Raw genomic sequence first — 72,089 nt, 5'->3', positions numbered from 1 at the left:
TCTAAACGAGTGAATCTAGGACGAGCAAAATCAGTCGAATTAGACGCACTTCAAGGCAGATGAATCGAGAACGAGCAAAATGACAAATCATATGCGATTCTTCTAATCTAAATGGACGAATCAGAGGCGAGAGGAGAGGGAATCAGGGACGAATTGCCTCACCAGACGCGAGAGGAGGAGAGGCACGAACCGAGGATGAATTGCTTCACCAGACGCGAGAGGAGGAGAGGTAAGCCATTCATACCTAAAAAGTATATGTTTCAAGTTGGCAACAGCGGTTGTCTCTCATTAGTTCCAAGCCGATGGCTAGCCTGAAATGACATGAGCAACTTAAAGTGTGAGTGTGATGTAAATGATATTTCTATTATTCTTGAATCAAGAAAAGTAGCTTACATCATTGGCAGCACCAGCAGTCATATTTACAAATGAAGATTCATATGACCTGTTATGTAAAAAACATCATATGAGTCAAAGATACTTAGAAATCAGTTTATGATCATAACAACATAAGTAATTATTCATGTGTGTATATCTAAGTTATCAAGGAATCAAGGATTCAGTATAAAACAAGTCAGACAAACTGATCAAAATTCAAACTCTGACCATTTGAAAGCATAAAAACTTATCGATGATTTATAGTCCTGCAACTCCAATGAGTCACCTGGTTTGTCGTCTTTGACTTTAGCTATAGCTGAGAAGAACTAAGAACAAATAGAAGTAACTAGTGTGTTTCAAAATTAGCAAACAATCCCACCCGGGGGGGGGGGGGGGGGGGGGGGGGAATGTATTTCAGCAAACCATAAAAATAGAACAATCAAAAGAATACCTCTCTCGACATTGCTTGCCTATACATCCACCCATGGCGTACTTCTGTGTCGAGGAGCATGCCGTGGACTCATACTTGGCCCAATCAGTCTTGTACATGTGAGCAATCTCAGGCACCAGAGGATCATTGGGGTTGGGGTCCGTCAGCAACAAATAGATTGACAGGAGGACCTGTTAACAGAGACGGGTAAATGTTAGAGAAACATACATGAAGAATTTTTGTGAGATTAAGTTGTTGAAGTAACCAAGCTTATATAAGCAACAAGCTTTAAGCAAAAATGGAACAACCAAGCTAGGAATGTAGATCATTACCTTTGATATGGTCAAAGTCGGGCTCTACTGTTCCTTGAGAATGTCAAGGCAAATGTTGCCGTTGCTGTTAATGTTTGGGTGGAAGCGGAAGTGGAACACCTTGGTGCGGAAAGAGACCTGAAATATGTTCATGTCTGAATGTTAAGATAGCAAGCAGCAGCAAACTAATTGTTTGAGGACCCCAAGACATTTGTGTAACTGCAATTCCAATATCATAGAATCAATATGAACCCCTTTTTACAAAGGTTAGCTCGGTACACCGGAAATTACCTTCGGGGGCTTGAAGGGATAATCCAGTGGGAAATGGATGTTCACCAAAAATAGGCCACCAGTAAACGGGCTGTCCAAGGGTCCCATGATACTGGCCTGCCAGTGGAACATGTCCTCACCTACAGGACCTTCCTGAATAAAAGGAAAGTAATACATATTACACAACAGTCAGACAAGCATTTGTATGAAGCCAGTCAAGTATGAGTAAGAAACAAGTCATATTTGCTGCGTGTGCGCGCTATTGCCCCCCACACACATACCACATGAGGGGTAAAAGAGTCTTCTCAGGTGTCATTTAGGCTCAAAATGGACGAAAATGTCATATAGGAAATAAAATTTAGAACTTGTGTCAAATAGGGAAGAAAAACTTTTCCAGTGTCAAATAAGGAAGCAGATTTTAAGATAGTGTCAAATAAGGAATTTTCTCCTTTAGTTATCTGTGAACAAGTTCAGAATTAGGCATGAAATTATATGTGTGAAGAATCATGATATACCCGTCCAGTACAATGATTAGAATAATTCAAAGTTCATTATTCTTAATTTCAAGAGGTTAGTGGAACCAACTGTTGTATTAGAAAACATCAAGTCATCCAGGAGGCCAGGACATCCACTAAAGCCACTTATTCTCCACAAAAACACAGAACATCAGGTTTACACACATTATGAATGCTGAAGTTGTTTCAGTAATTATACTTATTCCAGTATGCGTTAATAGACTAAGGAAGACAGGTGACCATTGCCACCTCACCTCCTAAAACATAGTTCACTCTCGAAAATTCTCCCTATTTATTTGGTTGGTACTGCTTAAGTTTCTTAAATAGTCTAGTCCATGCCTAACAGATTAGATTGGAACTGTTTATGTTTCTTATATAGTGCTAGTCATGCCTAACTGTCCATATAAAATGTGAAGTGCTTGGCAATTTTAATTTCTTTTGGTTATGGCAGTTAAGATAGCATATAGTGCTACAGGGTGGTGCATGTTCTGCCCATGTGGTACTGGTACTGACTGTAAATTGTAATAAGGTTGGCATACTTTATAACCTAACAGAACAAAATCCAAGGGTTTTTTTAAATGGCCTGCTCAGAAGATACATCACACACTTGACATGAGTCAATCATATTAGTAGTCCATGTACAGTTCATAAGCAGTATTCTCCACCAATCAATCCAGCAAACCTAAAAGCACTGCAAGAGCACAGCTAAATAATCAACAACCTAACCACCATGACCAGTAACAACAGTTAACAACCAGGCCACGCCAACGGCGCGCTCATCAATTCGGGGCAAGATCTAGACGGAATCAAAAGGGACAGAGGGGAAATCACCTGCACTGAGGTGGGAGGGTCCTTCTGCGGGTCCTTGCAATGAGACCATTTTGTTGGTCCATACTTTCTTACAAGATCAATAATTTTGTCATCTTCCTGTAGAAAAAATATCATAATCATAAATATAACTATAAAATGTGCAAAAGGTTTGTTTTTCGAGCAAAGTCAGGAGTGCAGTGCCAAACCTCTTGAGTCCAAGGACCTTTGATGAGTTCAGGGTTAAGAACCTTCTGCCATGGATGTAAATATTGTACCTCTGTCCTATCCAGAAAGAGCTCAGCTGCATAGATAGATGCCGACAAAATATATGAGCTCACCACACTTGCATATACAGAACATCATCCAAGCAAGTATGGCATTACTATATAACTAGCTAAAATGTGGGCTATGCATTCATAAGGTTACCATTACCAGCCATGAGATAAACATTTGTGTAAAATATAGGAACGAGTAAAATTCGAGAGGGATTATCATCGAAACACATACCAGGTTGATGAGCGATCCACGGCTTCAGTTAAAACACCAGTAGCACACCATCAGAACAACGATAATGAATCAAATTAGGCACCATGAAAACATCCATTCAAATATCAGGTGCCAATATCTAAAACCAAAAGTTCCAGTAGCAAAATTTGGGTAAATAAACACTTTGGGACTACAGGCATCAGCATCACAAAATGTACAGAATGTAAATATACCTGCACTATATGCCAACTCAACCCATCAGTGTCCTTAGCAACACAATAAAGAGCAAATGTGATGTGTCCATATCAACATGTTTGTACCTTAAATACTTAGAAAAGCATTGCATAATCACAAAAAAGTTCAGAAAAAAGAATAGTGCAAGGTCTGTTACCTAAGATCAGGAACTACAAATACCAAAGTTTGATACCAATCAACAAACAACAAGCAATCAAGCAATCAATCAACAAACAGCAAACATCAATCAATCAATCAATCAATCAACAAATAGCAATCAATCAATCAATCATAATAACCATACGCAAACAACAATCAATCATGCCATATAAACATGTAGCATCTCAAGCCAAATTTGTAGGTTAATAACTTGAATAAAACACATCATGGCTAGTATACTAACACAGAAGTCACATCAGATTTGAATCAGTGAACTTCAAAAGGGAACAAAGAGCAGTAGAAATGCAGTATTGGTAAACATGATTAATTATTAGGAAAAGAAGTGAAAACAAATAGGGAAAAGGGTGCTCTGATGAGTGGATGCATTGGATATGAAAACAAGCAGGGAAAACGTGATTATGATGCATTGGATGCCAAATCGGCCACGCAAAGAAGTGGAAACCAAGCAAGTGATTGTTACAAGAGTCAGGCTTTTCTTCTCATCCTATCATCCTAATTTATCAACAGGAAAGAAGCCTCACATCACAGTACCCACGGCCTACATGGTTTGCGCCCTTGAACACGAATCATCATATATTGAAACATAAGTAAAGCATGATAACAAGAAACAAGTTGAACACGCATCATCATCATCATATATTGGAACATAAGCAAAGCATGATAGCAAGAACAAGCGTAAGAGACAAGAAGAAGATTCTCTGCATCTAGGACGGGAGCACACACGCCTGCCGGTAGAACAAGAATGGACAGAGGGAAACCAGAGTATCACAAGGGCGCATGCGTTTAAGATATGAAAATAACCGACGAACAACGCAGGCAGGATCATAAGATAATAGAAGCGCACGCACAAGTCTCTCAAACAGAAACGCAAGAAGCATCGCTCCACGCTAGCACGAAATGCAGGATCGTCAGGTAACAGACGCGCACGCGCAAGGTTCTCAAACAGAAATGCAGGAACCATCGCTCGACCACGAAAATGAAACGCAGGATCGTCAGATAACAGCAGCGCACGAACAAGTTTCTCGAACAGACTGGTTAGCTCGCAAACAAGACGGTGACCCAAACCGACCGACGGACCACTCGCTTCCTCCCAGAGTCGCGGACCCCCGACGAGACATCCCCAAGAACACGCGAGAGCATCAGGGCAACGGCGAGGACGGGCAAGAATCAAATCACACGCGACTTTGAACTGACGACGACGGCGAGGACGAGCAAGTCAAACCGGACACGCATTTCTATCTAAACGTTCGAATCGAGGACGAGCGAAATCAACTGAATCAGGCGCGGTTCAGAACAGAGGAACTGAGGACGAGCAGAATCGAACAAATCAGAAGCGACTCTTCTATCTACTCTAAACGATGGACGAATTCGAGCGAGAACGAGCAACATGGAACCAGACGCAAGAGGAGGAGAGGTAGGAACCAAGGACGAACTGCCTCACCGGACGCGAGATGAGGAGAGGCAAGAACCGAGGACGAGTCGCCTCACCGGACGCGAGAGGAGGAGAGGGACGAGTCGAGGACGAGCGCGCGCGGCTGGCGCACGACGCCGGTGCCCCCGCCGCCGGTCGCCCGCCACTTGGCAGAGCCCCCCCGCGTCCTCGGTGAGCGGCGCGGCCCCACAGGCGGAGAGGAGAGGGAGCAGGGCGCGAGCTGGCGGACGGACTTGGAATCGGCGGCCGGAACCGAGACCACCACGTGGCCAGGACGGGCCAAGGACGAAGGAAGGAGGCGAGAGGCGTGGCCCGGACGGGGAGAGGAGGAGCGGGCCGGGCAAAGGGCGGAGCTTTATAGGCGGGGTGGAGGCAGTGGCGGCGGGCGGAGGCTTGTCCTTGCCGAGGTGCGCGTGGCGTGGGTGCGGATACGAAAGGCAAGTGGAGCGGGGCTGGATCCGGAGCGGAGGCGGTGGCGGAACGAGAGTTTTCCAGGCAGCTGATGCCCGTGAGTACCGTTGCCGTGCCTCTTTCCTTTTTTTTTGTTTCGGATCAGATTGGTTGCGTGGTGAAAACAAATGTGTTAGAAACACCTACCACTGCCAAAAAATATAAAAATACCACGTTTTTTTTCTAGCACCAACTTATTAAGTGTAAAAAAAATATGGCCCGGATATAATAGCTTAGGATACGTATAGGATTGGTTACTGCTCTAGCTTTTGTTGCTTTCATCCACTTTCTCGCCTCTCCTTCCCTCCCGTCGTCGGTGTAGGCGGCGGCGGGGCGTTTCTCCCCTCCTGATGGTGTGCGCAACGCGGGATGCGGCATCGTGCCGGGGGCGCGGCGGCAACGAGTCAGACGGGCGCGCCGGTGGCATGGGCGGATGGCAGGGCTGCGGCGGCTGTGCGAATTCCGAAGGTAGGTGCTCGGGGTGCTCGATGAACTTTCTTTCAAATTCGATGATTTTTTCAGATTTAGTGAAGTGTTTTTCAAATTTGATGAACTTTTTTTCAAATTCAATGAAATTATTTTCAGAAATCGATAAACCTTTTCAATTTTTGTGAACTTTTTCCCGAAATCGATTAACTTTTTTAAAAATATGTGATTTTTTTCAAATTCAATAAACTTTTTTTCAAATTCATGATCGTGTTTTAAGTTTGTGAACTTGTCTTTCAAAAACCATGGACTTTTTTAGTTCACTATTTAAAAAAACTTATTTTTTCAAAAGTCAACTGGTTGACCGCGACCGGTCTAACGCAATCAAGAGAACTAGGAAACCAGTCAACTGCTATTTTCTTCTTGGGCCGGCCCATGAGCGGGGCGCATGGGTGCCAAGAAGCTCAACAAAGCGCCCTATAGAATCTTTCACTGGACCCAAGGGGCGGTGGTCTGTTCCCGCTTGGCGCCATGCGCCAAAGCGGTATGGGTTGCGATTCTTTGTTTTCTTCTTTCTTTATGGTTCTTTCAGGTCTCCTGCGTTGCACTCCAAGGGCACATCTCCGTAAGACCACCACCTAAATGACAACAAAGCGATGCTCTGACTAGGTTGAACAATTTCTTTTTGCAACAACAGGCTATATTGAATTACTTAGGAGGATTACAATGTGTGTGAATACATCCTAGAAGAAAAGCAGGGGTGTAATTCACCAAGATACATCTTCTACAATCCTCACTAGCCTATTTGGCACACATGTGTGCCGCTTCATTTGCTTGTCGGTTGATATGGACAATGGAGCAAGATTGAAAACTAGATCTCGCGTCTACATTTGCTTTTCAGTTTGATATGGACAATGGAGCCAGGTCTGCTCCTGAAAAGTTTGCCTCATTTAGCATTCGCACATCTTGAGCATCACTTTCGATGATTACCTTGAGATGTCCAAGAGCAAGACGAATGCCATCACGAAGCCCCAAGGCTTCCATAGTGCTTGTATTTTGTGCAAACCGATACCAAAATTGCTTGTGCCCGAACCAGTGCTTCGATATGGTCCCGAAGAACAACTACCGTACTACCATAGCCATCTTGCTCGTAATAGCTCGCGTCAACAATGACCTTGATGATCTCGGGACGTATCCAGACCGATTTCTCCCTCGGCTCTCGTGTTGCCTTCGAGCCCACTAGCGCAGCTAGATCATGGATGGCATCAATGGCCCATTTGAAGTTCTCCATCTTTCCTATTGTTTCTTTCAGTCCAAATTGTCCAACAACCACACGAAATGATAACAGCATGCAGTTCTGAAACTTGTTTGCCATCAACAATATCTGCAGCCCTTGAATCCGGATGGAGAAGGGATCCTAGCCGTAAGGAAGCAACGACGTTCCATCGTCTCCTCAACACCACAATCTTCACAAAATAGAATCTGCTCAACATGTCGTTCTTGCAGAACATGGATATGCCGCCGACCAAAGAGCGCTTTCAGGTTCCATCAAGCACATGGATCGAAAAGATAAAACCATGGGGTCGAGTGGGTCTACGCTCACTTTGCCAGCGAGCTAAATTCTAATACCTACCTTCGCTGCTTCCATGCAAGCAAGGTCGAGATAACACGAGACAGAACATGATCCAAGCAACTGAGTCAAGAGCTAATATTAGTATATGTACACACACTAAGCCTAATGCAATACATTAACACTGCGACTCCATAATTTGCGGGATGCAATTCTACTACGTACGAGTAGTAATTTAAACGGGGAGCGAGGCTTCGCTAAGGCGTTCTTTTAGGTGGTGGTTACATGTTCAGTGACTTTCAGTGCTCCAAGGCACCAGGCACAGCACAAAAAGGTTCCCTCCTGTCTTCACCTTGGGAACTTGTGTAGGCGGTCCGAAATCACTGCGGCGGTGACCAAAAGACCGGCTAAGTACGGGGTGTTCATCCTTCCACCCAGATGAGATTGAAGATGTTCTTGCTAGCCCCCGCGTTGACCATGTCGCTCTTGTTCTTCAGCATCTCCTCCTGGGCATGCCTATCGCCATCCTTCAAAGTTACAAGGATAAACTTTTAGTTCTACAGACGTGTTGAATTGTTCTGTACATCAATAGTACAAGAAGCAGCTAAGGATGTGTGTGTGTGTGTTCATACACTGGTCACATCTGTTCCAATGCGTAAGTAAGATTGTATAAGTTGTATATGTGAAGAACATTGTATAAGTTCTATATGTAAAGACCATTGTATAAGTTGAAAGGAAAAGAGGACTCACAAGCATGGTGTACGCCTTAGCAAGTGAGGGAAGAGTGGGGTAGAGACTCGTGACAGCAAGAGCAGCTTCTTCTGTCACTTGTGGCACCTGATTTACATGCACAATAAATGAGAAAACTACTGCATGAAATGGACTACCCGGCAAACTTTGGTGGAGGTGGCCGTATTCGTCCAGTTACCTGCATAAGCTGAAGGGCGAATATGTCGCTCATAGTGACCTTCTCAAGGTCAGAACACCTTTTCACAAACTCATCGTAAGTCAGGCAAACTCGAGAGCTGTCAGCACCAGCAGAGAAGTTTCTGCTGTAGTAGTCAATTATCGAGCATGTGAAGTGGCCATATTTCTTTTCGGTATCAGCATACCCAGTGGTTCTTTGGACATCAAATCCTTCAAGAACCTCAGTAGTGAAGCAGCTGAAATAAAAAGCATGTGGAGGAGAGTTAATAGGGCATACGGCTGACAGTCAAAGCATTGGAACAATATTTAATAATGTTAAACAACGAGAAAAAGTACTGTCATTCAGGGGTTAGCATGATCGTCCAGGCTTCATGAGAAGAGTACATTCGCTATTTTAACGCTCTCTGATCCATCTATAGTGTTTACATCTCCTTCAACTAGATATATTAGCTTCCTTAGCCCACATTTCTGTAAAGGATACAACAAATGGAGGTATCACGTCGTATTGTTGCTAAAATAACCACAGCAAACCCATATATATGGACAAGAAATACAGTTTCTTTGGGAAGAGATGCACAATCTACATGCTCAAGCTTATGTCTGCTAATAACGTCGTCCTTCACATCTCCCACTCAAATATGGGCTATGCTTTTTAATTAGTGATAACAAAGAATAAGGAAAAAATTTCCTCGGCTAAAATTGGACTCAAGCAACATCTAATCACAGGGGATAGCATGTGGGCTGCCCTTTTTTACTATCAGTGAGAAATTGAAAGCATGAAGAACTGGGAAAGTTAAGATGGAAGGTTTATAATATTAATGACAAAAATCAAAGTTATTTTCAGATGGTACCTTCAGTCTTAGTTTTTGATCTTTGTATCTGTTGTCTTTAATTGAGCCAAGTAAATCATCCACATTTTTCCTTTCAACAATGAAATCAAGAACATACTCCATGTCAAGTTCTTTATGGCGAGGAATCCAAAGAGCATCTCCAACAGGAAAGTGTTTAATCTGGATGACATGGTTCAAACAGAAGGATCAACACCATTTTCTTTGGCACATTATATGAACAGTTCAATCTATGCAAAGCAACTTTGGTAACATTATTATGCCGTCTCCTTGCGCACAAGCAAGAAAAATATGCAGTCGGCAATCATCAACACGGTGGGGCAGCGACCAACATATCAGATAATTAATCCAGCAGTACAGAGCATTTAATTTAGAGCCATGTTGATGCATATAATGACTTTTAGTAGTGTATTTTGGTTGTTTGAAGAAATGAACAGGAAGACAATGTCTTCCTGTTCAATGCAATGAAACGCAACTCTTTTGTGTTTTCTCGAAAAAAAGAAGAAGAAAGGAAAAGGCAAGCAGTGTTAAACAAAGAAGAGTTCACATAACTCTCAATCCAACTAACCTCTACAGGAATATTAAACTGCGAGCGTATATTATCAACAACTTTTCTTCTGTCACGGGGCCTGCATAAAAAGGGAGCAATCATAAGAGAACTGAATTCTGATACATAGATGGATGATTAAATAAAACATAAAAAACTAATGGGTGCAACAATAATCAATTTGTTTCCTTGGAAAATAATTTATAAATAACATGCAGAATCTAAATTTTATATACAGAAGCAGAAGGTTAAACAGTTTAAGTAACACGAGATAACGAATCAAAGTGCCATCAAAGTTCACAATTCCAGCAATAAGTGGATAAATATGTGAAATCCCTTGCCTATCTTACTTTAACAGAAATAATATTAACATGAAGAATAGAATGCCCTTGCAGGTCATGCGAAAAAGAGACTAGGTACGCATACTCCCAATCCTCAGTTACTTTACCCTCCTCAAAAGATGTTTTTTTGGGAGGGGGGGGGTGCCTAAATATATTGTTTATTTGCTAAGACAGCCTTATTATGATCCTACTTAAATATCAGATACAACTCATGAGTAAGATACGATCATACAGACCCGAAAGTATCTCGATCATCCAATATCAGCACCACTTCATAAACTTTCCGAAAACTTTCATTAGATTGATGAGGTGGCATAGCTAGTAAAGACTTTTCAGCAGAACCCTGACGTTAGAAAAGAAAATGTTGCATTACGTTCCATTTGAAAAAGAAGGGTACGGAAAGCGAAAGTCAAGTGTACCATTGCACTGAACGATTGCTGTCCAAACATTCCTCGAGATGAAAGAGGAGAATTAGTAGCACGATTGTTGCCTGAAAAAAATGGCATTAACTACAAAGATCAGCGGGTTGTAATATTTTGCTTATGGAATATATCATCATATTATATACAAAGAAAGCATGCTAATACCAAAGGAACTCGAACTGCCTGCTTTTGAGTTTGGAAGTCCACTTCTTTCAGAACCTGCAATTGAGTAAAAGGAATTTATTATAGTGTTGCTGCGGTACAATAATTGGTTATCTAGAAATTCATGCTGCATGAGCAGAAACCTTTATTAATACCTATCAGGGGATTGCTGCCGTCGTATTCATCAGAATCTGAATCACTGAGCACAACTGCAGGATGACCGGCCGCCGTTAAAGGTCCTGCAGGATCATCCAATCCAGACCGTGCAAGACAATCGCGAGCTGTCTCTTTGCCTTTTTCTGTTAGGTAATACCTGCAGCAAAATCATACGGTAAGCCCCAAGTCTATGCTTATTATCTCAACAGAATGTGTGTTCTTGGCAAATAAAGCCCCAGAGAGAAAGAGGAGATGCAAACTGAACAGGGTGAGCTTCTGCTTGTATTCAGGGTGGAAATAAAAGAGATAACTGTAGGACCAAAGTAATGAGCAAGATCTGGTTCATGTAGCAAACTAGCATACATCTGGAACATTCCCAAATGGCCACATGTGCAAGATTTTTATAAACATGTTTCAGGTTCATATTGTGGACCAGATAAGTTCAAAGGACCTATGGAATTGGACATGCCTGCTTCTATTCCATCAATAGAAAATTGATGATATACCACCGCAGAGCTATATTTTTAAAAGATATATTTTCTTAATTATCTCAAAAGATTAGAGGGCATTATATTACCTAAAGGCGCCGACAAGCATCAGCAAGCAAACTATCAGATGTTGATACTCTGCTAGCATATATATGACTTCACTGCTACACTGTATCAAACTTCTCCGACCAAGAGAAAAAACTGAAGTAGGAATGTTTCTTGATACAAGTTAAATTACTAGAGAACACATGTACCAAACAGCAAAAGCACACCAGAGTCAAAGGTTAGCCGCATTTTTGGATCTTGCCGATCCACACTCAGACCAAAACATGTGAGAGGCTTTTCTATCCGGTGAGTGTCGCAAGAGCATGAATCGGATAAACTAGTGCATACACAATCATACTTAAATACATGAGAACCCTATGAACCCTCTAATGAGAGTTAAGTTCGTGCATACAAGTGTAATATTTTATAGGTCTGGTATCTCCTTGAGTTTGAGTCCATTATAATATCATTTTATCATTTAAGAAAAATCAGGCAAAGTAAAAAGTTCACAATCAATAGCTAGCAGAGCCACAATAGTACATTATACAGCAATAGCCAGTGATGTGAAGGTAATGAAACTTATTTGGTCTAATACGTGAGTATAAAATGTATTGGGTTTACCCCCCTAAAGATCCAATCCTTTTTAGTAAATGACAGAAAAACATAACATTAACATGGGGATGAGCCTAGTACATTACTTTGTAGGATTACTCTTTTTCTCAACCAGATCCTTATTTGTTAACGTCTTCATGCTATTCCATCCAGTGTAACTGCAACCTTCATTCCGAGAATTCCTACTGTTGTTTGGGCTGCTCATAATACAACAGAGACAGTTAGTGATGCACTAAAATATCAGCTGAAATCAGCAACCGTGGCATATACTGAATCACTGAAACTGTACCATATCCTTAGTCCTTTTCAGGTATTTCAGGATGTTCTTGACCGTTGTCCAGTGATCCACTCCTGGATTACTGCTAAACTAATAGCAAGGCACACATCAGGTCTGGTACACATCATTGCATACATGATAGAACCTATGACTGAGGCATAGGGAATGACTTTCATTTTCTCTCTATCTTATGAAGTGGTCGGGCATTGAGTCTGACTCAACTTCACACCTTGTAACACAGGCAAGAACCCTTTATTTGACTGATCCATTTCGAACTTCTTCAAAACTTTATCAAGGTATCTGCTTTGTGAAAGTCCAATTAAGCGTCTTGATCTATCTCTATAGATCTTCATTGGTACATGTCGGTCCTAAACAAACATTTTTAACCCCTTTCCGCGACGGCATTCAGAACCGTTGCCAAGTGAGTGTGGGCGATAGGGGGGGTCCTTCCCACATGACCCAGAAACCGTTGGGGATATGCCCTTCTGGCACACACGCTGGGCAAAATGAGGTCGTGTGCGACCGGCGAGGACTCAAATATAGAAATACGTATAGTAGTGCTAAAAAATACAATTATACAAGCGAAATCATTTCCAGTTGTAAGTACATCCCACACAGTCAGTCACCAATAAATGTTTCCGTTGGTATATACATCCCACACAGTCACTACAAGGAAAACGTTTGCGTAAGGTGGCGTAACACAAACAGTTTTGAAGAGAATGTCGTGTGTGAATGTTCATTGATCCAACACGGTCTATTCCTAGAAACTATGTGTGTTGCATGAGGTCATCGCCCACGGTGTTTTCTGATTAACCGTTTGCAATAGGAAAACCCAATTAGCAAGATAATTAGCCAATTAGCGGGCTAATTGCCCTATTATTAATAATCCATTTACTAATCTAATTGACATTCATATTAAGCACATAATATATTCCATTTCCATATTAAGGAAGAAGGATTTCATAATTGAAATACAACGGAGTACAACATGATATAGCTTCAGCACTCAGCTATCCCATTACACAACTGCACCAGCAGCAAGTTTCACATGCAACATCTAGAACCATTCGAAATTAGCATCATAGACGGTACATAGAGAGATGCATCTTATATGGAAAACTGCTGAAGCAGAAGGCAAATATTGAGCCTTCATTCATGTTGCAGGTCTTTGCAACTTTAGGTCAGTGCCTGTGGATGATTGACCGTCCATCCTTCGACCTCTTCAGGAACACTTTAATATTGAACCATGAGTGTTGTATGAAAACTTCCCTCGCCTCCTGACCACAGAGGTGGTTTGAGAGGTAATCATCAGTGAACCCTGAAAACAAGGATGTGCATAAATATATTCTCTATATTGGAAACGGGGCAAAGGAATAAAAAAGGCAAGGTATAATAGTTAGTACCATCTTGTAAACCTCAGTGCTTCCCATTGTTTTCCTGCAACACATATAAGGTAGTTAGTCATCGGGTTAAGTAAGGGTTCACATGCTATCAGTAAAATATGTTGATGAAAAATAAGCACATTGCAGACTCATCAGATTAATTCAAGCCATATGGAAACCCCATTTATCCAAACCAAGCATGATTAAAAACTAGCAAATGTAGCACTTGTATATGTTTCTCATGTATTAAGTGACATGGTATACAATTACAGAATGCAGCCACAACAATTGAACATCACATTGCGGAATTGAACCAAGCAGTTAACTAAACACCACAACAAATGAACCAAATGTTAACTGAGCACCACATTGCACAATATAACATACTCCTAATATAAGATCAGCCAGTTAACCAAACCAAGCATGCTTAACAACTTGGAAATATTGCACCCTGAAGAATTGAACATCACATTTGCAGAATTGAACCAAGCAGTTAACTGAACACCACATTGCATGACATATAGAACATATACACTATAGCAGAAGATTGCATGGTAAAAGTAGATAGCACAATTCACTAGAATTTGTTAAGGAAAGGCAGTAGCTAGCAAACTGAACATGGGTCCTTATAGTGAGCTAATAAGACAAGCTACTCCTCATTGTCAGAGATATCGATGACGATTGGCTCCTTGGACATGGAAGAGGGTGAGGCCTCCGCATCATGGGTGCCTTCGTTGTAGTGGTTAGTTGCCTAAGCTGCTTCGGGCACCAACCTGTTGGTTCTCGAGATGAGGTAAGCACGTGCATGCTGAGAAAACACCTCGTAGTCTTCATTGAAGGCACCGAAGGTGGCCTCAAGAAAACGCCACGAGTTGTCATTTAAAGTAGCCAACAGCGTCGCGGTGTCGGCGCGCGAGGCGTCAATGGTGGCCTCGATGGCGAGGTGCTCCTCCAAGACCTGGGGGTTGGCACGAATGGCAGCCATCGCGACCTCATCCGTGCGTGCAGCCGCGATTTGCTTCTCCGCTGCTAAATGCTCCTTGAGGTCCTGGCTATACTGCGTGCACCATGGCATGTGGGTGGAAGGTGTCGCGCTCACGTCGGCGGTCGGGGCATGTGGGATGTGGAAGGAGGAGAAGGATGGGGGTCAGGTGTGGATTACCTGCCTGGATAGGCGAGGTCGAGCAGCGTGAAGGAGGGTCACCGGCGCTACAAGCAAGGAGTGAATGTTTCAACTTGGAAAGGAAGGAGGAAACATGGGAAATGTTTCTTTTGGTAAGGGGGAGGGGGCGGGGGAGGTAGATATTTCCGCGGAAGCTGAAAATTTGGAATCGCTTCAGCCAAAAAACTGGGGCGCTAAGTGTCATAAGACACGGTCCCTTATTCAGACACGGTCCGAAGATATTTTGTGCTGCATCTCACACGGTTGGTTATAATAAACTGTGTGGGATCTACTTGATTTTTCGTCTTGATTTGAATTACATATTGGGGTCACAGTTGCCATGGACAGTGTTTGAATTGCTAGACCTTTTATCTATAGTGATCATAAAAGAATTGGAATTATTCAGGGTTCGTTTGGACATTTTATGCATTAAGTGAGTTTTCAATGCATTTATGTGCATAATTCAAATTTGAACTACATGCACATGCTCCGATGCATATAAATTGGTTGAAAATCAAATATGCGTCCTTGGGTGCATGCTTAGGTCCCATGCAAGAAATGGGAATGAATTTCAAACACCAGGGCACCGTTGTTTGCCGGCAAAACATTGAGATGCCTGGTTTTTAAATTCGAGTAAATCCAAAACTCGTTTGAAATTCATGAAACTTGGCATGCTATCATGGAGCGGCATCAACATGCCATGGTAATTTTTTTGTCCCATTTGGGGTAGGTTTGGGTATATGCTTCTCACAAACCAGAGCTTCTCACAACAAGCATGATGGTTTCTGTAGGGAACGCCTCACCTTTGGGGACGAAATGATATCCATTGCCTCTTATTGCTTTCAAAAAATTTCTCATGTCAACATAGAACAACATGAGTGTTGTGTTACTTTTTGTGATTTTCAGGGTTCGTTTGGACATTTTTATGCATCAAGTGAGTTTTAATGCATTTATGTGCATAATTCAAATTTGAACTACACGCACATGCTCCAGTGCATATAAATTGCTTGAAAAATCAAATATGTGTCCTTGGGTGCATGCTTAGGTCCCATGCAAGAAATGGGAATGAATTTAAAACACCAAGGCACCGTTGATTGCCGACAAAACATTGAGATGCATGGTTTTTAAATTCTAGTAAATTCAAAACTCGTCTGAAATTCATGAAACTTGGCATGCTATCATGGAGCGGCATCAACATGCCGTGGTAAAATTTTTGTCCCATTTGGGGCAGGTTTGGGTATATGCTTCTCACAACAAGCATGATGGTTTCGGTACGGAACGCCCCACCTTTGGGCACGAAACAATATCCATTGCCTCTTATTGCTTTCAAAAATTTTCTCGTGTCAACATAGAACAACAAGTGTGCTGTGTTATTGTTTTCGGGGTTCGTTTGGACATTTTTATGCATTAAGTGAGTTTTCAATGCATTTATGTGCATAATTGAAATTTGAACTACATGCACATGCTCCAGTGCATATAAATTGGTTGAAAAACCAAATCTGTGTCCTTGGGTGCATGCTAGGTCCCATGCAAGAAATGGGAATGAATTTCAAACACCAGGGCACCGTTGATTGCCAGCAAAACATTGAGATGCATGGTTTTTAAATTCTAGTAAATTCAAAACTCGTCCGAAATTCATGAAACTTTGCATGCTATCATGGAGCGGCACAACATGCCGTGGTAAATTTTTTGTCCCATTTGGGGCATGTTTGGATATATGCTTCTCACAACAAGCATGATGTTTTCGGTAGGGAACGCCCCACCTTTGGGGACGAAATGATATCCATTGCCTCTTATTGCTTTCAAAAATTTTCTCGTGTCAACATAGAACAATAGGAGTGTTGTGTTATTTTTTGTGATTTTTCGGGTTCGTTTGGACATTTTTATGCATTAAGTGAGTTTTCAATGCATTTATGTGCATAATTCAAATTTGTACTACATCCACATGCTCCAGTGCATATAAATCGGTTGAAAAATTAAATCTGTGTCCTTGGGTGCATGCTTAGGTCCCATGCAAGAAATGGGAATGAATTTCAAACACCAAGATCGTGGGAGGTGGTGGTGGGTGGCGGGACTAGCGGCACGTGATGGTGGGGTGGGGCGCATCGGTGCGTGTGGTGGAGGGAGGTCACCGGAGGAGGGAGTGGGTAGCGTGTGTGTTTTGTGTTTGTAGTGTTAGCAGAATAAGGTTAGGTGTTATTAGAATAAGACTCTTAAGGGTGGTATCATAATATACCCACCATATATATATGTATATAGTTGCTCACCGTTGGGGCGACCGTGGAGTGCTCTGCTCACGTCCCTCCGTGCGCGCTCTACCAACGGTTGGGCATGCGCACGATCACGTCGAGGGCCCCGTATGCATGCGGTTGCGCCGCACGCGTTGCCACGCGATGCAGTTACGTGCGGCACGATGGATATATGCGCTGCAAATTAGAACTACCATCAGGGCCTGCCGATATTCCTGGCCATTCAGCTTCCCCTTTAATTCCCGTGGCCATTATAACCTTAGTCTCTTCAACCTTTCGATCGCGCCCCACAACACAACAAGCACATGCACGACAACACATAGAGAGGGGATGTCTAGTGGCGCTCCGATGGAGTTCGGCGAGCATAGAGTGGAGACCCACGCGAGCGAGACTGATCTCTCGGTGGTGTACACCATCGACCCGGCCGTGGTGGACGACTACATCCACAACGTTCAACAGTTGCTTGCTGGAGACAAGTACAAGGTGGTCGGCATCGACCTCGAGTACACCACCGATCGTCCCGGCATATATCGGCAGGTTGGCGTCGCCCAGTTGTGCGTGCGCCATCATGTCCTCATCTACCACTACTGCATGGCCATAGAGCCTTGCGACCATTTCAACAGGTTTGTCAACAGCACTGACTACAAGTTCGCCACGGTGGAAACCACCAACGTTGTAAAAGCGCTCACTATTACAGGCTTGGACTGCAAGAACCTTGTCTAAATCCATGACCACTACAGGGTTTGGGGCAGCACGAAGGACTCCCTGGTCGAACTCGCCTCGGCCATCATCGACCCCTACTACGAAAAGATGAAGCAGGATGCCGAGAGAACAAGTCCCGCATCCTGGCACGGGGCCTGGATGCAGCAACTGGATGAACCTCACCTCAGGTTTGCAGCCAAGAGCGTGTAAACATGCTATGAGATGCATAGGCGGATCATTGACATGAGGAAGTGCCTCGTTACCAAAATCGACGAGCCTAGATCAAGCCACAAGCAGAGCAAGCGTCACAAGAAGTAGATGATGATCAGATGATCGTTTATGCTAGTTAATCATGCATATAATATATATTTTACTTTATTGGTGTGTGGAAATGTCATGTGTGTAGTAGCCACCTATATAATTATGCATGTAATAGTTTACTTTGGTGTGTGCAAATGCCATGGTTGTAGTAGCCACCTATGTAAGTGGATGTTTAATTTGTTATGCAAGCATGTCCTTATAAGTGTGTGTGTGTGTGTGTCTATATATATACATAAACACTATTCTGATCACGGGATCAGAATAATATTCTAATCACAACCTGACCTGCCCTGCTAGTAGTACGTTGAACTTCCCTGTGAACTAGGTTGAACTTCCGCCAGCATTGCCGAAATGGGGCTTGCGATATACCGTTGGAAAGCTATGGACACCAGTATCATAACCCAAGTTAAATTTTTGACAAAATGTAAGCGGTTTAAGAGCAGTTTTGAAAACCGTTTTCTCTTCGCACAAAAAACGTGAATCGTATTTTCGATCGCATTTCTAAACCATTTATCGAAATGAGGCATATAATATGGCCTTGGAAAGCTGCTGCAAAACCGCTCCTTCCACATGTTGAAAGTTTTCTCTAATTCCCTATGGTTAAAGAGTAATTTGAAAAAATGTAAAATTTCATAAACCGAACAGCTGAGTTCATTTTTTTGATGTCATTTCTAAACAGCTAATCCAATGGAGGCATATGATATGGCGTTGGAAAGCTTATGAAAATGCGCTACTTTTTCATCTTGAAAGTTTTTATTCTAATTTTGAATGGTTTAAGAGTAATTTAGAAAATGGTCCAAGTCCTACCGAGTTCGTATTTTTGAGCTAATTTTTTACCCGTGCGTCCGAATGCAGCAAATGATATGGCGTTGGAAAGCTTGAACAAATGCGAAACTTTTTGGTATGTATTGTTTCTCCCAATTCTTTATGGTTTTAAGTCAGTTTCGAAAATGGCGAAAAACGTATTTTCGCCGTAATTTCTATGAACTTTATCGGAATTGGGCAAATAATATATCATTGAAAAGCTACAGAAAATGCGAAACTTTTTCATGTTGATGGTTTTCTCTGATTCTTAGCCGTTTTCAAGTAATTTCGAAAACGGCGGGATCATTCGCTCTGCCTCTATCGCGAAACAGATTCTTCGAAAATGCACCGCGTGAAGAACTTGAACTTCTCGGCGCGTGTACCTGAACTTCACTCTATTTTTCACGTGATTTTTTTCCTTGTAGGTCTCCATCCACTACTCGTAACTCTCCATCCACTCACCGGAATTGAGCAAGTGATATACGGGTGGAAAGCTGCTGTAAGCATATAACTTTCCCTAGTTGATCGTTTTTCCATACCCGCAATGGTTTTAAAAGTTTTTCATCTGAAATTCATTCAGCGTAGTAGCTGAACTTCATGCTGTTTTCACGTTGAACTTCTGTGATGTATTTTCGTTTATAATTTTCTCATCCATTCGTTAGTGTTACACAAATGATACTCCTTTAGTACAAACCCCTCTCACAATAATTTTTTTTAACTTTCTTTGACCGAGGAGTTGCACTTATAACAACAAAACTTTTTGTCTTTGCTTTTTTATTCTTTTTTACTACAAAATGCACATCGTGTAGTATGTGAACTTCTGGCAGTTGTCAATCGAACTTCTCTCGGTTACGTGAAAATATCTGAGTTTTTTATAAATATTTATCTGAATTTCTTAATCCTTTTTTTATAAAATTTTGAAGCGCTCTGTTTTTAAAAGTTGAACTTCTTGTTTTTTATTTTTGAACTTCTTGTTTCCAATCTTTAATAACGAGGAAAATCTGAGTTTTCTATAATCATCAAACTTCTTCATCTTTTTAATATGAACTTCTTGATTTTATTTCTTTAATCTTTTTATGAAATTTTGAAGCACTCTATTTTTAAAAGTTGAACTTCTTGTTGTTTTATTTTTGAACTTCTTTTTTTCATTCTTTAATAACGAGAAAAATCTAAGTTTTCTATAATCATCGCACTTCCCGCTGTTTTCAGTTGAACTTCTACCATGTGTTTTTGTTCGTAATTTCTCACCCGTTCATCAGAGTTGCACAACTGATATATAGTGCCGATTGCCTCTCTCACAAGAAGTTTTTAAACTTCCCCGTGCTGAGCACCTGAACTTCTAGCAGTGAAATTTTTATACTTTAACTTTTTGTTCTTTTTTCTCATATGAAAACACACACCATGCAGCACGTGAACTTCTGGCCGTTTTCAATTTGAACTTCTCTGTAAAAAAGTTGTCCTTAACTCCCAAAGTACTCGTTGAATTTGAGCAAATGATAGCATTAGAAAGGATTTTTTTTAACAAATCATGACTAGTTAAGAGCATTTTTTGAACATGCTAAGACTTGTTTTGAACATGCTAAGACTTGTTTTGAGCATATTTTAGTAACAAAAAAAATCTAAGATGTTTTAAATGTCGAACTACTTTATTTAATTGAATTTGAACTTCTCAACATTTTTATTTTGAACTTCTGTGTATTTATTTTTATAAATGTGGAATTTCATGGTTTTATTTTGATTCTTCAGTAACGAGAAAAATCTTAGTATTTTATTCACACCAAACTTCATCATTTTTTAAATTTGGACTTCTTGTTTTTTAGTCATGGGAATAAACCTAGTTTTTTAGTAAAATTGTAATGCTTTATTATTTTAATTTGAATTTCGAGAGTTTTTTATTTTAGAAACGGTGAAAATCCTTTTATATTTTACCTTTTCAAATTTAACTTCATACTTCTTCGCGAAATGAGAAGAATCTGATTTTTTTTGTATACATCGGACCCTCCGTTTCTTTAAAGTGAACATCTTGGCTTTATTATTTGGTAACATGGATATTTTTGTAAATAAACATATAACCACATCATTTTATGAATTTGAACTTCTAGGTTTTTCATAGAAAAGGAGAAAATCTTTTTTTTAAAATATTTTTTTTGAATTGTTTTGTTATTTTAATTTGACCTTCTCAGAGTTATTTAAAACCATGAAAAAAATGTTTTCTAGTACATATATTGAGTGACTTTGTTATTTTAGTTTGAACTTTTTGGTTATTATTTTTCAATAGTGGGAAAATCCATGGGATTATTTTTAGTACAACAATAACATTTTCTTTGAACTCTCCTTTTTATGAAATTTGAACTTCTCAAGTTAACATTATTATAGTTGAAGCTTTGTTTTTCTTCATGGTATATAACCATCGAACTTCTGTGTTATCTTAATTTGAACTTCTTAGGTTTTATTTTTTATGAACGAAGAAATCCAGGTTTTCTTATAAACACTGAACCGCTCCGCTAGTTTAATTGAGCTTCTAGTTTTTTTAGACATATACATATACATAACTTCTCCCAACAATTCGAAACAACACCATGACGAAGAGAGGTAATAGGGTTTTACTAACTGGCCATCAATTCATGAACCTTTTCACCTAAATAACTATTTTCCCATAAAAATGCACATTTTTTGGGCCATACACATCCATTCGAAACAACACCATGACGAAGAGAAGAAATGTGCAATAGTGTAGCAATTTTAGAATGAGAAGGTTGTACACTGGTTCAGCTTCATAACAAACTTGTGTCTTTGTCAACTGAACTTCAGACATATACATATACAACTTGTGTCTTTGTAAGATTTTTTGAGAGATAAAATCTGAAACATACATATACAACTGAACTTCAGACACTAGCCACCTGCACTGCCGTCGTAGTGGATAGAGAAGGGAGGCCTGGTGCTCGGTCGTTGCACCGACGGAGCAGAGTGCAGGCACACTGGAGGAGGGCGGGCCGTACCAGAGAGAAAGTCGCACCAGAGGGGAGGGCAGGCCGCACCAGAGGGGAGGGCAGGCCGCGCCAGAGCGCAGGGAAGGTCGCACCTGGGCGGAGGGGAGGCGAGGCCACGAATGGGGCATGTCCTCTGCTACGATGGGCGGAGCTGGTTTTGATCGCCGGAGGGTGGACGAGAAGGCGCCTGTGTCCGGGGCAGAACAACGACGAGGCGTGCATCACAGGGGGTCGTCGCGTGAGGAGGAGCTGGGCAACGTCAGGGGCACCCTAGGTGGCAGCGAAGGCGCGACGGTGTACCAGAGGTAGGTGACGGGCTCGCATGCCAGCGCTTCATGGAAGGAGGCGGCATCGGGGTCGCACGCCGGTACTTGGTGGCGGCAGGCGGCGGTGGGATCAATCCCTGGCGGATCCGGGGGAAGCAGGCGGTCCGGTGGCCGGATCCAGGGGAGGTGGGGTCGTGGCGGTCCGGATCCCGGGGAGGGAGTGGCGGGGTGGCCGGATTTAGGACCGGTGGCTGGTTCTTGGGGAAGGGGAGGGGGCGGCGCGGGAGGTGTGGGACTGGGTGGGTTTTTTTTCTCCGTGGCTTCGCGAGTTCGGGAACGCCTCTTCGGGCCTATATATAGAGAGCTGTGATGCAAATAGTTATTTTGATCCCGGGATTAGAATAGTGCCACCCTATATATATATAAACACTATTCTAATCACGGGATCAGAATAATATTCTGATCACAACCTGAACTGCATGAGTAACGCGCCTGAACTTCCCTTTGTACGAACACGACCTTCGGGCTATCTTCGCAATCGTGGCTTTTCCCGCGAATTATTCTTGTTACTCGTGTTCTATATGATGTTAGTGTAATCTAGAAATGTTTTTTAGCAACTAAATACCGATTTTAAATAGGAATCTCGCTCGTTGGCGGATTTTGCTCCCGGGTCGTGATGAAATTGTGTTTTTTTTTTGCAATTTTACTACCCGAGTTGTTCGATCTGAACTTCCCCTAGTGCTAGGTTGAACTTCCGCCAACATTGCCCAACTGGGGCTTGCGATATACCGTTGGAAAGCTATGAACACCAGTATCATGACCCAAGTTACATTTTTGGCAAAATGTGTCAGGACCCCGATTCCAAGTCACATTGATCTAGCCAGTAACACCTCATATCACTTTGCGGCCTCACGCACGGTATTCCCACGGGTGTCGCCTTACCATGGCCCGGGACCGTTTGCGCCTTTTGGCTCACGTATATGATAGTGTCGCTAGCATCTAGATGACAGAGAACCCGTGCCGACATGACTAGTCGTGAACCCAAAGTGGCACTAACTTACGGAAACATGCATACATGAATCAACAACGAGCATGTCGGTCAGCAGAGTGCGAATCCGGGCTGTAGCACTAGGCTAATAGGACTCCGGTGAACCGGGTTGTAGCAGGCTAGGCAGGACTCCGGATGTCACCGTGTGACATTTCCCCGAAGGGACAGACACATGAACGAAGTGAATCACATGCTGGCCAGTCAAGTGTTCCGGAGAAGTAGTGCTGGGCTAGCAGGACTCCGGTGAACCGGGCTGTAGCGGACTACCATGGCTCATGGAAGCACAAGACTACATTTCCCCATAAGAGAATCTACCAAGGATAAACAACTAGGTTGTCGGATCCCACACATACCAAGCATTTCAATCATAAACACAATATGCTCGATATGTGTAAATACAACATGGCATCACAACAAGACTCTATGACTCAAAGTATTTATTCATTAGGCTCCAAGGAGCGAGATATTACAAACATGGGTCTCATGACCCAACATTCAGAGCATACAAGTCAAAGCACATGCGGAAGCTTAACATGTCTGAGTACAGACATCTACAAATGAAAAAGGCTGAGAAGCCTGACTATCTACAAGACCCTGCCGAGGGCACAAGATCGTAGCTGAGGTATCAAGCTAAATGTCGAAGTCCACGCGGAACTACTAGTGAGACTGAAGTCTCTCTGCAAAAACATAAATTAAGCAAACGTGAGTACAAATGTACCCAGCAAGACTTACATAAGAACTAGCTACATATGCATCGGTATCAACAAAGGGGGTAGTGGAGTTTAACTGCAGCAAGCCAGCTCTGACTCGGTGGCTATCCTAAACTACGTCTGCAAGTAACTCTTTTGAGGTGGCGCACACGAGTCCACATATTCACCATACCGATACACCACTATGGATCCTCTCCCGTCTCCCTACGAGGATACCATCCATAGCACTCACGCTTATCTTGCCCATTTTAGAGTGTCCACTTTCACTTGTCTATGAACTATGCAAGGGGTCTAAGTTTCCATGTCTGAGGAATCCGGCTATTCAAATAGATAATGATAACCCTGCAGGGGTGTACTTCTTCACACGCGCTCTCACCACTTATCACCATGTACACGTCATGTATCTCGGCAACCTTCAAGCGAAAGCTTGGCGAGGGTGTCGGCCACGACCTGACTAACCACACAAGTCTCACGTCCAGGTTTATCGCCTATTCGAGTTCCATCCGCAAGGAGATCCGGCCAGGGTGTCGCTCACGGCGCCAAACGATGTGTACAGGGTTCCCAAGCCCACCATCCGGGTGCCACTTGGTACACCGGGCCACTGTGCCTAGTGTGTCCCAAGCCCACCTGTATCGGGTGCCACTTGGTAGACTACTAACACTACCTACAAACACCAGAAACTAGTTGCAACTCCTGGACAGAGATCGAGTTGATTAATATGTCGAGAGAGCTTGGAGCGCCCGGAGCCCAATGTGTGGTAGTAACGGTTCATGGATCACAAACACAGAACTCAGTTCTTGAGGACGGCTGCAATGAGACAACCCACCATGTAGTCCTACATGGCCTCTCACCGCTACCTTTACCAAATCGTGTTCACACACTTAGCTCTCAACGGTAGGACATGTTCACCACATTCCAATTCATCCCCGATGAATCGGACCTGACTCAACTCTAACCAGTAGCAGACATGACAAACAAGCATGAATGAGTAGGCACGTCAGGGCTCAAACAACTCCTACTCATGCTAGTGGGTTTCATCAATTTACTGTGGCAATGACAGGTCATGCAGAGGAAAGGGGTTCAACTACCGCAACATGTAACCGTTGAATCGCTGTTGTCCTAATGCAGTAAAGGAGAGCAAGAGCGAGAGAGTGGGATTGTATCGGAATGAACAAGGGGGTTTTGCTTGCCTGGCACTTCTGAAGATAGTATAGCTCTTCATCGGTGTCATTGAACTCATCGTCAAAATCACGTCTATCGAGAGGGGACAACTACCGGCAACAGAGAAGGAGAGCACAATCAATGCAATGCACAATATGATGCATGATCATAACATGTCAATATGTTGTGTTTTGAGCTAATGCAACTAGCAACATGTTAGATGGAGTTGGTTTGAACCCTAGGTTCAAATTCAAACTCCATATGTGAGGGTTTAAATGCCATTTATATGATTTGGCCTAAACAGCAGCCATAAGTTGTTCTAACATGCATGAAAATGGTACAGATGGATAGATTGGATTTTTCTGATCATTTTTCATATATAATTTATTTCATTCTGAGCTACGGTTGATTTTATATGATTTTTAGAAGTTTAAAACATTTTCTGGAATTTCCTGTGAAAGAATAAATCCAGAAAAAGAGTTATTGCGTCAGCATGACATCGGGGTGACGTCAGCAGGTCAAAGGCGCCAGCCCAGGTCAAACCTGACGGCTGGGACCCACATGTCAGTGTAACAACTAGCTAACAGAGTAGTTAGTGTTACGTTAGTACTAATCTAGGTTAATTAGGGCCTGGGCCCACTGGTGAGTGTCTAAACTAACTGTCAGGGTTAATTAGCACTAATCTAAATCTAACTAAAGATTAACAAAGATGGGCCTGCACATCAGTGACACAGGGGCTAAACCCGGTCAAACCCAATGCTGACTGGGTTTGACCCTGCAGTAGGGCCCGCTATCAGTGGCTATTAAGGTTGCTCAGGTGGCGGGGTTAGCGTCTAATGACGGCCACGTCGACACTCGCCAGAGCATGGCCGGCGACAACCACAGCCGACGGCGGAGGCACGCCGGAATCGCGGCTCTGGCGTCCATTCGACGCGCGGATGGGTGCTGAGGGTGGCTGGCGCTCGCGCGCATCTAACGGAGCAGGTGGGAGGCCATGGGGTGGACGAAGCTCGCCGTAAGTGAGCTCGTGGCGGCGCCAGAGTTCGGGTGAGTGCGGGGTTGTGCTACGGGGCGCTAGGGGGATAAACTAGCAGGTGCTACGCGCTCCTGGGGTTCACCGAGCACGGTGACGCGCTTAGGCGCGGGCTGCGGTGGCCCTGGCCACGGCGGTGAAGAACCATGGCGGCGGTGAGCTTTCGGCTCCGGTGGACAGCGGGACTAGAGGAGGAGAACGACGGTGGGGAGAGAGGGGTTCGGTAGAGGAGCTCACGGCGGGGTCGTCTGTGATCTCGGCGTGCTCGGGGATGGCCTGGTGACAATGAATCGGTCGACGACGACCGTCGGTGCAGAGGGTGAAGATGGCGTCGACGACGGCGCTCCAGGGCGTCCGACGTCATGTGGCTCGGCGGAGAGGACCGGGGCGTCACGGCGGAGCTCGGGAGCGCGTCGGAGACGCTCGGAGATGGCTGTGGCCGTGGGGGAGCTCGTCGACGGCGACGGCTGCATTCGATCACGCTCGTGGAAGGGACTAGAGGGCGAAGGAGAGAGCAGAGAGTGAGGGAAAGGAGCGAGGGGCCACGGGGCGTCTCCGTGGCATCGCTAGAAGGTCCGGGGAGGAAGCAGGAGGTGGCCAGAGCAGCGTCGGCGCTCGCCACGCACCTGGTTGTCCTCCTGGCAGAGGAGGAAGATGACAAGGGGCGCTGGGGGGCTGGGTCGGCCACTTGGGCCGCCAGCTGGGCTGCACAGGTGAGTTGGCCCAGGTTAGTCTCTCTCTCTTTTATTTCTGTTTTCTATTTTTTTTCTATTTGTTTTGATTTAGTAATAATACTAAACCATTTCATAAAATCCTGGAAACAATTATGGGTGCTTTCTGAATTATTCCAGTGACCCTTAAAAATTTCCAACATTTTTGGAGCATCTAAAATATATATAACATTTAAATAGCTCCAATTCAAATATGTTTGAATTAATTCAGAGTCCAAATATGTCCTGCAAAAATGTGAACCTTTTTTGGTAGATGCTTCCACCTTGATCCATAAATGATGAACATTTTTAAAGGGCATTTTGAAATCATTGAAAAATATTTTGGTTGAACCTATTTGAATTCCTTTTGATGCTAGGGTTTGAACATCCCCATTTCAAATTTCCATGAAAGTTAAACATGATGCAAACAAGATGGAAACACTAGGCAGCACCATAAGCTAGGGATGTGAAAACTCGCCCCCACTAAACAAGAATCTCGTCCCGAGATTCAAGCGTGGGTAAAAGAAGAGGGGACTCGAACTATCACAATCTTCATGATCCAACTGCTCTTCTCGAGGATGTTGATTCATTGCTTCAAATTTGACCTTGACGTCTTTGCTTTCCAAATCTTCATTCAACTCGATGACGACAAAAAGAGATTCTACAGAAAACGATCTTCTCGAAGATCGAGCAATTCACGATCAACTCACGGGATGAGACACAGTAACTCTCTCGAGTTGAGACACAAACATACATCAAGAGGGATGGAAGAAACAGATGGCGAAGGTTCGATTTGGTAGGCAACAAATCCACGCTTAAATAGATGGTGAGGGGGTTTCAAGGTAGCGAGGAGTTAAGTTGCCCATGATACCATAAGGAGACATCTTAGGGGAGATGACTCATAGAGTTATTCCCTTAAGTGGCAAAAAGAATTACTTTTGATACGGAGATCATTGAAACTCTCTATACCAGCCTAAGGCAATTCACCAACAATCGTTTGGTAGAGTTCAGAGGAATGGCATACCCGGACTAGAATGGATGATGTGTACTACCTTGTTGAAGACAACGCAATGGATGATTTTTGCTTATCATCGGAAATGGATGGGACTCATGGTAAGTCCACTTTTGAAGATGATATTGGACAGCAACTACCGAGAAGGGCAGACCATGGGGAATTGGCACAATGGCGGTGCAAGCTGGGAACAAAATGCAACTGCTAGGAATGATTCTAGTAACAGGGGAAAAACTCAAAGTGATTCCACTATTTGAGTAGTTATAGTATAATCGAAGAAACTAAGAGCACAAGAATCCCCAAGGAACAACTCCTAGAATAAGTTGCACTAAATCCTCATGGAGAAGATGGTCAAATAGCTCAATCAAGTTACTACAATGATAGACCTTCCGGCTAGGTGTGTCGGCCAGAACATCAGCCTTGTCGAGACCTACATCATAGATTTTGGAAAAGTTCCAACCATCATATCTGCCTGAGATTCAGATCTGGTTGGTAACACGATATTCCAGACTCATCAAGTCTATAAAGAATATGAAAGTTTGCAACACAAATCGACGAGATGACGTTGTGTGATTCTCGGGGAATGAACTATGATAGCAAGCTCCAAAACATGAGGTGGTTCTGCTACACACATGTGAACACGCTGTCCCAGACAAGCATGACCACACAGTAGTCTTATAATAAAACACTACCGAGTTCAGGTGGGAACCATCATCTAGGGTAATGAAGTCTTGTGCATGACCTAGGATTTGCACAACAACTCTTTTTGCTTGAACAAACCAATCAGTTGCTTGGTGTGCTAGGGATACATATAGAACGAAGGTTGCAAGTCTCCGAACCACAGAATACTTCGCACGTATGCATGACCAATTTGGGATGATTCCAAAAGAAGCAACATTGAATTTCTCGAATCCACGGCAGCAACTTGCATCAGATGCACATGAATTAGAGGAAGTCACATCTTTCATCCGGACATATGCTTCATGAACGGAACATGAGGGCAATGCTTATAAAGTTTCCAACACTAACTGGATGTTCAACACGAATCATGGAGAAGTTAAAAATGTTGCTGATGGGTTCAACAACAATTCATCTAGGTTTCCATGTAAGTGGAATTCCATAATTATGTGAACAAGTGATAGCATTGGTCAGACCCAAAAGATATAATGGTGTATGCTCGAGGGATCAACCACGAGTAAGACAACATTAAGGATATCGTTGGTTCTGATTTGATTTAATGATAACCCATACTCAAATCAAAGATTGGATAAGATGATAGGTCCATTAACTGATCACGAAGGTCAATCGATGAAAATACCATCTTTCTTCAACACACATACAAGATATCCCCTAAAAATGAACTAAGTCGGACAGGCTTTTATCTCCCAACTCTCCAACTTATTGTTTAGCTTATCCAACTAGTTCAGAGGTAACCAACACAAATCCTTGGAGAAAGGGTGGTTTAATGGAAAACCAACTTGATCATGAACTCAACATAACAGTCAGGGGACAACCTGGTGATACTTCCGAGAAGATATTCGGAAAATCACGAACCACCAATATGTTACTAAGCTCAAGATCAATCTTGCTTTTCAGGGCAAGATGATATGGTCAAGGGAGCAAGGGATTGGCACAATCCTAACTCATTGATCGAAGAGTGCACCAGGAAATATGGACTAGGTAGCAAGATCAATCTTAGAATGGTAGTTCAATAACCAACACGCTAAGAATGAGAATATTGTCCATCTACTACCAAGGAACGAGTTGCTCGGAGTATTGATTTCACACATCACAATTCACTTGTCGGCATTCCGGTTACAACAACACGAGGACTGAGGAATGAATGATGATGGTGAGAAGTATCACTGCATCAAGAATTCATAAGAGATGGTGCAATTCTCATGACATTCCTAACATAAAGATGGTAACACTCCAAGGTAGAACAGAGCAAAAGTTGGATTGGCATTTTGATCTGCGAAATACAACTACTTTGACCCAATCCAAGAAGTGGATGAGGTACTGGAGTTTGTTTCTCCTAGTCATTCCGGAATAGAATGGCTTGACGGACCACAAGAATAATAGGCATCGATGAACATGAATGCACAACTATTCCTGATTATCAATTGATAGACTAGGGTCGGAATACAGCTGAGGAGGGTCAACTCAAGGAACATATAACTTTTTGAGTTGTGGATGCATAGATTAGTATGTCGAACCAAGTTCAACATGTTTCTTCTGGATAACCCATGCAGAGAGGTGGGACTGGCAGAGTCACAATTATGAATGGAGAACTCCTCAAGAGTACTCTGATTGTGATCTTTTGGTTCAAATAACTTCTGCCACATTGGCTCCTGGCATTGGAAGAACGATATACCACAGACCTCGAGGACTATCACAAGGTTACTAATATCTTAAGGGAACTAGCAAATACTAACAACATGAAGTAGGGTGAATCTCGGGTTCAAAACCCAGGAGTAGAATACCTACTAACTGAATAACATCACGAGATGCTTTCGAGAATGGTGGCTAGAATCATCACACTGGGAACACCAAACATGGCTAGATTACTAACTGTAAGATACCCTAGTGTCATAATAACAACTCCAACATATATGTCAAGGCAATAGAGTACCTCAACTCACCGATTAGTGTGCTTAATCTGGCCCAAAAGGACATCCGGAATGGGAGGAAGGGATTTGCAGATGCATTAGACTGTTTAGAAACCTGGGATGACTCGGACAGCATAACGACTGTAAATGCTCAAAATGATTTGAGACATCCTGCAAAATGGTGGCATAACCACTCAACATCACAACATCAAGGTTCTGAGGCTAGCTATGAACATATGGAAGTAGTAGGAACTGAACTGAGGCTTGAACTCAACAATCCTAGGCAACTACGATTTAGTAACACGTCATCCTGAGAGATAGAAGAGAAGCCTAGTTCTTAACCCAGTAGAAAAGATAAGATGACTCAGATCAGAAGGTCATGAGGATAAGGAGTAAAAGAGCCTTACGTTCCCATCCACAATCAATTCCCTCATATAACTAAAGCATTTCTACACACGACTTTGACCAACTTGGCTTGGTAATCCTACATGCAGTCAGGCTCTGATACCAAAGCTATCAGGACCCCGATTCCAAGTCACATTGATATAGCCAGTAACACCTCATATCACTTTGCGGCCTCACGCACGGTATTCCCACGGGTGTCGCCTTACCATGGCCCGGGACCGTTTGCGCCTTTTGACTCACGTATATGATAGTGTCGCTAGCATCCAGATGACAGAGAACCCGGGCCAACATGACTAGTCGTGAACCCAAAGTGGCACTAACTTACGGAAACATGCATACATGAATCAACATCGAGCATGTCGGTCAGCAACGTGCGAATCCGGGCTGTAGTACTGGGCTAACAGGACTCCGGTGAACCGGGCTGTAGCAGGCTAGGCAGGACTCCGGATGTCACCACGTGACATTTCCCCGAAGGGACAGGCACAGGAACGAAGTGAATCACATGCCGGCCAGTCAAGTGTTCGGGAGCAGTAGTGCAGGGCTAGCAGGACTCCGGTGAACCGGGCTATAGCGGACTAGTATGGCTCATGGAAGCACAAGACTACATTTCCCCATAAGAGAATCTACCAAGGATAAACAACTAGGTTGTCGGATCCCACACATACCAAGAATTTCAATCATACACACAATATGCTCGATATGTGTAAATACAACATGGCATCACAACAAGACTCTACGACTCAAAGTATTTATTCATTCGGCTCCGAGGAGCGAGATATTACAAACATGGGTCTCATGACCCAACATTCAAAGCATACAAGTCAAAGCACATGTGGAAGCTTAACATGTCTGAGTACAGACATCTACAAATGAAAAAGGCTGAGAAGCCTGAGTATCTACAAGACCCTGCCGAGGGCACAAGATCGTAGCTGAGGTATCAAGCTAAACGTCGAAGTCCACACGGAACTACTAGTGACACTGAAGTCTCTCTACAAAAACATAAATTAAGCAAACGTGAGTACAAATGTACCCAGCAAGACTTACACCAGAACTAGCTACATATGCATCGGTATCAACAAAGGGGGTAGTGGAGTTTAACTGCAGCAAGCCTGTTCTGACTCGGTGCCAATCCTTAACTACATCTGCAAGTAACTCTTTTAAGGTGGCGCACACGAGTCCACATATTCACCATAACAATACACCACTATGGATCCGCTCCTGTCTCCCTACGAGGACGCCATCCATAGCACTCATGCTTATCTTGCGCATTTTAGAGTATCCACGTTCACTTGTCTATGAACTATGCAAGGGGTCCAAGTTTCCATATCCGAGGAATCCGGCTATTCGAATAGATAATGATAACCCTGCAGGGGTGTACTTCTTCACACACGCTCTCACCACTTATCACCATGTACACGTCATGTATCTTGGCAACCTTCAAGCGGAAGCCTGGCGAGGGTGTCGTGTTGAGGATCGTAGCAGAAATTTAAAATTTTCTACGCATCACCAAGATCAATCTATGGAGTAATCTATCAACGAGGGGAAGGGGAGTGCATCTACATACCCTAGTAGATCGCTAAGCAGAAGCGTTGCAAGAACGTGGATGAAGGAGTAGTACTCGCAACGATTCTGATCGCGGTTGATTCCGATCTATGCGCCGAACAATGGCGCCTCCGCGTTCAACACACGTGCAACCCGGTGACGTGTCCCAGGCCTTGATCCAGCAAGGGGAGAAGGAGAGGTTGGGGAAGACTCCATCCAGCAGCAGCACGACGGCGTGGTGGTGGTGGAGGAGCGCAGGACTCCAGCAGGGCTTCGCCAAGCACTACGAGAGATGAGGAGGGAGAGAGGTAGGGCTGCGCCAACAAGGGAAGAACTTCGTGTGTTGGGCTGCCCCTTTGCCTCCACTATATATAGGGGGAGAGGGAGGGATGTGCCCCCACCTAGGGTTTCCACCCCAAGGGGTGCGGCAGCCCTAGATCCCATCTAGGGTGGCGGCCACAAGGGGGGGAGGGGGAGGCGCACCTCGGGTGGGCCTTAGGGCCCATCTACCCTAGGGTTTGCCCCCTTCCCCTCTAGGAGGCGCCTTGGGCCTTGGTGGGAGGCGCCCCAGCCCACCTAGGGGCTGGTCCCTTCCCACTATTGGCCCATGTAGGCCTCCGGGGCCCGTGGCCCCTCCGATGGACCCCCGGACCCCTCCGGTGGTCCCGGTACACTACCGGTGATGCCCGGAACACTTCCGGTGGCCAAAACCATACTTCTTATATATCAATCTTTACCTCCGGACCATTCCGGAACTCCTCGTGACGTCCGGGATCTCATCCGGGACTCCGAACAACATTAGGTAACCGCGTAAATACTTTCCCTATAACCCTAGCGTCATCGAACCTTAAGTGTGTAGACCCTACGGGTTCGGGAGTCATGCAGACATGTCCGAGACAACTCTCCGGTCAATAACCAACAGCGGGATTTGGATACCCATGTTGGCTCCCACATGCTCCACGATGATCTCATCAGATGAATCACGATGTCAAGGATTCAATCAATCCCGTATACAATTCCTTTTGTCTATCGGTAAGATACTTGCCCGAGATTCGATCGTCGGTATCCCGATACCTTGTTCAATCTCGTTACCGGCAAGTCTCTTTACTCGTTCCGTAACACATCAGCCCGTGATCAACTCCTTGGTCACGTTGTGCACATTATGATGATGTCCTACCGAGTGGGCCCAGAGATACCTCTCCGTTACACGGAGTGACAAATTCCAGTCTCGATTCGTGCCAACCCAACAGACACTTTCGGAGATACCTGTAGTGTACCTTTATAGACACCCAGTTACGTTGTGACGTTTGGCACACCCAAAGCACTCCTACGGTATCCGGGAGTTGCACAATCTCATGGTCTAAGGAAATGATACTTGACATTAGAAAAGCTTTAGCATACAAACTACACGATCTTGTGCTAGGCTTAGGATTGGGTCTTCTCCATCACATCATTCTCCTAATGATGTGATCCCGTTATCAACGACATCCAATGTCCATGGTCAGGAAACCGTAACCATCTATTGATCAACGAGCTAGTCAACTAGAGGCTTACTAGGGACATGGTGTTGTCTATGTATCCACACATGTATCTGAGTTTCCTATCAATACAATTCTAGCATGGATAATAAACAATTATCATGAACAAGGAAATATAATAATAACCAATTTATTATTGCCTCTAGGGCATATTTCCAACAGTCTCCCACTTGCACTAGAGTCAATAATCTAGTTCACATCGCCATGTGATTAACACTCACTGGTCACATCGCCATGTGACCAACATCCAAGAGTCTACTAGACTCAATGATCTAGTTCACATCACTATGTGATAAACACTCAAAGAGTTCTGGGTTTGATCATGTTATGCTTGTGAGAGAGGTTGTAGTCAACGGGTCTTGCCATATTCAGATCCCTATGTATTACACAAAACTTTATGTCATATCATAGATGCTGCTACCACGTTCCACTTGGAGCTATTCCAAATTGTTGCTCCATTATATGTATCCGGTATTTCTACTCAGAGCTATCCGGATAGGTGTTAAGCTTGCATCGACGTAACTCTTTACGTCGAACTCGTTATCATCTCCATAACTGAGAAACATTTCCTTATTCCTCTAAGGATAATTTCGACCTCTATCTGGTGATCCTCCCCTAGATCACCTTTGTACCCTCTTGCCAGACATGTGGCAAGGCACACATCAGGTGCGGTACTTCAGCATGGCATACCGTATAGAGCCTATGACAAAAGCATAGGGGACGACCTTCGTCCTTCCTCTTTCTTCTGTCGTGGTCAAGCTTTGAGTCTTACTCAACTTCACACCTTACAACTCAGGTAAGAACCCCTTCTTTGACTGATCTATTTTGAACTCCTTCAAAAACATGTCAAGGTGTGCGTTCTTTGAAAGTATCATCATGCGTTTTGATCTATCTCTATAGATCTTGATGCCCAATATGTAAGCAGCTTTATCCAGGTCTTCCTTTGAAAATCACTCTTCAAACAACCGTTTATGCTTTCCAGAAATTCTACATCATTTCGAATCAACAATATGTCATCCACATATACTTATCAGAAATGTTGTAGTGCTCCCACTCACTTTCTTGTAAATACAAGTTTCTAGCAAACATTGTATAAACCTAAAAGCTTTGATCACTCCATTAAAGCATATATTCTGACTCCGAGATGCTTGCTCTAGTCCATAGAAGGATTGCTGGAGCCAGCATACCTTTTAGCATCCTTAGGATCGACAAAACCTTTTATTGTATCACATACAACTTTTTCTTACGAAAACTGGTAAGAAAACTTGTTTTGACATCCATCTGTCAGATTTCATAATCGAAAAATACAGCTAATGCTAACATGATTCCGACGGACTTAAGCATCGCTACGGGTGAGAAATTCTCATCGTAGTCAACTCCTTGAACTTGTGAAAAGACTCTTTCCCACAAGTCGAGCTTCATAGACGGTAACATTACCGCCCACGTCCGTCTTTTTCTTAAAGATCCATTTATCTCAATGGCTTGCCGATCATCGGGCAAGTCCACCAAAGTCCATACTTTGTTCTGATACATGGATCCCATCTCGGATTTCATGGCTTCTAACCATTTGTCAGAATACGGGCCCACCATTGCTTCTCTATAGCTCGTAGGTTCATTGTTGTCTAACAACATGATATCTAAGACAGGATTACCGTACCACTCAGGAGTAGTACATATCCTTGTCGACCTATGAGGTTCGATAGCAACTTGATCCGAAGCTTCATGATCACTATCATTAACTTCCTCTTCAACAGACGTAGGCGCCACAGAAAACATCTTTCTGTGTTGCATCACTCTCTGGTTGAAGTAAAGGTTTGACAACCTCATCAAGTTCTATCTTCCTCCCACTCAATTCTTTCGAGAGAAACTCCTTCTCGAGAAAGGACCCGTTCTTAGCGACAAACAATTTGCCCTCGGATCTGAGATAGAAGGTATACCCAACTGTCACCTTTGGGTATCCTATGAAGATGTGTTTGTCCACTTTGGGTTCGAGCTTCTCCGGCTAAAGCCTTAAGCATCGCAGCCCCAAACATTAAGAAACGACAACTTTGGTTTCTTGCCAAACCAATGTTCACACGACGTCGTCTCAATGGACTTATATGGTGTCCTATCTAAAGTGAATGCAGCTGTCTCTAACACATATCCTCAAAATGAAAACGATAGATCGGTAAGAGACATCATAGATCGCACCATATCTCATAAGGTTCGATTACGACGTCCGGACACACCATTTATCTGTGGTGTTCCAGGTGGCTTCAACTGTGAAACAATTCCACAATGTCTTAAGTGATTGCCAAACTCATAACTCAGAAATTCTCATCGATCAGATCGTAGGAATTTGATCTTCTTGTTATGATGGTTCTTAACTTCACTCTGAAATCACTTGAACTTTTCAAATGTTTTAGACCTGTGCTTCATTAAGTAAATATACCTATATCTACTCAAATCGTCAGTGAAGATGAGAAAATAGCGATACCCACCACACGCTTCAATTCTCATTGGATCACACGCATCAGCATGTATGATTTCCAACAAGTCACTTGCCCATTTCATTGTACCTAAAAATGGGGTCTTAGTCATCCTGCCCATGAGGCATGGCTCGCATGTGTCAAGCGATTCAAAATCAAGTGACTCCAAACATCCATCGACATGGAGTTTCTTCATACATCTTACGCCAATATGACCTAAGCGGCAGTGCCACAAGAAAGTGGTACTATCATTATTAACTCTACATCTTTTGGCGTGAACATGTGTATTACCATGACTGAGATTCAATGAACCATTCACATAGGGTGCATGACCATGAAAGGTATTATTCATGTAAACAGAATAACCATTATTCTCTAACTTAAATGAATAACCGTATTGCAATGAACATGATCTAATCATATTCATGCTCAACGTAGACACCTGATAACATTTATCTAGGTTCAATACTAATCCCGAAGGCAGATGGAGCGTGCGATAGTGATCTCATCAACTTTGGAAACACTTCCAATACACATCGTCACCTTGCCCTTAGCCAGTCTCCGTTTAGTCCATAGCTTTTGCTTCAACTCACCATTAATAGCAACTGAACCGGTATCCAATACCCAGGTGCTACCAGGAGTACTAGTAAGGTACACATTAATAACACGTATATACTTTGTTGAAGTTGCCAGCCTTCTTATCTACCATGCATTTGGGGTAATTCCACTACCAGTGACCGTTTCCCTTACAATAGAAGCACTTAGTCTCGGGTTTAGGTTCAACCTTGGGTTCTTTCACTGGAGCGGCAACTGGTTTGCCATCCATGAAGTTTCCCTTCTAGCCCTTGCCCTTCTTGAAACTAGTGGTCTTGTTAAACCATCAACACTTGATGCTCCTTCTTGATTTCTACCTTTTGCGGTCTTAAGCACCGCAAACAGCTCCGGGATCAACTCCATCCCTTGCATGTCATAGTTCATCATGAAGATCTAGTAGCTTAGTGATAGTGGCTAGAGAACTCTATCAATCACTATCTTACCTGGAAGTTTAACTCCCACTTGATTTAAGTGATTGTAGCACCCAGACATTCTGAGCACATGCTCACTAGCTGAGCTATTCTCCTCCATCTTGTTGGCAAAAGAACTTGTCAGAGGTCTCATACCTCTCAACACAGGCATGAGCCTGAAATCCCAATTTCAGCTCTTGGAACATCTCATATGTCTTATGGCGTTCAAAACGTCATCGGAATCCCGATTCTAAGACATAAAGTATGGTGCACTAAACTATCAAGTAGTCATCAGGACGTGTCTGTCAGGTGTTCACAACATCCACAGACGACGTTGTAGGGGTTTGCACATCGAGCGGTGCATCAAAGATGTAAGCCTTCTGTGTAGCAGTGAGGACACTCCTCGGACTACGGACCTAGTCCACATCATTGCTTACAATATCTTTCAACTTGGTCTTTCTCTAGGAACGTATTGAAATAGGGAGCTACAACGTGAGCTATTTATCTACAACATATTTGCAAAGACAATTTAGACTATGTTCATGATAATTGAGTTCATCTAATCAAATTATTTAATGAACTCCCACTCAGATAGACATCCCTCTAGTCATCTAAGTGAAACATGATCCGAGTCAACTAGGCCATGTCCGATCATCACGTGAGACGGACTAGTCAACATCGGTGAACATCTTCATGTTGATCGTATCTTCTATATGACTCACGCTCGACCTTTCGGTCTTCCGTGTTCCGAGGACATGTCTGTACATGCTAGGCTCGTCAAGTCAACCTAAGTGTTTCGCATATGTTCTGAGGCCATGTTTGTACATGCTAGGCTCGTCAACACCCGTTGTATTCGAACGTTAGAATCTATCACACCCGATCATCACGTGGTGCTTTGAAACAACGAACCTTCGCAATGGTGCACAGTTAGGGGAAACACTTTTCTTGAAATTTTAGTGAGGGATCATCTTATTTAAGCTACCGCCGTTCTAAGCAAATAAGATGTAAAACATGATAAACATCACATGCAATCAAATAGTGACATGATATGGCCAATATCATTTTGCTCCTTTTGATCTCCATCTTTGGGGCTCCATGATCATCGTTGTCACCGGCATGACACCATGATCTCCATCATCGTGTCTTCTTGAAGTTGTCTCGTCATCTATTACTTCTACTACAATGGCTAACTCTTTAGCAATAAAGTAAAGTAATTACATGACGTTTATGTTGACACAGAGGTCATAAATAAATTAAGACAACTCCTATGGCTCCTGCCGGTTGTCATACTCATCGACATGCAAGTCGTGATTCCTATTACAAGAACATGATCAATCTCATACATCACATATATCATTCATCACATCCTTTTGGCCATATCACATCACACGACACATGCTGCAAAAAACAAGTTAGACGTCCTCTAATTGTTGTTGCAAGTTTTTACATGGCTGCTATAGGTTTCTAGCAATAATGTTTCTTACCTACGCCAAAACCACAACGTGATATGCCAATTTCTATTTACCCTTCATAAGGACCCTTTTCATCGAATCCGATCCGACTAAAGTGGGAGAGACAGACACCCGCTAGCCACCTTATGCAACAAGTGCATGTCAGTCGGTGGAACCAGTCTCACGTAAGCGTACGTGTAAGGTCGGTCCGGGCCGCTTCATCCCACGATGCCGCCGAATCAAGATAAGACTAGTAACGGCAAGTAAATTGACAATATCGACGCCCACAACTGCTTTGTGTTCTACTCGTGCATAGAAACTACGCATAGACCTAGCTCATGATGCCACTGTTGGGGATCGTAGCAGAAATTTAAAATTTTCTATGCATCACCAAGATCAATATATAGAGTAATCTAGCAACGAGGGGAAGGGGAGTGCATCTACATACCCTAGTAGATCGCTAAGCGGAAGCGTTGCAAGAACGCGGATGAAGGAGTCGTACTCGCAGTGATTCCGATCGCGGTTGATTCCGATCTAAGCGCCGAACAATGGCGCCTCCGCGTTCAACACACGTGCAGCCCGGTGACGTCTCCCACGCCTTGATCCAGCAAGGGAAGAAGGAGAGGTTGGGGAAGACTCCGTCCAGCAGCAACACGACTGTGTGGTGGTGGTGGAGGAGCGCGGGACTCCAGCAGGGCTTCGCCAAGCACTACGAGAGATGAGGAGGGAGAGAGGTAGGGCTGCGCCAACAGGGGAAGAACTTCGTGTGTTGGGCTGCCCCTTTGCCTCCACTATATATAGGGGGAGAGGGAGGGCTGCGCCCCCACCTAGGGTTTCCACCCCAAGGGGTGCGACAGCCTTAGATCCCATCTAGGGTGGCGGCCACAAGGGGGAGAGGGGGAGGCACACCTGGGGTGGCCCTTAGGGCCCATCTGCCCTAGGGTTTGCCCCCTTCCCCTCTAGGAGGCGCCTTGGGCCTTGGTGGGAGGCGCCCCAGCCCACCTAGGGGCTGGTCCCTTCCCACTATGGCCCATGTAGGCCTCCGGGGCCGTGGAAACTCCCGGTGGACCCCCGGACCCCTCCGGTGGTCCCGGTACACTACCGGTGATGCCCGGAACACTTCCGGTGGCCAAAACCATACTGCCTATATATCAATCTTTACCTGCGGACCATTCCGGAACTCCTCGTGACGTACGGATCTCATCCGGGACTCCGAACAACATTCGGTAACCGCATACATACTTTCCCTATAACCCTAGCGTCATCAAACCTTAAGTGTGTAGACCCTACGGGTTCGGGAGTCATGCAGACATGGCCGAGACAACTCTCCGGTCAATAACCAACAGCGGGATTTGGATACCCATGTTGGCTCCCACATGCTCCACGATGATCTCATCGGATGAACCACGATGTCAAGGATTCAATCAATCCCGTTTACAATTCCTTTTGTCTATCGGTACGATACTTGCCCGAGATTCTATCGTCGGTATCCCGATACCTTGTTCAATCTCGTTACCGGCAAGTCTCTTTACTTGTTCCGTAACACATCATCCCGTGATCAACTCCTTGGTCACATTGTGCACATTATGATGATGTCCTACCGAGTGGGCCCAGAGATACCTCTCCGTTACACGGAGTGACAAATTCCAGTCTCGATTCGTGCCAACCCAACAGACACTTTTGGAGATACCCGTAGTGTACCTTTATAGCCACCCAGTTACTTTGTGACGTTTGGCACACCCAAAGCACTCCTACGGTATCCGGGAGTTGCACAATCTCATGGTCTAAGGAAATGATACTTGCCATTAGAAAAGCTTTAGCATACGAACTACACGATCTTGTGCTAGGCTTAGGATTGGGTCTTGTCCATCACATCATTCTCCTAATGATGTGATCCCGTTATCAACGACACCCAATGTCCATGGTCAGGAAACCGTAACCATCTATTGATCAACGAGCTAGTCAACTAGAGGCTTACTAGGGACATGGTGTTGTCTATGTATCCACACATGTATCTGAGTTTCCTATCAATACAATTCTAGCATGGATAATAAACGATTATCATGAACAAGGAAATATAATAATAACCAATTTATTATTGCCTCTATGGCATATTTCCAACATGTCGGCCACGACCTGACTAACCACACAAGTCTCTCGTCCAAGTTTATCGCCTATTCGGGTTCCATCCACAAGGAGATCCGGCCGGGGTGTCGTTCACGGCCCCAAACGATGTGGACAGGGTTCCCAAGCCCACCATCCGGGTGCCACTTGGTACACCAGGCCACTATGCCTAGTCTGTCCCAAGCCCACCTGTACCGGGTGCCACTTGGTAGACTACTAACACTACCTACAAACACTAGAAACTAGTTGCAACTCCTGGACAGAAATCGAGTTAATTAATAAGTCGAGAGAGCTTGGAGAGCCCGGAGCCCAATGTGTGGTTGTACCTGTTCATGGATCACAAACACAGAACTCAGTTCCTGAGGACGGCTGCAATGAGACAACCCACCATGTACTCCTACATGGCCTCTCACCGCTACCTTTACCATATCGTGTTCACACACTTAGCTCTCAACGGTAGGACATGTTCACCACATTCCAATTCATCCGCGATGAATCGAACCTGACTCAACTCTAAGCAGTAGCAGGCATGACAAACAAGCATGAATGAGTAGGCACATCAGGGCTCAAACAACTCCTAGTCGTGCTAGTGGGTTTCATCTATTTACTGTGGCAATGACAGGTCATGCAGAGGAAAGGGGTTCAACTACCGCAGCATGTAACAGTTGAATCGCTGTTGTCCTAATGCAGTAAAAGAGAGCAAGAGCGAGAGAGTGGGATTGTATTGGAATGAACAAGGGGTTTTTGCTTGACTGGCACTTCTGAAGATAGTATAGCTCTTCTTCGGTGTCATCGAACTCATCATCGAAACCACGTCTATCGAGAGGGGACAACTACCGGCAACAGAGAAGGAGAGCACAATCAATGCAATGCACAATATGATGCATGATCATGACATGTCAATATGTTGTGTTTTGAGCTAATGCAACTAGCAACATGTTAAATGGAGTTGGTTTGAACCCTAGGTTCAAATTCAAACTCCATATGTGAGGGTTTAAATGCCATTTATATGATTTGGCCTAAACAGCAGCCATAAGTTGTTCTAACATGCATGAAAATGGTACAGATGGATAGATTGGATTTTTCTGATCATTTTTCATATATAATTTATTTCATTCTGAGCTACGGTTGATTTTATATGATTTTTAGAAGTTTAAAACATTTTATGGAATTTCCTGTGAAAGAATAAATCCAGAAAAAGAGTTACTACGTCAGCATGACGTCGGGGTGACGTCAGCAGGTCAAAGGCGCCAGCCCAGGTCAAACCTGACGGCTGGGACCCACATGTCAGTGTAACAACTAACTAACAGAGTAGTTAGTGTTACGTTAGTACTAATCTAGGTTAATTAGGGCCTGGGCTCACTGGTCAGTGTCTAAACTAACTGTCACGGTTAATTAGCACTAATCTCAATCTAACTAAAGATTAACAAAGACGGGCCCGCACGTTAGTGACACAGGGGCTAAACCCGGTCAAACCCAATGCTGAGTGGGTTTGACCCTGTAGTAGGGCCCGCTGTCAGTGGCTATTAGGGTTGCTTAGGTGGCGGAGTTAGCGTCTAATGACGGCCACGTCGACACTCGCCGGAGCATGGCCGGTGACGACCACAGCCGACGGCGGAGGCACGCCGGAATCGCGGCTCCGGCGTCCATTCGACGCGCGGATGCATGCTGAGGGTGGCTGGCGCTCGCGCGCATCTAACGGAGCAGGTGGAAGGCCGTGGGGTGGACGGAGCTTGCCAGAAGTGAGCTCGCAGCGGCGCCGGAGTTCAGGTGAGTGCGGGGTTGCGCTACGGGGCGCTAGGGGGATAAGCTGGCAGGTGCTACACGCTCATGGGGGTTCACCGAGCACGGTGACGCGCTTAGGCACGGGCTGCGGTGCCCCTGGCCACGACGGTGAAGAACCATGGCGGCAGTGAGCTTTCGGCTCCGGTGGACAGTGGGGCTAGAGGAGGAGAACGACGGTGGGGAGAGAGCGGTTCGGTAGAGGAGCTCACGGCGGGGTCGTCGGTGATCTCAGCGTGCTCGGGGATGGCCTGGTGACGATGAATTGGTCGACAATGGTCGTCGATGCAGAGGGCGAAGATGGCGTCGACGACGGCGCTCTGGGGAGTCCAGCGTCATGTGGCTCGGCGGAGAGGACCGGGGTGTCACGGCGGAGCTCGGGGGCGCGTCGGAGAGGCTCGGAGATGGCTGTGGCCATGGGGGAGCTCGTCGGCGGCGACGACTGCGTTCGGTTGCGCTCGTGGAAGGGACTAGAGGGCGAAGGAGAGAGCAGAGAATGAGGGAGAGGAGCGAGGGGCCACAGGGCGTCTTCGTGGCATCGCTAGAAGGTCCGGGGAGGAAGCATGAGGTGGCTAGGGCAGCGTCGGCGCTTGCCACGCACCTGGTTGTCCTCCTGGCAGAGGAGGAAGATGACAAGGGGCGCTGGGGGCTGGGCCGACCACTTGGCGCGCTAGGTGGGCTGCACAGGTGAGTTGGCCCAGGTTAGTCTCTCTCTCTCTCTCTTTTATTTCTGTTTCCTATTTTTTTGCTATTTGTTTTGATTTAGTAATAATACTAAACCATTTCATAAAATCCTGGAAACAATTATGGGTGCTTTCTGAATTATTCTAGTGACCCTTAACAATTTCCAACATTTTTGGAGTATCTAAAATATATATAGCATTTAAATAGCTCCAATTCAAATATGTTTGAATTAATTCAGAGTCCAAATATGTCCTGCAAAAATGTGAACAATTTTTGGTAGATGCTTCCACCTTGATCCAGAAATGATGAACATTTTTAAAGGGCATTTTGAAATCGTTGAAAAATATTTTGGTTGAACCTATTTGAATTCCTTTTGATGCTAGGGTTGGAACATCCCCATTTCAAATTTCCATGAAAGTTAAACATGATGCAAACAAGATGCAAACACTAGGCAGCACCATAAGCTAGGGATGTGACAAAATGTAAGCGGTTTAAGAGCAGTTTTCAAAACAGTTTTTTCTTCATACAAAAAACGTGAATCGTATCTTCTATCGCATTTCTAAACCGTTTATCGGAATGAGGCAAATAATATGGCTTCGGAAATCTGCTGGAAAACCGCTCCTTCCACATGTTGAAAGTTTTCTCTAATTCCCTACGATTAAAGAGTAATTTGGAAAATCATAAAATTTCGCAAACCGAACAGCCGAGTTCGTATTTTCGTTGTCATTTCTAAACGGCTAATCCAATTGAGGCAAATGATATGGCGTTGGAAAGCTTATGAAAATGCGCTACTTTTTCATGTGGAAAGTTTTTTCTAATTTTGTACAGTTTAAGAGTAATTTAGAAAATGGTACAAGTTCCACCGAGTTCGTATTTTTGATCTATTTTTTAACCGTATGTCCGAATGTAGCAAATGATATGGCGTTGGAAAGCATGAGGAATTGCGAAACTTTTTGGTATATATTGTTTCTCCCAATTCCTTACTATTTTAAGTTAATTTTGAAAATGGCTAAAACGTATTTTTGCCGCAATTTCTACAAACTTTATCGGAATGGGGCAAATAATATACTGCTGAAAAGCTATGGAAAATGTGAAACTTTTTCATGTTGATGGTTTTCTGTGATTCCTAGCCGTTCTCAAGTAATTTTGAAAATGACAAGAACATTCGTTCTGTCTTTATCGCGAAACAGATTCTTCAAAAATGCACCACGTGAAGAACCTGAACTTCTCGACATGTCTACTTGAACTTCACTCTGTTTTTCACGTGCTTTTTTTGTTCATAGATCTCCATCCACTGCTCGTAGCTCTCCATCCAGTCACCGAAATTGAGCAAGTGATATACCGATGGGAAGCTGTTGTAAACACGCAACTTCCCCGTGTTGATCATTTTTTCATACTCGCGACGATTTTAAAAGTTTTTCATCTGATATTCATTCAGTATAGTAGGTGAACTTCCTGCTATTTTCACGTTGAACTTCTATGACGTATTTTTCATTTGTAATTTTCTCATCCATTCATCAAGTGTTACACAAATGGTTTTTGTTTTGTATAAACCTCTCTCACAATATATTTTTAACTTTCTCCGACAGAGGACTTGAACTTATATCAACAAACTTTTAGTCTTTTCTTTTTTATACTTTTTAATACAAAATGTACAATGTGTACTACATGAACTTCTAGCAGATATCAAGCTGAACTTCTCTCGGCTATGTGAAAATATCTGAGTCTTTTTATGAATATTAATCTAAATTTCTTAAAATTTTATGAAATTTTGAAGCGCTCTATTTTTAAACGTTGAACTTCTTGTTTCCATTCTTTAATAACGAGGAAAATCTGAGTTTTCTATAGTCATCGAACTTCTCCATCTTTTTAATTTGGACTTCCTGGTTTTATTTCTTAATCTTTTTTATGAAAATTGAAGCACTCTATTTTTAAAAATTGAACTTCTTGTTATTTAAGTTTTGAACTTCTTGTTTCCATTCTTTAATAACGAGGAAAATCTGAGTTTCTATAATCATCGAACTTCTCCATCTTTTTAATTTGGACTTCCTAGTTTTATTTCTTAATCTTTTTTATGAAATTTTGAAGCGCTCTATTTTTAAAAGTCGAACTTCTTGTTATTTAATTATTGAACTTCTTGTTTCCATTCTTTAATAATGAGGAAAATCTGAGTTTTCTTTAATCATCGAACTTCTCCATCTTTTTAATTTGGACTTCCTGGTTTTATTTCTTTTAGTAATGAAAAAATCCAACTTTTTGATAGACATCGAGCCACTCCATTTTTAAATTTGAACTTCTTTTATGTATTTTTAGAAATGTGAAAATTGGAGTTTTGTTAGAAACATCGAACTTCTTCATTGTTTCAAATTGAACTTATTGGTTTTATTCTTTATTAACTAGAAATTTTGTTTTTCTAAATAAATATCAAACTGCTCCGCTTTTTCAAATTGAATTCTTTGTTTTATTCTCGATTAACGAGATAACCTGAGTTTTATTTATATATATTGAATTACTCTTTATTTATTAAATTGAACTTTCTTGATTTTAATCTTTAGTATTGGGGAAATCTATGTCTCCTAGATTTCTTTAGAAATGGAAAAAATATATTTTTATAAACTTTTTTAATTTTGCTATTTATGTAATATGAGCTTCTTTGTTTTGTACTAAATACTTGAACTTCCCCATTATTCAAATTTGAACCTTTGTTTTTTAGAAACAAGAGAAAACCCATTTGCTTATTAAACTGTTTTAAACTATTCCTAAACTACAACCTTGTACAAGCAGCACTAGCGCCACATCACACAGCTTTTTATTCAACTGCTGAGTAAATTTCTTAGGTTTTTTATTTATATATAGTAAATTGTACACATATTACTGAACAGACAAAATTACTGTCAGCAAATCGTCTCACAAATGAAACTCAAGTCAGATGCTCAAACATAAAGAAACAATCAAGAATTTAGTCTGTGACGCAAACCTTTAAACAGAGAAAAAAATTAGTTGGTGAATTTTGGACAAAGCAATGCTCTTTTACCCACACTAGGTGTTCTCTATATAAAACCAAAAGGATATTATCCTTTGAGAAAACACTTGCAATCTCCAACTCACCATTTTCTTTTTCGTCTTCTTCATTGTGTGCCCATATCCCAAGATCTACTAACGCTAGCAACTTTGTTTGTGTAAAATAAAAGCACAACCAAACGTCAGTAGTTTGGTCTTCAGAGCGGATTTGGCTACAGTGCACTAAAAATGCTCTCCGAATGTACTAAAAAAATATATCTTTGAACCTTGTTTCCCCATTATCTCTGAATTGTATTCCTCCTAAAAACTTTTGTGTGATTTTCTTGTGCAAAATAGGCCGAGCTGGTCCGTCATGGTGGTGAAGCACCCAAGAAAAATTAGCACTCCACGGCGTTGATGCATTTTGGAGAAGAAAACTCATGTTTTCCAATATTGAAGGACCTGTGAAAATGAGCCAACATATCACAACACCAATTTTTTTGCATCTGCAAGTACGTCTGAACTTCACACAAGAAAATCACTTAGAAAATGGACCTTGGGGGCCTCATGTGCTGGGCAGTGTCAGGTGAGTTTTTTGGACGACGCTAGATAGTGTAGTTGAACGGCTGGCTAGTCCTTGAAGTAGAAAATCGGTGCATGATCCCAGGCAGCAGAGGGGACTAGGAGAGGCTGGACTGCAGCCACAGCGGCGGTTGGACTGATTGGCGTGGTGCTGGATCGAGGGAGGCCGTCGTCGAGCTTCTCACAGGGGGGTTGGGACTTGACCAATCCGGCGGTTACCTGGGTCACGGGAACCGACTGTGAGGTGTTGGCTAGTTTGTTGAACGGCTGCACATGGCTAGAATGGAGGAACCGAGGGTGAGGTACAACACGGGTGGCTGGCGGCGGTGGGAGAGCACGGCGTCTGCATGCAGGTCCTGCGGTGGGGATCCAGGACTCCAGCCAGCGCCGGTGAGGCTAGCGGGATGATGGCGGAGTCGCGGAGCTTTGGGATCCAGGAGGCGGCGGCATCGTGAGGGGATCCGAGGGCGGCTCCGGGATGGGGCAGGTGCTGGCTGCGGTGGGTAGTCCAGCTGGATTTGGGCGGGGGCGGGCGGCGGGGTTGCGGGAGGAGGCGTTGGGCCGGTTTGCTGCGGGGGTCTGCGGAAGGAGGCCGGTGGATGGCCGCGAGTCGCAAGGTTGCCGGGAGCAGCGGCATGCGGGGTCGCGGGGGCTCCGGCGCAGTTCGGGCTTGTGGCGGCGGTGCGTCGGGTGGGTGGGAGGGGCGCCTGCGATCCTGGCGGGAGGTGCGCTGGTGGCGACTGTGGAGGGGGGCGGGGAAGGTGGGGATAAGGTGAGAATGGGGATCGTGGAGTGGAGTGGTCATGGGGTGGGTGGAGATCGTTTTTTTATTTCTTTTTTCGTCCGTCATATCGGTTCGGGAGTTCGGCAGGATCCTGTCGGCTCCTATATAGGACGCTGTGATCCAAATAGTTATTCTAATCCTAGGATTAGAATAGTGTTGTCCTATATATATACGTATGTATATATATATATTGTTGTTCTGTATGCAATCCCATCACACAACACACACGTCTTATTAGCAGTAATTGTTTGTGTTATAATCGGTATTCACACACATTTCTGATTACAGACCTGTTTGCCGCGTATCACACACATCTTGTTCATTTGAACAGTTTCTATTCTCATGTCTCAACGCAAACAGTTCATTTGAGTGAACCGCATGCCGTATATCGCACACACCTTTGATCTGGCTGACCGTTTCCATTGTGTTGCCTAATCACAAACAGTTCACCCAAGTGAACTGTATGTTGTACATTGCACACACCTTCATCTGGCTGCCCGTTTCTTTTGTTCCTCCTCATTACAAACAGTTAATTGAGATGAATCGTATGCCCTGCATCGCACACGCAACTAAAATCTGAACCGTGTTTGATGCATCCTCCATCGCAAACATTTTGCACCTTTTTGATGGTTTTTACACCACCGTTTGCGATTATGGCATCGCACACAGTTTCTTCGAAGGGTCTCTGATCATAGTGTCGCGTTAGCAGCATCCTGCAGTAGTGCTTGATGCCTAGTATATAAGCAGCTTCACCGAGGTCTTTCATTGAAAAATTCTTATTCAAGTATCCTTTTATGCTATTCAGAAATTCAGTATCATTTCCGATCAACAATATGTCATATATATATAATATCAATAAAGCTACAGAGCTCCCACTCACTTTCTTGTAAATACAGGCTTCTCCAAAAGTCTATATAAAACCATATGCTTTGATCACACTATCAAAGCGCATATTCCAACTCCGAGAGTCTTGCACCAGTCCATCAATGGATCGCTGGAGCTTGCACACTTTGTTAGCACCTTTTGGATTGACAAAAGCTTCTGGTTGCATCATATACAACTCTTCTTTAAGATATCCATTAAGGAATGCAGTTTTGACATCCATTTGCCAAATTTCATAATAATAAAATGCGGAAATTGCTAACATGATTCGAACAGACTTAAGCATCGTACGGGTGAGAAGGTCTCATCATAGTCAACTCCTTGAACTTGTCGAAAACCTTTTGCAACAAATCGAGCTTGGTAGACAGTAACATTACCGTCAACGTCAGTCTTCTTCTTGAAGATCCATTTATTCTCTATGGCTTGCTGATCATCGAGAAAGTCAACCAAAGTCCACACTTTGTTCTCATACATGGATCCCATCTAAGATTTCATGGCCTCGAGCCATTTCACGGAATCTGGGCTCATCATCGCTTCCTCATAGTTCGCAGGTTCGTCATGGTCAAGTAACATGACCTCCAGAACAGGATTACCGTACCACTCTGGTGCGGATCTTACTATAGTTGACCTAGGAGGTTTGGTAGTAACTTGATTAGAAGTTTCATGATCATCATCATTGGCTTCCTCACTAATTGGTGTATTTATCACTGGAACTGATTTCTATGATGAACTACTTTCCAATTCTAGAGAAGGTACAATTACCTCATCAAGTTCTACTTTCCTCCCACTCACTTCTTTCGAGAGAAACTCCTTCTCTAGAAAGGATCCATTCTTAGCAATGAATATCTTGCCTTCGGATCTGTGATAGAAGGTGTTCCCAACAGTCTCCTTTGGGTATCCTATGAAGACACATTTCTCCAATTTGGGTTTGAGCTTATCAGGTTGAAGATTTTTCACATAAGCATCGCAACCCCAAACTTTAAGAAACCACAACTTGGGTTTCATGCCAAACCACAGTTCATATGGTGTCGTCTCAACAGGTTTAGATGGTGCCCTATTTAATGTGAATGTAGTCGTCTCTAAAGCATAACCCCAAAACGATAGCGGTAAATCAGTAAGAGAGATCATAGATTGCACCAAATCTAATAAAGTGCGGTTACGATGTTCGGACACACCATTACGCTGTGGTGTTCCAGGTGGCGTGAGTTGCAAAACTATTCCGCATTGTTTCAAATGAAGACCAAACTCATAACTCAAATATTCACCACCATGATCACATCGTAGAAATTTTATTTTCTTGTTACGATGATTTTCCACTTCACTTTGAAATTCTTTGAACTTTTCAGATGTTTCAGACTTATGTTTCATCAAGTAGATATACCCATATCTGCTCAAATCATCTATGAAGGTCAGAAAATAATGATACCCGCCGCGAGCCTTAACACTCATCGGACCGCATACATCAGTATGTATTATTTCCAACAAGTATATTGCTCGCTCCACTCTTCCGAAGAACGGAGTCTTAGTCATCTTGCCCATGATGCATGGTTCGCAAGCATCAAGTGAATCTTAGTCAAGTGATTCCAAAAGTCCACCAGCATGGTGTTTCTTCATGCGCTTTACACCAATATGACCTAAACGGCGGTGCCACAATAAGTTGCGCTATCATTATTAAACTTGTATATTTTGGCTACAATACTATGAATATGTGTATCACTACTACCAAGATTCAGAAAAAATAGACCACTCATCAAGGGTGCATGAACATGAAAGATATTACTCATATAAATAGAATAACCATTATTCGCTGATTTAAATGAATAACCGTCTCGCATCAACCAAGATCCAGATATAATGTTCATTTTTAACGCTGGCACCAAATAACAATTATTCAGGTCTAAAACTAATCCCGAAGGTAGATGTAGAGGTAGCATGCCGACGACGATCACATCGACTTTGGAACCATTTCCCACATGCATCGTCACCTCGTCCTTAGCCAATCTTCGTTTAATCCGTAGCCCCTGTTTCGAGTTGCAAATATGAGCAACAGAACCAGTATCAAGTACCTAGGCGCTACTACACGCATTGGTAAGGTACACATCAATAACATGTATATCAAATATACCTTTCACTTTGCGATCCTTCTTATCTGCCAAATACTTGGTGCAGTTCCGCTTCTAGTGACCAGTCCCTTTGCAGTAGAAGCACTCAGTCTCAGGCTTAGTTCCATACTTGGGACTCTTCACTTGAACAGCAACTTGCCTACCGTTCTTCTTGAAGTTCTCCTTCTTCCATCTGCCCTTTTCTTGAAACTAGTGGTCTTGTTAACCATCAACACTTGATGCTCCTTCTTGATTTTTACCTCCGCAGCCTTTCGCATTGCGAAGAGCTCGGGAATTTTCTTATCCATCCCTTGCATATTATAGCTCATCACGAAGATTTTGTAGCTTGGTGGCAGTGATTGAAGAACTCTGTCAATGACACTATCATCAGGAAGATTAACTCCCAATTGAGGCAAGTGGTTGTGGTACCCAGACATTCTGAGTATATGTTCACTGACAGAACTATTCTCCTCCATTTTGCAGCTGTAGAACTTATTGGAGACTTCATGTCTCTTAATCCGGGCATTTGCTTGAAATATTAACTTCAACTCCTGGAACATCTCATATGCTCCATGACGTTCAAAACATCGTTGAAGTCCCGGTTCTAAGCCGTAAAGCATGGCACACTGAACTATCGAGTAGTCATCAGCTTTGCTCTGCCAGATGTTCATAACATCTGGAGTAGCTCCTGCAGTGGGTTTTTGCACCTAGCGGTGCTTCCAGGACGTAATTCTTCTATGCAACAATGAGGATAATCCTCAAGTTACGGACCCAGTCCGTGTAATTGCTACCAGGATCTTTCAACTTAGCATTCTCTAGGAACGCATTAAAATTCAAGGGAACGGTAGCACGGGCCATTGATCTACAACAACATAGACATGCAAAATACTATCAGGTACTAAGTTCATGATAAATTAAAGTTCAACTAATCATATTACTTAAGAACTCCCACGTAGATAGACATCCATCTAGTCATCTAAATGATCACGTGATCCATATCAACTAAACCATGTCCGATCATCACGTGACATGAGGTAGTTTTCAATGGCGAACATCACTATGTTGATCATATCTACTATATGACTCACGTTCGACCTTTCGGTCTCAGTGTTCCGAGGCCATATCTACGTATGCTAGGCTCGTCAAGTTTAACCCGAGTATTCTGCACGTGCAAAACTGGCTTGCACCCGTTGTATGTGAATGTAGAGCTTATCACACCCGATCATCACGTGGTGTCTCGGCACGACGAACTGTAGCAACGGTGCATACTCAGGGAGAACACTTATACCTTGAAATTTAGTGAGAGATCATCTTATAATGCTACCGTCGTACTAAGCAAAATAAGATGCATAAAGGATAAACATCACATGCAATCAAAATAAGTGATATGATATGGCCATCATCATCTTGTGCCTTTGATCTCTATCTCCAAAGCACCGTCATGATCACCATCGTCACCGGCTTGACACCTTGATCTCCATCGTAGCATCGTTGTCGCCTCGCCAACTATTGCTTCTACGACTATCACTACCGCTTAGTGATAAAGTAAAGCAATTACATGGCGATTGCATTTCATACAATAAAGCGACAACCATATGGCTCCTGCCAGTTGCCGATAACTATTACAAAACATGATCATCTCATATAACAATTTATATATCATCACGCCTTGACCATATCACATCACAACATGCCCTGCAAAAACAAGTTAGACGTCCTCTACTTTGTTGTTGCAAGTTTTACGTGGCTGCTACGGGCTTCTAGCAAGAACCGTTCTTACCTACTCATCAAAACAACAACGATCTTTCGTTAAGTGTGTTGTTTTAACCTTCAACAAGGACCAGGCATAGTTAAACTCGATTCAACAAAAGTTGGAGAAATAGACACCCGCCAGCTACCTGTGTGCGAAGCACGTCGGTAGAACCAGTGTCATGAACACGGCCATGTAATGTCAGTCCGGGCCGCTTCATCCAACAATACCACCGAATCAAAGTAATACGTCACTGGTAAGCAGTAAGACTATTATCGCCCGCAACTCTTTGTGTTCTACTCGTGCATATAACATCTACGCACAGACCTGGCTCGGATGTCACTGTTAGGGAACACAGTATTTCAAAAAATTTACCTACGATCACGCAAGATCTATCTAGGAGATGCAAAGCAACGAGCGGGGATAGTGTGTCCATGTACCCTCGTAGATCGAAAGCGGAAGCGTTTAGTAACACAGTAGATGTAGTCGAACGTCTTCGCGATCCAACCGATCCAAGAACCGAAGGTACGGCACCTCTGCGTTCAGCACACGTTCAGCTCGATGACGTCCCTCAAACTCTTGATCCAGTTGAGGCCGAGGGAGAGTTCCGTCAGCACGAAGGCGTGGCGACGGTGATGATGAAGTTACCGACGCAGGGCTTTGCCTATGCACTACGACGATATGACCGAGGTGTGTAACGGTGGAGGGGGGCACCACACACGGCTAAGAGAAGACTTGGTGTGTATTTGGGGTACCCCCCCCTCCCACGTATATAAAGGGGGGAAGGAGAGGTGGCCGGCTCAAGGGGGTAGCGCCATGGGGGGAGTCCTACATGGACTCCCGGTCCAAGTAGGATTCGCCCCCCTTTCCTATTCCCACTAGGAGAAGGAGGGAAGGAGGAGGAGAAGAGAAGGAAAGGGGCCCGGCCCCCCAACCCTAGTCCAATTCAGATTGGGCTTGGGGGGGCACCACCTGGCTGCCACCTCCTCTCTCCACTAGGGCCCATGAAAGCCCATTAACTCCCGGGGGGTCCGGTAACCCCCGGTACTCCGGAAAATGCCCGAACCCTTCCGAAACCATTCCGATGTCCAAACACAACCTTCCAATATATCAATCTTTATGTCTCGGCCATTTCGAGACTCCTCGTCATGCCCGTGATCTCATCTGGGACTCTGAACAAACTTCGGTTCATCAAATCACATAACTCATAATACAAATCGTCATCGAACGTTAAGCGTGCGGACCCTATGGGTTCGAGAAATATGTCGACATGACCGAGACACATCTCCGGTTGATAACCAATAGAGGAACCTGGATGCTCATATTGGCTCCTACATATTCTATGAAGATCTTTATCGGTGAAACTGCATAACAACATACGTTGTTCCCTTTGTCATCTGTGTGTTACTTGCCCGAGATTCGATCGTCGGTATCATCATACCTAGTTTAATCTCATTACCGGCAAGTCTCTTTACTCGTTCCGTAATGCATCATCCCATGGCTAACTCATTAGACACATTGCTTGCAAGGCTCATAGTGATGTGCATTACCGAGTTAGCCCAGTGATACCTCTCCAATACACGGAGTGACAAATCCTAATCTTGATCTATGCCAACTCAACAAACACCATCAGAGACACATGCAGAGCATCTTTATAATCACCCAGTTACGTTGTGACGTTTGATAGCACATAAGGTGTTCCTCCGGTATTCGGGAGTTGCATAATCTCATAGGTAGAGGAACATGTATAAGTCATGAAGAAAGCAATACAATAAAACTAAACAATCATTATGCTAAGCTAACGAATGGGTCTTTTCCATCACATCATTCTTTAATGTTGTGATCCCGTTCATCAAATGACAACACATGTCTATGGCTAGGAAACGTAACCATCTTTGATTAATGAGCTAGTCAAGTAGAGGCATACTAGGGACACTCTGTTTGTCTATGTATTCATACATGTACTAAGTTTCCGGTTAATACAATTCTAGCATGAATAATAAACATTTATCATGATATAAGTAAATATAAATAACAACATTATTATTGCCTCTAGGGCATATTTCCTTCAGTTTTCGCGAGAACGGAGGGCACCGTAGGACAACACCATAAATAAAATATACAATCATACCAACCAAGATCACAATTAAACCACAGGACAAAACGGATCTACTCGAACATCATAGGATAACCATAGATCATTGGGAAGTAATATATGGAGTTGAGCACCATGTTTAAGTAGAGATTACAGCGGGGAGAAGGGGTGTTACACCGCTGCATAGAGGGGGAGAAAGTTGGTGTTGACAGTAGCAAGATTGTTGATGTAGATCGCCGTCCCGATCGTTGCCCCAGCGGCACTCCAGCGCCACCAGAAGCGAGGGGGAGAGAGCCCCCTCCTTCTTCTTCCTTGGCCTCCCCCTAGATGGGAGGAGAGTTCCCCCTCTGGTGCCTGGCCTCCATGGCGGTGGAGGGGCGGGAGCCCCTCCAAGATTGGATCTCCCTCTATGTACTCTTCTGTTTCGCGCTCCCCAGATCTGGCCCTTCATAGTTTCTTAAATTCCCGGAGATCCGTAAATCCGATTGCGCTGAAATTTTTACATGATTTTTTTCCATAAATTATCTTTCTTGCGCTAGAAGAAGGGCCCCAACCAACCTTCGAGGAGGGCACAAGACACCTGGGCGTGCCAGGGGGTGCTTGGTGCGCCCTGGTGGGCTGTGGGCACTGTGGGCCCCCGTTTGCGTTGATTCCACCTCCTAAAATTCACATATATTCCAAAATAATTCTCCGTAAAGTTTTATTGCGTTTGGACTTCGTTTGATATGGAGTTTCTACGAAACAAAAACATGCAACACACATGAACTGGCACTGGGCACTGGATAAGTAAGTTAGTCCAAATAAATCATATAAAAAGTTGCCAAAAGTATGTAAAAGTTGAATAATATTGGCATGAAACAATAAAAAATTATAGATACGACGGAGACCTATCAGCATCCCCAAGCTTAATTCCTGCTCGTCCTCGAGCAGGTAAATGATAAAAAGGATAATTTTTAATGTGGAATGCTACCTAGCATAAACTTGATCATATGTTAGTCATGGCAGGAATATTAAGACATAAGTGATTCAAAGCAATAGTCTATAATTTGACATAAAGAGATCAATACTCAGGCATCCCAACAAACAATCACGTCTTTCAAAATATCAACGCTAAAGAAAGCTATCCCTACAAAATCATATAGTCTTGTCATGCTCTGTCTTCTTAACGCAAAGTATTTATCATGCACAACCCCGATAACAAGCCGAGCAATTGGTTCATACTTTTTAACGCGCTTCAGCTTTTTCAACTCTCATGCAATACATGAGCGCAAGCCATGGATATAGCCCTATAGGTGGAATAGAGCATGATGATAGGGTAAATATAGAGAAGACAAAAAAGTAAGAAAGTCTCACATCAACGCGGCTAACCAACGGGCTATGAGATTCCCATCAATCGATATCAATGCAGGAGTAGGGATTGCCATGCAACGAATGCACTTAGAGCTATAAGTGTATGAAAGCTCAATATGAAAACTAAGAGGGTGTTCATCTAATCCTATAATGAAAAATTCCCACTAGTACATGAAAGTGACAACATAGGAGACTCTCCATATGAAAAGCATTGTGCTACTTGGAAGCACAAGTGTGGTAAAGGATACTAACAATGCCCCTTCTCTCTTTGTTTATTTTTTCTTTTTCTTTTTTTCCTTTCTTTTTTCTTTTCTTTTCTTTTCTTTTTCTTTTTTTCTTTTTCTCTCATTGTCCGGAGTCTCATCCCGACTTGTGGGGGAATCATAGTCTCCATCATCCTTTCCTCACTGGGGCATTGCTATAAAAATGAATAATGATGATCATCACACTTCTATTTACTTATAACTCAAAAGAAATAAAAATTACAACTCGGTACCTACGACAAAGTATGACTCTATATGAATGCCTCTAGCATGTACCAGGATGAGCAATGATCTAGCATAACATGTATGAAAAATGATGAACGGTGGCTGAGCCACAACTACTATGTCAGCTATATGATCATGGAAAGAAATATGACAATGAATGCTCAAGTCATCAAACGGAAGCGGTGGAAGTTGCATGGCAATATATCTCGGAATGGCTATGGAAAAGCCATAATAGGTAGGTATGGTGGCTGTTTTGAGGAATATATAATAAGGCTTATGTGTGATAGAGCGTATCATATCACGGGGTTTGGATGCACCTGCGAAGTTTGCACCACGTCTCGATGTGAGAAAGGGCAATGCACGGTACTGTAGAGGCTAGGAAATTGCGGAAAGGTAAGAGTGCGTATACTCCATGGACTCACATTAGTCATAAAGAACTCATATACTTATTGAAAAAGTTTATTAGCCCTCGAAGCAAATTACTACTATGCATGCCACTAGGGGGATAGATTGGTAGGAAAAGACCACCGCTCATCCCCGACCGCCACTCATAAGGAAGACAATCAATAATAAATCATGCTCCAACATCATAGCATAATGAGAGACTATACGTGCATGCTTCAGGAATCACAAACCTTAACACCAATATTCTTACTAAACACAATCATTTACTAGTACCTCCCACATATTCCATCTCTATATCGCAAAATTATTGCAAGGAATCAAACATATCATATTCAGTCATCCATAAGTTGTATGTAGGATTTTATGACTAACCATGCAAATGACCAATTCCTTTTGACTCTCTAAATAGATATATGTGAAGCATGAGAGTTTAATTCTTTCTACAAAAGACCATTCTCTAATAAATATAAGTGAAGCAAAAGAGCATTATTCAAACAACGGTTTTTTATGTGAAGAGAAACATGCAATCCAAACTTTAAATGATATAAGTGAAGCACATGAAGCATTATATAAAGCCATACTCAAAAGATATAAGTGTAGTGCAATGAGCATTCTATAAATCAACCATAGACTATCTCGTACCAGCGGTGCATAAAAGAAAAGTGAAAACTAAATTCAAAAGACGCTCCAAGATTTGCACATATCGCATAAACGAAACAAATCCGAAAACATACCGATACTTGTTGAAGAAAGATGGGATGCCTTCCGGGGCATCCCCAAGCTTAGACGCTTGAGTCTCATTGAATATTTACTTGGGGTGCCTTGGGAATCCCCAAGCTTGAGCTCTTTCCTCTCCTCCTTCTCATCACATCGAGACCTCCACGATCTTCGAACACTTCATCCACACAAAACTTAACCGAACTTTTAGTGGTGGGGTTAGTGAATATGGCAATGAAATCCCATCATGTACTGCTGTAAAATTATTGTATAATTATAAACAAACATTACCCACTGTATGCTATCACAATTCTATGGCCTCAAGTCAAGGAGGCTTCAACAAGAATTCAAACATATGCAAATAATAAAGCTATAACAGCAATCTGTGAAAACAGGGCAGTCTGTAAAGATTTGAACATCGACCATACTTCTGTAACTCAAACAATTCGGAAACAATTAGGAAAAATAAAATTTTTTTATAGCAAGACAGTTCAAAAGGTTTCAGAACCATTTGACTTTCCAGTAAAAAATGTAAAATCGTGCACTACAGCCAAAGTTTCTGTTTTGCACCGCACAAACCAACAAGCAATTTAAACATCCTAAAGGCAAATCTTGGCATATTATTTTCATAATACAATGGAATTGTACAAGGGGATAATTATTTTTGTTGAAAATTTTCTGTAATTAAGATTCATAAAGTTTCCGTAAGCATGAACAAAGTTCAAGGAGCTCCCCCACTTCAACAATACTTGTCTCTCTCAATTTCACTTTCCTTTTTGAAAAGTTTTTGGTTCCCCTCTATATTTTTTTGTTTTAAAAATTTATAAAAGCAATCAACAGAAATAAATGACTCCCTAAAACTTCCAGGTTGTCTCCCTGGCAACACTTTCTTTAAAGCCATTAAGCTAGGCATAAAGTGCTCAAGTAATGAATTCACCCGGATCCAAGGTATATCAAAGCCAATTTTAATTAACAATGATTTGGCATTTAGTAGTGAGCACAAAGCAACATATATCAAGTAATGACGAAGTCCAACTCTCTTCCTATGCATCGGCATGTCATACAAGAACAATTCATCCACATCAAGTAAGGGCCAATACATAGCATAAACAGTTTCTTGCAATTTTTTCGTACCGGAAACATAAAGAGGCGGAGACATAATTCCTCTCTCATAATAATTGCAAGTAGGAGTAGCAAGAACATGCATATTATATTCATCAAAATCATCATGTGTAGTGGTAGAATGCAACCCATCAATGTAATCCTTAATAAGAGCAAACTTCTCCGATATAGTGTAGTTGGGAGAATCCAAAAAGATAATAGGACTATCATGTGTGGGTGCAATAGCGACAATTTCATGTTTAACATAAGGGACAATAGCAAGTTCATCTCCATAAGCATAATTCGTATTGGCATCTTGGCCCCAAGCATAACAAGCATCAACTTGACCGAAAAGGAATATTTCAAATGAATCAACGAGATCATAGCAATTATCATAGCATTCATCCTTCGGTAAGAACGAAGGGGAATTAAATAATGTATGAGTTGAAGAGTTAATCTCATTAGAAGGTGGGCACGGGTAGCTAATCCGCTCTTCCTCCTTTTGTTCTTCGCTCTCCTCATCATATTTTCATCCAATGGGCTTGCAGTTTCATCAATTTCTTCTTCCATGGACTCCTGCAAAATATTAGTCTCTTCTTGGACAGCGGGGTTATTCTCAATAAATACATCAATATTGTAATTGTATTTATAATTATCCTAGCAATATTTAAGGATAGCAAGATTTTCAGGTCTATAAACTGAATCATCAAAATCTTCAAACTTTTCGAACAAAGATTCAATTTCATATGCACCCTTAAAAGCAACAAATTCTTCTATTCGTTCCACATATACTAATCATATATACCATTAGCATAAGAAGCTAAGGTTTAATTATCATTAAATTCACATGAAAAGGGAAGATGTGGAGCATTCATCCTAGAGCAACAAGTATAATCATATCTCTGGCATAAATTCCAAGCATACCAATGCAACATATGAATTTGATCCCATAACAATTTCCCTTTATGAGTCGAGCGATAATCCCTACAGTATTCACATTGATCCAATGTTACTCCCATTATATAGTTGAATGGGGTTTTCTCAGGACTATCAAAGTAGTGCATAATATCTTTCACATAACGAGCATCGAGGGTTTTAGGAGGTTCCCCATCTCCATGAGTAGCAGGTACAACTAATTTTTTTGGTGTTTCGTGTTCCATATCCATAACTAAAGATAGATAACAACTTAGAACAGGAAATAAAAACTACTTAGTGATAAAGCAAACAAGCACACATGAGAATATTCACCCACGCTATAACTCCCCGGCAACGGCGATAGAAAAAGGTCTTGATAACCCACAAGTATAGGGGATCGTTTGTAGCCTTCTTCGAAAAATAAGAGTGTCGAACCCAACGAGGAGCTAAAGGCAGAACAAATATTCCCTCAAGTTCTACCAACCACCGATACAACTCTACACACACTTGACATTTGATTTATCGGAAACAAGTATGAAACTATTTTGTAGGTGTGATGCTAGAACTACTTTGCAAGAATAAAACTAGAAGTACTTTGCAAGATAATAAAAGTTAGGTGTTTAGAAAAAGGGTTTGTGTCAACAAGAAAGTTATTTGTCCCTAGGCAATCGATAACAAGTACCAGTAATCATCCTTGCAATTCTATATGAGGGAGAGGCATGAGAAAACATACTTTCTCTACTTGGATCATACACACTTATGATTGGAACTCTAGCAAGCATCCGCAACTACTAAAGATCATTAAGGTCGTGACACCCAACCATAGCATTAAGTATCAAGTCATCTTTATCCCATACGCCATAGCCCACCTACTCGGGTTTAAGCTTCTCTCACTCTCGCAACCCACCATAAGCAAACCATGAACATATTGCAACACCCTACAGCGGGGGCCCCTCATGTTTGGCGAGAATGGAGGGCACCATAGGACAGCACCATAAATAAAATATACAATCATACCTACCAAGATCACGATTAACCCACAAGACAAAATGGATCTACTCAAACATCATAGGATAACCATAGATCATTCGGAAATAATATATGGAGTTGAGCACCCTGTTTAAGTAGAGCTTTGTAACATCCCAAATTTACAATTTGGAATGTTATACACTAGATCATCATGCAAATCATATTTTCATGCATTTTGGTTGATCCTAGAAATTTCACGCAACTCAAGGACCTTCGGAGAGAGTTGGAGGTTTCGTTATTTTCATATTTGAGAGTTTTCTCAAATTTGAAAAAGAGGATCATTTGATTTATTTATTTCATCTTCAATTATTTTCCTATATCAAAAATATGAGAGAGGGAATAATATGACTTTCCCAAAATTTGGGAAAAATGAAGATTTAATGAATAAATCAAATTTTGTTTTCCGGTGTTTATTCGCATTTTATTTGGATAGGGAAAAATGCGCGTTTTTGAAAATTGCATTTTAGGTCCGGAGAAAAGTTCATTTTGTTCGACTCATTTTTAGGAGTCGGGGAAAATTTACTTTAGTAATTTTGGAGCTCATTTAGATTTTCTTTTCTGTGTTTTTCTGCGCGCGAAACCGTTTAAAAAAAACTCCAGCAGGCCAGCCGGGCCAAAGGCCCAGCCAGCCACCGCCCCCAGGCCAGCCGCCAGCCCCAGCTGCGCGCGCCAGGCGCCAGGCAGGCGAGGCTGCCGCCGCCTCTTTGCTCGATGGCCGAGTCCCAGCGGGACTTAGGTCGGTAGCCCCTCCCCTTTCCTTTGTTTCGTTTTCCTTTTTCCTCTCTTTTTCTTGTCCCCTACCCCAAGTCTCCTCACCCCTCACCTATATAAATACCCCAACACCCCCCCTCTAAACCCATCAAATCAAACCCCAAGCCTCCACCGCACCCCACCCCGCGCCCTACACCGCCGCCGCGCCACCCCACACCCGCGCCGCCGCCGCACCTTGCCCACGCCGCCGCCGCCCTACGCCACGCCACCGGAGCCCCTCGCCGGAGACCTCGCCGGAGGTTGCCCCGCGTCTCTTTTCCTCGGATCGTTTTCTTCTAATCGTTCCGATTCTTTTCTTCTCTTCCGATTCGTTTTCTTTCCGGTTCTTCTCTAAACCGTTCCGGTTTTCTAGATCGGTTTTTCGTTCGGTTTTCTTTTCCGAAACCCTAGATCGGATTCGTTTTCTTTTCCGATTTAGTTTCCTAGAGATCGTTCGCCGGACCGTTCGTCCTAACGAACGTGATCACCGGATTCTTCTAGGTTAGCGAACATCCGTTCGTTTAACCGTTCTTCTTTTTCTTCTCATCGGATTTATTCCGCGATCGTGATCTCAGATCCGATCTTCGTTCTAGTCTTTCTTCCCGCTCGTTTATCGGAATCAGGTGTTTCAAGCGCCTGGAGTTTCGTTTCGAAACCGCCGTTCCATCTAATCAACTTAAACAAGTTTTTGCCACGGTAAAATTTGACCTAGTTTCAACTTGCTAGAACCGAGTTGTTTTCTTCCGCCGTTTGTTTTCCGTTTCTTTGTTCGGTTCGTTCTTTCTTTGCAACCGGAGTTCTTAAGTTGAACCTTCTGGTTCATTCTCTTGTTCGAGTTTTACCTGTGCATTAGATGAGTACTTATTGTATGCTTGTTGTTTGTCTGCGATAGATCACCCGGATTGCGCCTCCTGTTACTTCGAAACCCTAGGTCTCGTGGATCATCAGCAAGGCAAGTAACACTTTGATCATACCTTTTCTACAACCCAGTTTTTCTTGCATTAGATCAATCCTCACACATTGCATGATTAGGATCTAATTAAATTGTGGGATGGGAAGTAGATGAGGTAGTACCTATCACCTGTATTATTATGAAACCCTTGGGAGTTACTTCTACGTTTGCTTATTATTATGCCATGCTATGCTAGTAGACGTGGATTGGGTGAGTGATATCCATGACAGATGTGAGTTGATAATTTTAATGGTTTATCTAAGGTGGCAACTTAAACACACATCTGGGTGGATTGAGGCACCTGATGTCTATCAGGACTTGCCTGTTTTTTTCGGACCGCCACCCAGGCTCAAAGGGATCATAAGATCTTTCATGCTAGAAACTTCCGTGTGCAGCCACATGCTACTATGGGCTCTAGCATAGTTGACTAAGTTGTGCGAACTCTTACGGGTAGACTAGCAGATGTAGGGGAAAGTAGGTGTACCGGTCTACCCACATGTAAGGTGCTAGCGCTTCTGAAAGACTATGTCTCGGTCATCCGTTTCTCAAACACCATGCAGTGCGAGAAAACAAACGGAGGCGATCGAGTCATGTGGGGAAAAGTGCGCAAACCTCTGCAGAGTGTACAAACTAATCATGATTAGCCGTGTCCCCGGTTATGGACATCTTGAGTATCTAGTTCTTGAATATCATGTGAATCTCAACATGTTACTTCTAATTAATGTTGTTGGGTTCTAATTATTCTTAATTGGGATTGAGAATGCTGTCAACCATTCTCAATGTTTCACAACCACCATGATAGTTAAATAAATTTATTCCTTTGCAGTAGGGAAAAACTGGCTTTACGCAAAAACTGTAACCATAGAGCTTTCCACCAGCCATATATGCATATAGTATAGCTGTTTCATTCCATTACTCTCTATGTGTTACATTGCCAGCATATTCCATGTGCTGACCCGTTTTCGGGCTGCAACTTCTCATGTTGCAGACTTTTCAGACGACGAGTAAGGTGTTTTTAGGTCGTGGCCCTATACTCAGTGATGCCGTTGGAGTTGATGGACCCATTTATCTTCCAAGTCTTCCGCTGTTATCGACACTAGATGGCCTTAAGCCATTTTTATTGTAATAAGTTCTCTTTGAGACACGATGTAATAAGTGTGTGATTGCCACTCTGCTATAAATCCTTCGATGTACTGTGTGGTGTCAGCATTACTGATCCAGGGATGACACCTGAGCACAGAGCGCTTGATCCATTCGGGTCGGGTCGCGACAGAGATGGTATCAGAGCACACGCTGACTATAGGACACGACCACTAAGTTAAAGCCATAGATCACCATTCTCTTCTCATTTTCTAACTCCTCATCTTTTCTACTCTTTAGGATAACGCACGCGAAGATTAAGTACGCTCAACCGGATGAAGGCACACCTTTTGGATTTCACTTGAAGGAAGTCACCAAGTACCTGAACATTGGATTACCAAAGCTTCACGGGAACCTTCAACGCCACTCTGCCTGAAGAGGAGCGCTGGAAAATTCAAGCTCACGTTCCAGGAAGGACATTCGCGCCAATCACGAAGCCTATAGATAGTGTTTTCAATGCACCAACCGGGAGTCTGGGAAAGAGCATGGCAGCTCATATCACCATAGGACGCATTGTTGAAGTTTATCAAGAAGACCTCAAGGACACAATCTACCAGATTTGCGGACGCCGAGATGAACAATTGGAGTTAGTCAGCACCAAGAAGGATAGATCCATTGCATCTTTCATCTAGGAGTTAAACCAGCACATTCGACGCCACGAGAACCAGATGTGCAATGATATGATAGAGTTGAAGAATGCGAAGGCAAGGATCATCGAGCTAGAAGGAGAACTGAAGTCTACACGCAAGGACTACATGGACGAGATCGTAGCTCTAGCGAGACACAATGGCGATCTTAAGCAGGAGATTGAAGAACTGAAGAGGAAGTTAGCAACCAAGGAGGAAGACATGTACGTCGCATGTCCGGACAACTACATCATCATCGATGACACCGATTCGGATCCAAGTGAACCCGACTTCGAAGACGAAGCTGGAGCAGATATCATGGAGTCTTCCACTGATTCAAATTTCTAGATGACCACCAGATAGTAGTAGTATTCCCCCATGTAAACATTATAGTTCGAGCACTTTTGCGATAGTTAGACCGTTTGTAAGCCCTTGTTTGATTGATTGAAGTGATTTTGTGTGCATTTGCTCATGTGCATTGGGGTAGTGTTTTCCCTTTAGACCCTCTCTATTCTTAATTCTCGTCTTTTCTAAACCCTTAGATGCCTCCGAGACGTGACAATGGATTCCCACCGGAGCTCACTCAGTTGATCCAACAGCAGAATCAATTGATGCAGATGTTAGTCCAGAACCAGCAGAACAACAACAACAACCCACCACCACCCCCTGTTGACCACTTAGCCCGTTTCCTTAGGCTGAATCCGCCGGTGTTTTCCAGTAGCACCGAGCCGATAGTAGCAGATGATTGGCTCCGCAAGATAGGAAGGGAGTTGACCACTGCAGGATGCACGGATGGAGAGAAAGTAAAGTTTGCCGCTCACCAGCTTGACGGACCCCGCGGCAGCATGGTGGGAGAATTTCACAGCCACTTACCCAGTTGACACTGTCACATGGGATCAGTTTCAGCAAGCTTTCCGCACTGCCCATGTTACAGCAGGAGCTATGGCCATAAAGAAGCGTGAGTTTTGCAACTTACGCCAAGGAGGAAGGACAGTTGGCCAGTACGTTGACGATTTCAGCAAGTTAGCACGTTATGCCCCAGATGACGTTGCTACGGATGCAGCTAAGCAGGAGAAGTTTCTGGAAGGATTGAATGATGAACTAAGCATGCAGTTGATGGTAGCGAGTTTCAACAACTACCAGGAGTTGGTAGATCGTGCCATCATGATTGAAGGGAAGCAACAGCAGATGGAGAACCGTAAGAGGAAGTATGGACAAGGGAAGTATAACTCTGGAGCCCAGTAGAAGCCCCGTTTTACCCCTAAACCGGGATTTCAGTTTCAGCACACCCATGGAGGAGGTAGTTCGCACAACCATAATGGCCACAAGAATGGTAATGGGAATGGAGGAAGCAACGGCCAGAACCGGACCACCCCATCGACCCCAACCAAGAGAGATCTGAGTCAAGTCACTTGTTTCAAGTGTTCCAAGACCGGACATTATGCCAATGAATGTCCTGAAGGCCAGAATGGAAATGGCAATGGAAGCTCTGGGAAAAAGCCGAACCCTTTCAATAGGGGACAGGTGAACCACATTAATGTGGAGGAGGTTGAAGATCAGCCTGATGCAGTAATCGGTAAGTTTTTGGTTAAGTCATTTACTGCACTTGTTGTTTTTGACACTGGTGCATCGCATTCATACATATCAAGGGGATTTGTGGATAAATATAACCTGCCAACCCAAGCCCTTAGGTCACCCATGTTAGTGAGCTCACCAGGAGCGGAGTTTATGGCTAGACGATGGTGTGATCGGTTACCATTAAGGATTGGTAACTATGTGTTTCCCTCAGACCTAATAGTATTGGAATCTCAAGGATTGGATGTGATATTAGGCATGGATTGGTTATCAAAGTATAAAGGGAATATTGAGTGTGCTAGTAAGTCAATTTTGCTTACCACACTAGAAGGAAGAAGGATCAAGTATGTATCCCGGCATGTGCCAAACAGGACACAAGTAAACTGCCTAACAGGAGTTGTGCAAGAAGAAGTACCAGTGGTAAAGGATTTTCCTGATGTATTTCCTGAGGAATTACCAGGCATGCCACCGGATAGAGACATTGAGTTTTTGATTGAGTTATTACCAGGTACAGGCCCAATATCGAAGCGACCGTATCGGATGCCAGCAAAGGATTTGGTGGAAATTAAGAATCAGATTAAGGAGTTATTGGATAAAGGTTACATTCGCCCAAGTTCTTCGCCTTGGGGATCACCCGTACTTCTAGTGGAAAAGAAGGATGGATCATTAAGGATGGTTGTAGATTATCGGGGATTGAATGAAGTAACCATCAAGAACAAGTACCCACTGCCAATGATCAACGATCTGTTTGATTGGTTGCAAGGAGCTAAAGTGTTTTCCAAGATCGATTTGCGATCAGGGTACCATCAGTTGAAGATTCGAGAGCAGGACATACCTAAGACAGCATTCACCATGAGATATGGACTGTATGAGTATACCGTTATGTCATTTAGATTGACTAACGCACCTGCCTATTTCATGAACCTGATGAACAAAGTGTTTATGGAGTTTTTGGATAAGTTCATCGTAGTGTTCATTGATGACATCCTGGTTTATTCAAAGAATGAAGAGGAGCATAAGGAACATTTGCGTTTGGTTTTGGAGAAACTAAGGGAACATCAGTTATACGCCAAATTCAGCAAATGCGAGTTTTGGTTGAAGGAAGTGGGATTCCTCGGACACGTTATATCCGGAGAAGGTATAGCAGTTGACCCCACAAAGGTTGAGACCGTAACCGAATGGGAAGCACCAACAACAGTTGGAGAGATCCGGAGTTTTCTTGGACTCGCAGGATACTACCGGATATTCATTGAGAATTTTTCAAGGATTGCAAAGCCTATGACTGAATTGTTGAAGAAGGATACTGAGTTCAAATGGACTGAGGAGTGTGAGGCTAGTTTCCAGGAATTGAAGAAACGCTTGGTTACCTCACCAGTGTTGATTTTGCCAGATCAAACCAAGGATTATGAGGTGTATTGCGATGCTTCACGTCGAGGACTTGGAGCGGTGCTTATGCAGGAAGGGAGAGTTGTTTCGTATGCTTCACAGCAACTGAAGCCTCATGAGTTGAATTATGCCACGCATGATTTGGAGTTAGCAGCCGTAGTGCATGCATTGAAAACGTGGAGACATTTCCTCATTGGAAATCATTGTGAGGTGTACACGGATCACAAGAGTTTGAAGTACATTTTCACGCAGAAGGAGTTGAACCTCAGACAAAGGAGATGGTTGGAGCTTATCAAGGATTATGATATGAGATTGCATTACCATCCCGGAAAAGCTAATGTAGTAGCTGACGCATTGAGCCGTAAGAGCCATGTCAACACCCTAGTGACGGGAAAAGTACCAAAGGAGTTAGCAGAAAACCTTCGTGAGCTATGTTTGGAAATAGTTCCGAGAGGCTATGTAGCAGCATTGGAGATTCAGTCAACATTGATGGATAAAATCAGAGAAGCTCAGAAATCTGACAAGGAGATTGCTGCTATAAAAGAGAAATTGAGCGAAGGAAAAGCAAAGGGATTTCGTGAGGATGAGCACGATACCTTATGGTTTGAGGACCGTGTTTATGTGCCCAATGACCCGGAGGTCAGGAAGTTGATTTTGCAAGAGGCACATGATTCACCGTATTCGATTCACCCAGGGAATACCAAGATGTATTTGGATTTGAAGGAAACATTCTGGTGGACCGGAATGAAGAAGGATATTGCATCATATGTAGCAGTTTGTGACGTATGTCAGAGAGTAAAGGCGGAGCATCAGAAGCCAGCAGGATTGTTATAACCATTGCCGATACCCGAATGGAAGTGGGATAAGATAGGCATGGATTTTATCACCGGACTACCCAGGACGAAAGCAGGCTATGACTCGATATGGGTAGTAGTTGATCGTTTGACAAAGGTAGCACATTTTATTCCAGTTAAGACCACTTACACCAGTGCTAAGTTGGCGAAGATATACATGACTAGGATCATTTGTTTACATGGAGTTCCGAGGAGTATCGTATCAGATAGAGGAACCCAATTTACCTCAAAGTTTTGGAATCAGTTGCATGAAACTTTAGGAACCAGACTAGAGTTCAGCACAGCTTTTCATCCGCAGACAGATGGACAGACTGAGAGAGTCAATCAGATTTTGGAAGATATGCTGAGAGCTTGTGCACTAGATTATGGATCTAGCTGGGACGATAATTTGCCGTATGCGGAGTTTTCTTATAACAACAGTTACCAAACCAGTTTGAAGATGGCACCTTTCGAAGCTTTATACGGAAGAAGGTGTAGGACACCGTTGTCATGGGACGAAGTTGGAGACCGTCAATTCTTTGGACCATATTTGATTAAGGAGTCTGAACGGAAAGTTAAGTTGATTCGCGATAGGCTCAAGGTAGCCCAGTCCAGGCAGAAGAGCTACGCAGATTCTAAACGCAAGGAGATAGTTTACGAAACCGGAGACAGAGTTTACCTTCGAGTATCCCCACTTCGAGGAGTTAAGCGCTTTGGAGTTAAGGGAAAGTTAGCACCGCGCTTCGTTGGACCATACAAGATCTTGCAACGTATGGGAGAAGTCGCTTATAAGTTGGAATTACCAGAGGAGCTGTCAGGAGTTCATGATGTATTCCATGTTTCTCAGTTGAAGAAATGTCACGCCGAAATGGCGGAGGTACCGCTAAGAGATACCGTGCCACTCGAAGCGATTCAGTTGAAGGACGACTTAACATATGAGGAGAAGCCAGTCAAGATTCTCGAGTTTGCCAGCAGAGTTACCCGCAGCAAGGTTATCAAATTTTGCAAAGTTCAGTGGAACCACCACTCAGAGGATGAAGCCACCTGGGAGAGAGAAGAAGATTTGCTCAAGGACCACCCTCACCTATTTTCTAGCCAACCCGAATCTCGAGGGCGAGATTCATCTTAAGGGGGGTAGGTTTGTAACATCCCAAATTTTCAATTTTGAATGTTATACACTAGATCATCATGCAAATCATATTTCCATGCATTTTGGTTGATCCTAGAAATTTCACGCAACTCAAGGACCTTCGGAGAGAGTTGGAGGTTTCGTTATTTTCATATTTGAGAGTTTTCTCAAATTTGAAAAAGAGGATCATTTGATTTATTTATTTCATCTTCAATTATTTTCCTATATCAAAAATATGAGAGAGGGAATAATATGACTTTCCCAAAATTTAGGAAAAATGAAGATTTAATGAATAAATCAAATTTTGTTTTCCGGTGTTTATCCGCATTTTATTTGGATAGGGAAAAATGCGCGTTTTCGAAAATTGCATTTTAGTTCCGGAGAAAAGTTCATTTTGTTCGACTCATTTTTAGGAGTCGGGGAAAATTTACTTTAGTAATTTTGGAGCTCGTTTAGATTTTCTTTTCTGTGTTTTTCTGCGCGCGAAACCGTTTAAAAAAAACTCCAGCAGGCCAGCCAGGCCAAAGGCCTAGCCAGCCACCGCCCCCAGGCCAGCCGCTAGCCCCAGCCGCGCGCGCCAGGCGCCAGGCAGGCGAGGCCGCCGCCGCCTCTTCGCTCGATGGCCGAGTCCCAGCGGGACTTAGGTCGGTAGCCCCTCCCCTTTCCTTTGTTTCGTTTTCCTTTTTCCTCTCTTTTTCTTCTCCCCTACCCCAAGTCTTCTCACCCCTCACCTATATAAATACCCCAACACCCCCCCTCTAAACCCATCAAATCAAACCCCAAGCCTCCACCGCACCCCACCCCGCGCCCTACACCGCCGCCGCGCCACCCCACACCCGCGCCGCCGCCGCACCTTGCCCACGCTGCCGCCGCCCTACGCCATGCCGCCGGAGCCCCTCGCCGGAGGTTGCCCCGCGCCTCTTTTCCTCGGATCGTTTTCTTCTAATTGTTCCGATTCTTTTCTTCTCTTCCGATTCGTTTTCTTTCCGGTTCTTCTCTAAACCGTTCCGGTTTTCTAGATCGGTTTTTCGTTCGGTTTTCTTTTCCGAAACCCTAGATCGGATTCGTTTTCTTTTCCGATTTAGTTGTCTAGAGATCGTTCGCCGGACCGTTCTTCCTAACGAACGTGATCACCGGATTCTTCTAGGTTAACGAACATCCGTTCGTTTAACCGTTCTTCTTTTTCTTCTCGTCGGATTTATTCCGCGATCGTGATCTCAGATCCGATCTTCGTTCTAGTCTTTCTTCCCACTCGTTTATCGGAATCAGGTGTTTCAAGCGCCTGGAGTTTCGTTTTGAAACCGCCGTTCCGTCTAATCAACTTAAACAAGTTTTTGCCACGGTAAAATTTGACCTAGTTTCAACTTGCTAGAACCGAGTTGTTTTCTTCCGCCGTTTGTTTTCCGTTTCTTTGTTCGGTTCGTTCTTTCTTTGCAACCGGAGTTCTTAAGTTGAACCTTCTGGTTCGTTCTCTTGTTCGAGTTTTACCTGTGCATTAGATGAGTACTTATTGTATGCTTGTTGTTTGTCTGCGATAGATCACCCGGATTGCGCCTCCTGTTACTTCGAAACCCTAGGTCTCGCGGATCATCAGCAAGGCAAGTAACACTTTGATCATACCTTTTCTACAACCCAGTTTTTCTTGCATTAGATCAATCCTCACACATTGCATGATTAGGATCTAATTAAATTGTGGGATGGGAAGTAGATGAGGTAGTACCTATCACCTGTATTATTATGAAACCCTTGGGAGTTACTTCTACGTTTGCTTATTATTATGCCATGCTATGCTAGTAGACGTGGATTGGGTGAGTGATATCCATGACAGATGTGAGTTGATAATTTTAATGGTTTATCTAAGGTGGCAACTTAAACACACATCTGGGTGGATTGAGGCACCTGATGTCTATCAGGACTTGCCTATTTTTTTCGGACCGCCACCCAGGCTCAAAGGGATCATAAGATCTTTCATGCTAGAAACTTCCGTGTGCAGCCACATGCTACTATGGGCTCTGGCATAGTTGACTAAGTTGTGCGAACTCTTACGGGTAGACTAGCAGATGTAGGGGAAAGTAGGTGTACCGGTCTACCCACATGTAAGGTGCTAGCGCTTCTGAAAGACTATGTCTCGGTCATCCGTTTCTCAAACACCATGCAGTGCGAGAAAACAAACGGAGGCGATCGAGTCATGTGGGGAAAAGTGCGCAAACCTCTGCAGAGTGTACAAACTAATCATGATTAGCCGTGTCCCCGGTTATGGACATCTTGAGTATCTAGTTCTTGAATATCATGTGAATCTCAACATGTTACTTCTAATTAATGTTGTTGGGTTCTAATTATTCTTAATTGGGATTGAGAATGCTGTCAACCATTCTCAATGTTTCACAACCACCATGATAGTTAAATAAATTTATTCCTTTGCAGTAGGGAAAAACTGGCTTTACGCAAAAACTGTAACCATAGAGCTTTCCACCAGCCATATATGCATATAGTATAGCTGTTTCATTCCATTACTCTCTATGTGTTACATTGCCAGCATATTCCATGTGCTGACCTGTTTTCGGGCTGCAACTTCTCATGTTGCAGACTTTTCAGATGACGAGTAAGGTGTTTTTAGGTCGTGGCCCTATACTCAGTGATGCCGTTGGAGTTGATGGACCCATTTATCTTCCAAGTCTTCCGCTGTTATCGACACTAGATGGCCTTAAGCCATTTTTATTGTAATAAGTTCTCTTTGAGACACGATGTAATAAGTGTGTGATTGCCACTCTGCTATAAATCCTTCGATGTACTGTGTGGTGTCAGCATTACTGATCCAGGGATGACACCTGAGCACAGAGCGCTTGATCCATTCGGGTCGGGTCGCGACAAGCTTACAGCGGGGAGATGGGGTGTTACACCGCTGCATAGAGGGGGAGAAAGTTGGTGTTGACGGTAGCAAGATTGTTGATGTAGATCGATGTCTAGATCATTGCCCCGGCGGCACTCCGGCGCCACCGGAAGCGAGGGGAAGAGAGCCCCCCT

The 72,089-nt window shown here is 43.4% G+C and overlaps 1 protein-coding gene, 1 long non-coding RNA gene and 1 pseudogene across 3 annotated transcripts in view; all 3 read right to left on the bottom strand.

Annotated features, from left to right (window-relative positions):
- Window positions 1-5,871, bottom strand: part of LOC125547010 (uncharacterized) — a 7,559-nt pseudogene extending 1,688 nt beyond the window's left edge. Inside the window, exons 1-10 of the transcript XR_015599345.1 lie at window positions 5,752-5,871; window positions 5,100-5,636; window positions 3,219-3,240; window positions 2,918-3,012; window positions 2,733-2,828; window positions 1,408-1,539; window positions 1,138-1,254; window positions 827-996; window positions 394-442; window positions 1-311 (exon numbers count right to left, since the gene is read on the bottom strand). The exon at window positions 1-311 is cut by the window's left edge and continues 1,131 nt beyond it. The product of XR_015599345.1 is annotated as an uncharacterized LOC125547010 (transcript). The remainder of the gene's footprint in view (window positions 312-393; window positions 443-826; window positions 997-1,137; window positions 1,255-1,407; window positions 1,540-2,732; window positions 2,829-2,917; window positions 3,013-3,218; window positions 3,241-5,099; window positions 5,637-5,751) is intronic.
- A 2,040-nt stretch (window positions 5,872-7,911) lies between these two features.
- LOC125547009 (crossover junction endonuclease MUS81-like) lies at window positions 7,912-14,681 on the bottom strand. The gene is made up of 12 exons (XM_087515704.1): window positions 14,515-14,681; window positions 12,124-12,234; window positions 10,880-11,049; window positions 10,758-10,793; window positions 10,572-10,642; window positions 10,389-10,495; window positions 9,833-9,893; window positions 9,268-9,426; window positions 8,805-8,884; window positions 8,418-8,652; window positions 8,240-8,326; window positions 7,912-8,016 (listed from the first exon to the last, which is right to left on the bottom strand). Exons 1-12 carry the CDS (start codon window positions 14,679-14,681, stop codon window positions 7,912-7,914), a joined length of 1,389 nt encoding a protein of 462 aa, XP_087371830.1.
- Window positions 14,682-46,432: 31,751 nt separating this feature from the next.
- On the bottom strand, window positions 46,433-47,862 carry LOC125545253 (uncharacterized). Its single transcript, XR_007299936.2, has 2 exons — window positions 47,030-47,862; window positions 46,433-46,936 (listed from the first exon to the last, which is right to left on the bottom strand). It is a non-coding gene; the product is annotated as an uncharacterized LOC125545253 (long non-coding RNA).
- Window positions 47,863-72,089: the final 24,227 nt, after the last annotated feature.

The sequence above is a fragment of the Triticum urartu genome, chromosome 3A (assembly GCF_056163025.1).
Source record: "Triticum urartu cultivar PI428250 chromosome 3A, HENAU_Tu73, whole genome shotgun sequence".
NCBI lineage: Eukaryota > Viridiplantae > Streptophyta > Magnoliopsida > Poales > Poaceae > Triticum > Triticum urartu.
This window is presented reverse-complemented; position numbering and strand designations above follow the sequence as displayed.

What these genes read in the sequence shown, in the direction of transcription:
- LOC125547009 (XM_087515704.1), bottom strand. Translation starts at nt 14,681, where the DNA reads ATGGCTGCCATTCGTGCCAACCCCCAGGTCTTGGAGGAGCACCTCGCC. An exon ending in TCAGAGAGCGTTAAAATAGC is followed by an intron (nt 8,653 to 8,804) that starts GAATGTACTCTT and finishes TTTTTATTTCAG; the next exon opens with CTGCTTCACTACTGAGGTTC. An exon ending in CTAAGGCGTACACCATGCTT is followed by an intron (nt 8,017 to 8,239) that starts GTGAGTCCTCTT and finishes GTAACTTTGAAG; the next exon opens with GATGGCGATAGGCATGCCCA.